This window comes from Centrocercus urophasianus, unplaced genomic scaffold (genome assembly GCF_019232065.1).
Source record: "Centrocercus urophasianus isolate 14NV4802_14NV808 unplaced genomic scaffold, USGS_Curo_1.0 seq_10, whole genome shotgun sequence".
NCBI classification, from domain to species: Eukaryota; Metazoa; Chordata; class Aves; order Galliformes; family Phasianidae; genus Centrocercus; species Centrocercus urophasianus.
The window spans coordinates 44,371,904-44,443,992 of NW_024884142.1; the positions used below are offsets into that span (position 1 = coordinate 44,371,904).

Consider the following 72,089-nt stretch of genomic DNA (forward strand, 5'->3'; position numbering starts at 1 on the left):
GTGTTTAATTATATTGCAGTTAGATCACTATCAAGTAATATTCTTGCACCTGGATTTAGAAAAGTACAGTAAACTGTTCCTCTCCTTGGTGAAAAGGGTTATTTAATCATGCCGTTAAGCTTCTGTGATTTTGATTCAATGAAGCAGATGTGTGAGCTTAATTATACAGTTGGTGGGATCACAATCACTTTTACCAGCTGAAAATGGGACCCAAGATACCTGTCTATTCTGAGATTGGGAAAAACGTGCCTCCATGTATTTTTAGTGTGAAAGGGTGGGTTTAAAAAATTAAACTGACAACTTCCACCTCTGACTGCTAGCGTTTTCATGTCATAGCTCTCATCTTCCCCTACATTTCTTTTTCTGTAGCTAATTAGATATGCTTCATTCCTCCATTTGTTTTGTGCAGCCTGTTAGAGTTTGTAGAGTACCTTATTTGTGGAGAACAAGTCTCTTTTGTGACTCAGTGTCATCCACTTTCTCATTCCCTATTATTCTATCGTGACTTCATCTTTTCTTTTCTTTTTTTCTGTTCTGCCTAAAGAAAGAAAAGAGATGATAGCACTTCCACTTATGACATCTTTTTCTTACCCTTGATCTCATGGAAGGTTATGCAGAATGATCAATAGTAAGCACAGTAAGTGGTACAATACTGTCATTACTTTCAGTATTGACATAATAGAAGCATCTGCTGTCTTTAAACTGTTCCATTTCACAACAATTGCTTTGTATTTCCATAGCTACAGCTTAGAAAGCAATGTCACCCTTGTCTTCCCCAAGCAGGCAGGATTATTATATTATACAAAGCAAGCTAGATATTTTCAGATAAAATGGTTTATTTGGATTATGACAACCAAGCATTTCTGGATGTTTTAGTTAATTGTTCTGCTTCGGAGATCAGTTTCTACATTGAAAGTTGGTATTTCTTTTCTGTAAGTACTATAAACATTTTTATGATGATTGCTGCTCCCACTGTCATACGTTGCACTTTTATGTTTGAGATGATCATGAAACTCTTTACCAATGTCCCTGTCTTCTCCGTAAGTGATCAAGCTGTAGAGTCTATTCTCTCCCAAATATTTTTTGCACAACTTGTCTTCCTTCACTAGCATATGTCTCAAGCCTCCTGGGAGAAAAAAATAACCTAGTGAGATCCTCAGAGTTTGATTAGAGTGTAGAGAAACACTACTTAGCACTCTACAACTGTCTGTTTAGCCATGCAGTCCAAATGAAAGGCTTCCTTTGTTTGTAAACCTGCCAGTCTATCTCATAGCTATGGATGGATGCCTTGTTTTGGGGATTTAAGGAAGGAATGGGAGATTTAAGTAAGACTTGTAATAAGATGCTGCATGCTGACAGGGAGCATTTATTCTGAGATAGTAGATTGGGTCCTAGAGCTCTTGAACACCTAGAAGCTGTCCTCCTTCATTCTCCTTGAGACCACCTTGGGCACATAGTCCACTGGAGAGAGAAAATGAAGACATTTGCTCATTCATATCTCTTACAAGGAGGGGAAAAAAATAAAAAAGGTGGGGAAAAAAAAGCAGATTGAGTCCTAGAGTTAACCGACAGTAGGATCTAGAGTTCTGTTAAATATTTACACTTTTCATCTAAGAGGCCAGTGTGGATTGAATTCTTCCTTCACTGAGCCAAGATGAACCCAGCCACTGGTTTTAATTTCGAGTCATAAAAATTCAAAATCAGCCTTCCTTCTGCTCTAAGTCCTCTAGCATGTCTTCCCATTTAGATCTTTCCATGATAACAGGAATAAAAAAACAGTACTGGAAATCTTTGCAATTTTCAACAATTTTTACAATCTTTTTATTTTATTGAACATGAATCTAGATCTCCCAACCCCCTCCTTAATCTCTGTATCTGGCACTAAGACTACATTATAAAGAAGATCAAAGACATTAATTCAGTGTCTGGACAGTTCCTTTGTTCTACTTACCATTTCATCCCTTTGAAGATTTAATTGCAATTTAAATTTGTAAACAATTATTTTCCAATATTAAATAAGATACAGTTCTGCATAACTTGTGCTGTTACCTACTGTATAACGACATGGCAAAAGAACCTGTAACGTTGTTTTGCTTAGCCTAAGGGCTATGCAATTAAATGATGGGTTGGGTTTTTTTGCTTTGATGTGGGTACTAGGCAAGAGAGAGGTTTGCTATTTTTAACTGGTCAAGAAGCAAAGAAAGAAAGATAGAACAGTAAAAGAGCTTCAGTGTTGTTAGAATAAAGTATCATCTTCTATTTATGTCCCTGAATGGCATGTAGGGAAAGTGCACAAGCAGTAATTTTGTGTTGCCTTTAATTTTGTTGTCACTGTGGTTAATTCAGAAGACATCACTGCCATTGGTGTGTTTCTTTTTTTTTTCCTAATAAGGAACCATTTTACATGGTTCCAAGGAACTATAATACGTAAGTATTACATACTTTGGCCAGATACTTAATACTGTAGAAAATGCCTGAGAGGTGAGTGTGGAGAAAATGAATAAAAAGTACATAACACATAATAAAATACTTTTATCCAGATAGTGTTCATGTATCTGAATAAGAAATCTAAAAATGTCTGGGATCTTTTTCAGTGTATTCTTTGGTTTATTTAGACTTTGTGGTATAGTTACAAATCCTGTAGTTTCTAAGTGACTTATTTAATTTGTCATCCCTGCAATCCTAATAGGAAACATATGTGCAGGTACAGATCAATGCTGAAACAATTTCTTGCATTAAATCAGATTTAACAGCAGACTCTAAATCTTCTTTTCCTAGCCTTAGCTACAGCTACCACAGACTTCAGGAGAAAACTCTGAAATGCCCATCAAGTGTTTCAGTAACTCCTTGTACTTTTGTTGCATTGCCTTATCATATGAATCTTTCAGATCACATTAGATGTGTTCTGCCAGCTATTCACCTTCTACTCTCTGTGTAGATACCTTAATATAAATGGTTGCCTGCTTGGTCCTTCTAATTTCACAGAATCACAGAATGGCCAGGGTTGGAAGGAACCTCAAGGATCATGAATCTCCAACCCCCCTGCCACATGCAGGGCCACCAACCTCCACATCCAATGCTAAACCAGTTGGGTCCTTCTAAATGATTTGGGTTCCTATTTACTGATAATCCTATACTCTTCACCTTTCCTATATATTTTACCTAATCATATGACAGAGTCTAACAGTAAGTACTAAAACTGAAAATCAAATAGCTCTCATGTGCTGATTTATACCTACTTTATGCTTTCCCATGCTTAATAACAAGTTGTTTCGTTTTTGTTTATTTTTCTTTTGGAGTAAAATATGTCCACACAAGTATAAATCTGTCTGTTTGTGAAGGATAAATGAGCATAATAAATGAGTATATTCTTAATACAAATTGCTTAAGAATATGAAGTTGCATGGAACCCTACGGCCTAAGATTGCTGGGGGCAAGATGTGAAGATCCATAAGAAGAGGGTCTATTTGAAAGAGATAATGGGTCAGGTGGGCTGGGTCTTGCATCTGTTTGTCTCTGGACAGGGTCTTGCGATGGTGCATTTCAGAGTTAAACCTAAACTGAATGTCTGTGTTGAGCTTGATTCTAACTAGAAGTGGAGAGAATAAGTAATGAGGACTCTTTAGTTATCTGTGGATTATGATGGATGGTTAGGTTCATAGAATATGCTCTGAGATGACTTCTGCTCTTTTGTGCTTCTTGTGTGACTGTTCTGTGGAAGAGAATTGCTGGGCACAGCAACGAAGATGGAATACAGGAGGAATATGAATAAGTTAATCTGGAAAAGGTAGACAAGCAAATAGACACGAGGAAGTGGTTATGTGTGGACTTCTCTCTTCTGCTGTCCCATCTGCTAGTGGACTGCTTGAATGAGACTTGTGTTCACCGAACATAGTGAACGTCCTTTGAGGTCAGTGTCTAAAATTCTATGCTGCTGGGAAAGGACATGACCTATAAGATTCTGTGGGCTCTCATAATGGCTGGTAATCAGTTAGATAAAGCTCCCAGTTCATCCTGGGCAGCTTTCAACATCCATGCCCTAAAACGGAAATGAAAGCCATTAAGCTTTTACATTTAATATTTAATACTAATTTCAGCCACTTGTAAAACTCACTCCCCAAAATGACCAAACATTCCATGATTCCAAACATTATAACTGATACCTATGCATGCTTATGAGAGGTGGGCTTACATGACACCCGTAAAGTGTGCTAGAGGGCAATAGGCTGCCTCTTGGAAATCCCCCTTTGAAGAATGACTCCATCAGAGACTCACAGTACGCATTTCTCTCTGTACGCTTAAGTTGCAAATGTGAGAGATGGCAGAATCTAGAGATAAAGCAATAATTGGGAGAAAAATTTGGCCATCTTTTGCAAACCAGCACAGTGCACAAACTCTGGGCAACTAATGTATACATCAATTAAAGCAGAGGTACTGGTTCAAAGCTTTAGAGCAGTACATTTTGTTATCAGCATGCCTGAGCTGATAAGCTGTGAGAGCACCACTTGCTAGCAGTAAATAAGTCTGCACTGATGCAACTGCAGCCTGAATTTAAGCTAGTTGATACTGAAATATATTGTGTTCCATTTCAAATATAAATATGTCCTAATTGTAATAGCTCTGCATATTGTATCTGCAGTGCCATTGACTACATAGAACTTTAATTTAGCAGGATTATAGCAACATTATGCATTGGTCTGGGGAGTATCAGATGTCTTACAGTTGTTGAAGTATGTGAGCTTCAGTTCTGTGAAGTTAAACTTAATCATTACAGGTGGAAGTCCTAGTAGAGTAGTCATATTTTAGTGTGTCTGCTTTTATGAGCACTTAGATAAAACTACATTACATTCCTGCACATAAAGCCAGCTGATAACTTGTCAATAATTATTCTAATCAGGCATTTATTTGTCAGTTCATGTGGAAAACACGACCATTGGAAAATATTTCACTTAAAAATCTTACACTTTCTATACTTTGTAAGATTAGTCACACCTGGAAGTTAATAAGTAATAAATACTTCTATATTTTTTAGGTTAGGAGAAGGAATAACTCTACGTCAAATTTACAGCCTCCTCATACTTTTAGTGACCTGTTGTGAAAACAGAGCCGTGAAATGTTATCTAACTGGATTTGCATCTTCCCAACAAGTGATGTTTTTGTCTGTGTCTTGCACCAGCTGAAATCAAGGCAAGAGATTCAGGGCCCAGGTTTCTAATACAAGTGAATATGGGATTTAACAGGGTCTTCATAAACTTTACAGGAAATACAAGTATGAGTAATTTTATTTAAAAAAAAAAAAAAAAAGGCCTGTGTGTATATTGCACAAATCATCAGGATCATGTAAAATCCATGGGTTAACTGATATTTTAATACGTAGCTAAAGATCATTTGAAAGCTATTATTTAAGATAGACTAAATTAGAAGGAAAAGAAATTTTACCTGGGGGCCAGCATTTGCAAATCTATGTGCTCATTGGAGGCTGTCATATGTCAGTGCTGCAGATATCCAGCAGGAAAGAGTTGCTTGGGATCAAACTGCCAAAATGCCATTCTGTATTTTAGTTCCCGTGAGAAGTTATATACCGATAACTTTATGTATATCAATATCAATGTAGATATGTGAATTAGAAACAAATTAATTTCCTTCAGCCTCCAAAGAAAAGAAGTGTGAAATAACCAGGAAAAGGTCTGAACTGTTTACTCAATTGCAACAGCTCTATGTATGGAGTAAGTGTGTACAGGCATACAGATGGCTGTCTGCATTTTAAAAAGTGTGATTTATTTTCCCCCGAGTAGAGTACATAATTGTTGGAATTGAATGTATGTGGTGAAGTAAAAAAAAATATGGTGTTATCTTAAAATTCTACCTTTAATTAACTAAATGTATCACCTCACAGTGTAGAACAGTACTAGATTCTAGGACTCAGCTCTAAGCAGTTGGCTGAATCAGCTCATCCTTGTGTGTATTTTCAAGAGTTGTTAGATCAAGTCCATTTAACAAAATGTGTAGCTACATTAAATACGGTAAATAGGGTCCTACCTTGTTCTTTAAAGAGTTACATGTGGTTAATTCAAGATATTAGGGATCTCTATGAGTTGTTGTGTTCTATTATGTTTCTGTATTTGGTACATCTGTAAGCAATGTCTGAAAGGTGTATTGCTGCCTCATTGACAGAAACCTGCAGGGAAGAGGGAGTGGAGACAGTGCTTCCTGCAAAGTAGAAGGTGAAGAATATTTTGGGCTCGGTGATACTACTGTGTTACTAACAAAATCAATTGTCATCCTTACATGTTTTGGTGTGAATCTCAATACAGGTTCCTGTTCTCCTTGGAGACTGCAGAATTAAGTTGTCTAACTGTCTGTAGCCTAATTTCCAATTGGTTTGTGTCTCTGCTTTCATTAAGCTTGTTGTAAGAGAACTCTAACTCTGTCTAATACAAGACTCAATGGTTATTGACTGGAGGGGAAATAGGGACACATGCTCTCTCACACACACACAAAATGGAAAAAGAAAAAACAAAAAAACAGAAGGAAAAAAGTCCTGGAAATCTCAGCTGCAGACTTTAGATTGGGGATGCTAAACTCTCAAGGATTACTAAGTTCCTTTGCTCTTTTTTCTCCTTTTCCTAAACTGAATACTGAGAGGCAAACTGGGGATAAAGTCTGTAGGGAAGCACCAGACACTGACAAGATATCTTTGGGCCATTTTCAGGAAAGGAATTTCTGTTGCTCAAGAGGGGAAGAAACTGGGAAGTTCAGGTGAGCTAGCACCAGAACTGAAGCATCCTACCTGTGCTGATAGACCTGCTCTAGAACTGTAATCCAACAAGTGTGGTGAGAGGACACCAGTAGAGAAGTCCTCATCATAGAATGGAATCTGAAGTCCAGGCTTAAAACTACTACAAGGTGTACCTGGAAAAAGTAGGAATCACGAAGAAAAGGCAGAAGCTCGAGAGCAACAAGGAAAGAGGGAAGGCTGCTATTAACTATGGTCATACAAAGAAGGAGGGAGGTCTGCATTACAAGCTATAGAATGAAGGTGGAGACTGAGAGATCAAAGTAGATTTTAGGTGTCTTAAGACTTACATGAGAAGCAAGAGGTAACAATTACGACTGGCTCTGGATAAATTTGAGAGGATTGTGAGAAGATTGATAAGCATGTGCTTTTTTTTTTTTTTAATGGATTGTAACTTTCAGTTCTATCTTGGAGATTGAACTTGATCTTTAGATCTAGTTAAGTGTTAATCTTTTGGTGATTTTGGCCCATGCTGGCTTCCATAAATGTATATATCCACTGTCTAGTAGTTCTGGCCCCGTTATCTAGGCAATCCAAACTAATGCTATCCCTTGAAAACAGATCTTTTTACTTTTTAGCTCAAGTATCAGCTTCTCCAATATCTCCTCATCTCACATATTTAATTATGCCCCAAGACTTTCAATGTTAACCTTGTTGGCCTAAGGTTCTTCCCAATATTTTCTAGAGTCATCTTGTACTGCTGCTCCTCCATCCATGAGGAAAGGGAACTGCTTTGAAGATCATGAGAACTAATTATAAGCCAACTTCCATAGGAACTCTGTAAATCCTTAAAAAAAAAAAAAAAAAAAAAAAAAAGATAACAAAGAACAACAAACCAAATCTTAAAATAAACAAACAATTTCGTTTAGTGATGTAGTGGGGCTAATAAAGGTAATTTTGGATCATTCCCACTGAATAAATGTGCTTTTTTTTTTGTTGTTGTGACTTTGATTATCCTGGCAAGCTCATTTTTGAGCAATAGCAAAGGTATCAACATCTTTTGTATGTTTTCTTCTTTTAAAAATGTCTTTGTGCTTATGGACAGTGCTCTATTCTTGCACATGATGCCAAACAGGGATTCAGGACCTGTGTGTTACTTCTCTATCTTCCCACTCATGGGAATATGTAATTAACGGAACTGAGATCATCACATTGTGCTCTGCAATGAGGCTGTTAGTAAGAGTCAAGTCTATTCTATTGTGTTAAATAAGAGAAAATCCAGGTACGCTGTGAAAGTCTAGATGGAAGAAATGACAGAAAGTTGGAGGGAGCTTTTCGTTCTTCTTCTTGCTTTCTACATAAAGTACTCAATTTCAAGTTGTTGAATACTCTAGGCTTTCTGCTCGTAACCCCTACTCCCTAAAGCCAAAATTTAACAGAGTTCTAATCTCCATGAAAAAGGGTACACAGGTCTCTGCAGGCCTGGGGAAGAAGCTGGTCTCTCCCTTATTTAAGTAGCACACTGATGTTAAGAGTCACCTGAGTTTGCTGGTTATCCAGCTGAAGAACTGAAATACGCGGAAAAGTGCTGTTTTGAGATATAGGAAGGAAATTTTCTTCCACAAGAGAAACATATTGAGAACCTTAAAACAAGTTCTGAAGGAGCGAAAATGTTTGTTTGTTTTGTTTTTTTTTTTTTTAAATCTCGTGTTTTGCATTATTATGTTTTCAGACAGTGAAAAACCAGAAGCTGTAAATGAGTAAATTCCCACCAGTCACTGTTTTCTTCTTACTAAGTGACTGGAAGATAGGATATATTGTGAATCTTCTGAATACCAATCAAATTTAGGTCTCATGAATATTTATGTAAGTGCATAGTTGAGTAACCATAGGTGCTGATGCAGATCTTGATCAAGCAGAATAAGGTAACTGGAGGTCCAGTACAGTTGTTCTCCCTTCATATGCTTAGATGAAGGAATCAAGGTATGATTTTCTCAAACCTTGAGGAATCTGCAAACAGGAGGCATTTCCTTCTGCAAACTATGTCCAATTATAAGATTCTTGAATTTCTGCAGTGGTACTTTTAAAGCAAATTTGGCTTAGCTAACATCAGTGATTCACATAAATCAACTTTCTTTTTTGAAAGAAAAAAAAAAAACAAATAAACAAATAAAAACAGGGTTGCTTTATTTGTGTTTTGTGATGATGGGGTTTTTTTGTTGTTTTAATTGTTGGTTTTTTTCCTGTGTTGTAAGAAACAAGATGTCTTGCCATGTGCTCCAAGGTGATTGCCCTCTAGGGACAAATTGTGTTTTCATGTATTAGATTGTTTTCATATAGTAAATACCATCTAATACTTTCAATCACTTCTCAGAAATGAGAAACAGAATCCAAATGGCCTTGAGTTGGAAAACATTGATTTGTTGTTCCCTTTTATTTTTTCCTAGTGCCTGAATATCTTTCTTTTAGAGTTTGTCAATATTACAGTTGAAATAATTAACAGTAGTTGTTGTACTCTTGTTGTTTAACTCTTTATTTCAGGTCTATTGGAAACCCAGTCTTTGCATGAAGCAGACGAAGATATAGTCACTGATGTTGATTTCACCAGTATGATTTCTGAAGAAGAAAAAGAGGAATTAAAGGCTGAGCTGGCCAAGGTAATTAATTTGAATTTCTGTGAGTATTAATGTTTCTATTTCTGTTAATCAATAGATATTAATTGTAGGATGAAGTATACATCATAATGAAATGCTCTTTCTTTAAGTAAAATTATTCTAGGCTATAATAGTTTGAAACAATTATTTTCCATATGTATTTTTGGAAGGTTAGAAAACTTTTATCTTCTGATTGTAGAGATGAAGTTAAACATGTCATTTTAGTCTATAAAAGCCACTATATATATAAGCCTTTCTTTACAAAGACTGAAGGATGCTCTTATTACATCCATGAAATTGTTGTAGTGGTGTGACACCTGACAGAAACAATTCTTTGTATGGTGCTCAGAGGAAAATCTGCTGCTTATGGTTACAGAAGAGTCTGGTGATTAGCGCAGCAATTTCATCAAGTTTTTGCTTCCTTCATGACTGTTGTGTCTGGAGAGGGTTGTATTTTTGGTTTGTTTTTTTTTTTTTTTTTTTTTTTTTTTTTTTTGTAATTACAGAGCTTCAAGACATGTCACAACACAATGAAAAGATTTTAAAAATAATATTTAATAAAAAAGAGAGGAAAGATGAGAAGTGTGAATTATACGTCCTTTTTATTACAAAGACTCAGGAGTTTGTCTAGATTTGGCCTAAGGTAAGAGAGTGCTATTAGAAGGATTTGCTGCTATTGCACATGGAATGGGCTTACCCAGAAGACAGCTCTCCTCCTGAGAGAATTCCTGTCTTTTGTACAACAAATACATAAATCAATGTTAAGTCACCATATAAAATACTTCAATAATTAAGAATGCTGTAATCAATCTTAATGACTCTCAAGTCATTTTAGCAGCATTGATTCATTATATCACACAACGATGAAGGAATTTATCCGTTAATTACTGGTTTGTGTTGGGACAAGAGGCCCAACAGTGAACAAGTTGTTCACTCTTTACACCAGAAAGCACTTCTGTGCTGTGCAGGTGATGGGGGACTGGCACAGGTTGCCTCAGAGAGGCTGTGGGTCTCCTCCTTGGAGATCTTCAAAAGCTGCCTGGATGTGGGCCTGTGCAGCCTGCTGTGGGTTGTCCTGCTTGAGCAGGAGTTGGACCACATAAACCCAGAGATTTCTTCCAGGCTAAATGCTTCCTTTCCCTTTCTAGGTGAAAGGGACAAGTTAGGTATATGTAAACAAGGAATAAAAAAGCTTCCTTCAACCATCTGATATAGATATGTCTCTTGCAAGAGGATTTATCCCTTGGCTCTCTTCCGTGCCTGAAGATTCCTGTGAGAGATGAGTTTTCTGATAGAAATGCTCTAATTCCAACAAACAAATGAGAGATTGCCTTTCAAGTACTCTGATCTTGGCTGATCTGGAAACTATTTTCTGAATTTACCCACAGCAATTCACTGGCATACAGTTTACTCTTGAAAAAAAAAGCCTGTAGTTGTGCTGAGAAAGGGATGGAACTTGAGCTTGGTGAACTCTTAGGCTTAGAAGAACTTTATGGTTCTTTAAAAAGACTTACAAAAACTTGTAAGAACTCAACTCTTCCAGAATAAAAATGTGGCAATTGGGTGATGCTTCCTTTTCAAAAGCAATCTGTTTTTGCTTTCGAGTCCTGCTCTGCTCCATCAATGGTGGTTTTGTTTTCCTCCATATCTGTATGTGTTGGTTCAGTTTCCTCTGAGAAAGAGGGCTTTGCAAACGCCCAGACCAGGACACTACACTTTGGTTGGTGATATGGCAAGAAAAAAAGGATATTTAATTTGGCTTAGAAATATGGGATTAACCATGCTGTCTTCTGTTGTTGTTGTTTATTGATATTTACTTGATATTTATTTATATATTATATTTATTTATATATTTATACTATATATTTATTTGAGAAGTAAATATTTACTTGATACTTGATATTTATCACTCAGTGCCTTGATTGTTAAAACTAATATAATAAACATATTCAATTTAATATTCAGCTTATCATTCCAGCCTGCCATCAATATTATTCCAACCAATAGCTGCATTTTTACACATCTTTCCACCTCCACATTTTACACAGTACTGTGTATTCCGGAATGTACAGATAATACCAATTTACATACTTCTTTTTTAATATCAGTTAGTTCAGAATGCTCTATTTTACCTCATAAGTACTCTCTGAATTGTTGTTTGTGGATCTTGCTGTTGTTGTTTCCATGGGAGTTATGTATCTAACCTGCTTAAAGGTTTTCAAGATCCCACTGGAAGTCCCTAATTCTTTCTCAGTCTTAGGTCACTGGTATCTGAGCACTTTATGGAAGTTTTGTGTCTGCTATAAAGTTAAAATGATGGAACTTGAGGAGCATTTTGTCAGTTCAAAGCTAATTTCTGATCTGTTAAGAAAATGAATGTATTATTTTTAATACAATCAGAAATGTTCATACATGCACAACTGAGCATGGGGTTAATACTTTCTTAGGGCTTCACAGCTTTTGGCATCTATTCAAGTGAACAGGTGGAAGTTAATGTTAATAGAAACCTTCAAATGTTTACATATCCAAGTACCTAATGATGAGTCTAGTGCTACCCAAGTGGAAAACTAATGTTTGTGTACATGAAAGCACACTGGTGTTGATTTAAATTAAATTCTTTAACAGCGTTACTTAAGCAAACTTCTGGGAAACAAAGAGAATTGTAAATTCTAAGGTGTGCTGAATTTTGTGGTTTCTCCATTCTGTATGCATTTAACCAGTTATCCTCTCAGAATAGAAACTCATACTGTCTCTTGACAGCATCTCATTTGCAGGTTAGAAATGTAATGGAGCATTAGAGATAGGGTGAAAGAATAAAGCAATTTTGGGTTGTTACCCCATTCTACCAATGAAGTGTTGGTATCACAAGCCTTGGTGAATGCTGGTGTCTGCTTCACTGTAGTTGTGGTTTTGCTTTGTGTTCATAGTCTTACTGCTTAAGTTTTTGAATAATTTGGATAGTAGGTAGTGACAAAGGGAAGAAACTGGTGGCTGGTGGATTAAACAGTGAGACTTTGTAAAGTACAGTAGGCTTGCAGACACTTTTACAAGGAATTGGAATGCATGATTGTGTAAGATAAAAATAATGCCGGTACTGACATTGTAAATATAGCCCTAGAGGTCACAACTGAATCTGCTGCTGCTTGCCTCATTCCCTGCAGCCAACAGAGGTAAATCTCAGGATGAGTGTGATACCAGGAACTTAACATATGGTATGATACATCACCATATGTTATACTGTTAACACGTGAAGGAAGGAACACAGTTGGTAAGGGAACTTTTAAACCTGAAGTGAAAGGCATCTGCTCATGTCACTTACCCTTGTTAGCTTCAGTACATCTGAGTGCTGGTTGCATAATTGGTTTAGGAATCTTCCTAATGAAGAATTCAAGCCTGTGCTCATGGGAGTGTTGTCCAATGGGTAAACAGTCAGTGGCAAACTGTTTGAGTTGTCCCCCTTCTTAGTTGAGTGTTCTGGGCATTGCCATATTAAAGCTCAGTTTTGGTTCTGATGTGTTTGAAATAATGTCTACTGCAGAGGGAATTGTATTGTTCTGTTTGGGATGAATGTGATTTTTACAGCTTGAATTTACATCGTGGCAAGGAACTCTGAAAGCATTAACCTGCTGTGTTTTTTTTTGAACAATTTTCACTTTTATTTTAAAACATGTAGGGACTAAGATACAGGGACAGACACCTGTGACACCCTTACCTTATAGTAGTATGTGAAATTTTTTTTTAATTTAACTTGCTGCTAACAATTTGTGTTGTTTTTTTTCATAGGTGTGCGAGATTAAAACATAATCTTTAAGTTAAATGCCTGTGCTTCAGAAGAGAGATATCTATCTGAATTATCCAATTTTATCCAAAAAAAGTCTTTTGTCCAATTTCCTCGTGAATGAAAAGGTGATATTTGAGGCTCCTGATGTCCAAAGGCAGATCTTGGTCAGATTGTTCAGTTGCCACTTCCTGTCCAGAGTATTCTGTCTGTCTTATCAAATGCTTACAGTGATGTATACAGAGAGAGTCACCCATAGCAGTGGCATCAGCTATGGACATCTTTTTGATTTATACGCACTTGAGTCTCTATGCCTCTCTTTCACATTAAAACAAAACAAAACAAAACAAAAAAAACCCACAAGTTTGTGTGAGATGCATTTAATCTCCCAAGATAGAATGTGTTTATCTTTCTGCATGAACAGGCTAACAACTCTCTCCTTTCTCCTCCCTCTTTGTTTCTCTCAGCTAGAGGATGAAATTTCAACTTTGCGGCAAGTACTAGCAGCCAAAGAAAAGCACCTGATTGAAATTAAACAAAAGCTTGGCATGAGCCTGATGAACGAGCTGAAGCAGAACTTTAGCAAAAGCTGGCATGATATGCAGACAACTTCTGCGTGAGTACAGACTGCACAAATTCATTTTGATATGTTTTGTAGCACATTGGAGATACTGCCTTGAGCCCTGGGATGAAATTTTCCCATAGAAATACCTGCCAGAAGGGGTAGAAAACAGGGGCAAGTATGTCATGCCTCTCAGAGTATTGTTGCTTCCACAGCAACAATATGCTTTGCTACTCTATTGTGCCTTAATTTTGCAAAATCAGAGCAAATAAATCTGTCATGGGACTGAGGTCAATCTTCCTGCTCCATGACAGGAAGATTCCTGCAGCTTTTACTGAGGAGAGAAAAAAACATTATTGATCTCAATGTATTTTCCAACTTCAGAGAGAAGAAAGATTACCAAATATTAGCAACTATTCAAAAACAAATAATAAATATCCCATCATCTGAATTATAAAGGATTACGGATGGAATCAGCTGATCTGTTGAATTCCTGCTCCTGGCTATCCAAAGGAAACATGAAACTTTGTTGACGTTAACTGTGCCATCTTTAAGGTTATCTTAAGTCCTCTGTATATCAAGTATATCAAGTTTTGCAATTTACCAGCATTGTGTTCTTTGGCAAGTCACATATCACAGCCTTGGTTTACCACTATGGAGAGTGGGTAACTAGTTCATAAGAGTTCAGTGAAAATCTCCTTTAATGTTTAAGCAGCTCAGGGTTTCTAGGGTGAAAAGAAATGTAGAAGTGTAAATAATAGTTACTCTGCTGCATCTGTTCAAGTAGTTTAATGTGAACTTTCTTCTCTAGGACCAGACCAATTTACTGTGGAAATTTGTAGTCTCAGTTGCTGCCTTCCAGAAAGGTGCATTTGAACAATCCCTGAGAGCTTAGGTGAATTGAGCAAGGAAGGGAGTTTATTTGAGTTACAGCTTGATGCCAAGAGCTATCAGTGCAAGCCTTGTGTAAGGAAGGAGTTAAAAATACACACATGGAGATTGTGATAGGATCTGTCCTAAATCTACCATTCCTGAACCGGAAACTGACAGAAGTTTCAAGATTTTATTTATTTGTTTGTTTGTTTTTGTAGTTGACAACTGTATTTGAGACACATAGGGAGATGCAAGAGTGAGCGACCTCACACAAGGGTTGAGGTGGGAGTTGATAGAAAGGCAGGCAGGGCACTGGCATTACCCATGATGGAGCAGTGTCGTAATACCTGAAGAAAGAGAGTAGAGCAGGTTCAGTGACTAAATACAATCGAGATAGGAGTCAAGAGGACAAATAAGGCATAAGCTCCTTAGTAGGAATTGTGATTTGCATGCCTCCTAACATTTACTTTTGGGTAGTTTGTCAGCTGGGTCTAAATGTCATTTAGTTTTCATGAAATTGTCACTAACAGATGCACTTGAGAGACATTGTCACTGTTGTCTACCACAAGTTCTAGGAGAGGGTAACCCAGATGCAGTGGACTTTAAAAGAGAAGAGAAGCAGAAGGCACCTAAACTATGATTACTGGGAGACACTAGCAGAATTTCAAAATAAAACCTTCAATAGTTACTTGAAATTTTGTAGCATTTTCTGAGATAGCTTTTCACTTTCCGTTCTGAGAATAGATATTTTTCACAAAAATAAAGAGACTTTAGACGACTTTATCAGTATGGTATCTGCTACTCTTTGAAATGAGCTTCAGAAACAAAAAGCCATTCAGTTCTCCAAGCCACCAGTGTTTGGAAGTGAGCAGAAGGAGTCCATTTGTGCCCTTGAAAGTCCTGTTGTCTGTAGTCCAACTGTGATATTATTCTGCCTGATACTCACTGTACAAATCATGGTAATTCCACATTCTTAAAACAGATGTGTTATGTAATATAGCGGTAATTCGTTTTTTCTAGTCCAAAATAGCAATGGGATAGAATTACTCACTAACATCCTCTGATTTAATAAGGATGAAAAGGCTTGCTTTAAAAAATAAAACTCCAAAATACATACATTCCTGTATTTTAAACTTCTATATCCAAAATTAGTTATTTTTAATTAAAATATATATGTATAATATTTTAAAGAGGCTACTTTTGCTTTCACTGAATCTTAATGGGTCTTCTAACCACTTTTTTTCTGAAAATTGTCTCATTAAAAAAAAATAATTTCAAACCCACAAAGCACAATTATGCACCAAAATTTTGGTCGTTTAAATCTTACTAATCTTTTAAACTCTCCAACTGGGGATACATTATCAGGGCTAAAGTACACTTAGAGACTCAGCACCCAACCCAAAGAATGGATGCTACTGGGAATGACTGAATATAAACTTCAAATCCTAACTTTTTTTAAAAAGTATTTACATTTGAAAAGGTTGTCCAGGTAGGTTAGAGTTAGCCTAAGCATGTTTGACATGTGGTGCTCAGGGACATGATTTAGTGGAGGGTTGTTAGGGTAGTGTGGTTAGGTTGTGGTTGGACTTGATGATCTTTAAGTGTTTTTCCAACCTGAGCAATTCTATGATTCTATTCTGCATACATGTCAGAAATTATCACTAAAAGATTCTGATGTGATTAAAAAGGGAAAAAAGGATCATAATTACACTGAAGAAAGCCAGAGCTGAAGGTCAAGTTGGCTAATGTTCTTCACTGAAGATTATGACAGGCTCAGCATAGAAGTCTGCATAAGGTCTATTCCTTTCTTATTAATTTATGCTACAAATTATGCCAAAGCATTTCTGTCTCTTGACACTGTATTCATGGCAGTAACGTACAGCTCTTTCTGTATCAAACTAGTTTTTTTATCAGCTTTGTTTTTCTGTAAAGAAAAGCTATAATGTTTTTTGTTTCCTATGAAATAACCTAGAAGTCATTCACTTATGATAACCAGAATCATAATGCATTTATTATGCTCTTCATTCATTTCTGTTGCTGTTCTGCATTACGCTTATTTTTAGTACGATCTTGGTGTTAGGGAAAGGAGGATCTACTATAGAGGATATCAGTAACTAAAGAACAAGTGTTTGTTTCAAGCTTAGTTTCATTTCATCAGCTGGAATGATTCCCCATCATCACCACTTTTTTAAAAATCAGTGTTACAGTGAATAGAGGTGGGTGGACATTATGTTAGCTTCTAGTAATGCAGGGTTTTATTTATATTTTAAACATATCTAATTCATTTATTTGACTTCCAAGTTAATGTTGGCAAGATTTGAGGTTATTTATTTATCTAAGGAATCATTAAAAATGTCTTCAAGGTGATATTTACAGAGACCACAACTGAGCTTTTCTTATAAGTGTTCTGCTACAAAGGAAAAGTTTTACGTAACCTGAATACAGTGTGTTTACTTATCTAAATCTTTTTGATTGGTGATTGTTCAATAAAGTTTCCACAGTGGTTTCTATTCTTCTGCACTTAAAATTTTCCCTGTGTAGTGCATAGAGGTAAAATGACTGCTCCAGTGAGTGTTTTACCTAGTTTTATGCAGAATCACAGAATAGTTCTAAGTTGGAAGCGATGTCTGGATTTTATCCAGTCCAGCTGCCCAGAGCAGAGTGAGCTAGAATGGCATTCTAAGGACTGTTTCCAGTCTGGTTTTGAATCCAAGGTTGGAGTCTACAGCCTCTCAGGGCAGCTGATTACAATATTCAGTCACTCTTTCTGTGAAAAACCTTTTTCTTACATTTGACTATTTATTATATCTTGTTCACTCCCTTACAGGTTTTCATGTACATAGATTGAAACCCCCTGAATCTTGTATTCTCCAGGCTAAACAGACCCAACTCTCTAGCATCTCCTCGTAGGAGTAATTCTCCATTCCCTTAATCATCTTGATGACCCTTCACTGAACTTTCACCAGTATGTCCATGTCCTCTTCGTGTAAGAGGAGCCTAGAGCAAGATTGCACTGCACTGAAGGTTTGGCTTTAACTGGTGGTGAGCAGAGGAAAGGGATTACCTCCACCAATCTACTAGTCAGTATTCCCTTTGGTGAACACCATTAGGTTCCTCTTGCCCTGTTTTTCTAGTCAAGGTCAAAAGTAATAGTATTCTTTAATGCAGTTACAAAATTGCCTTGCATAATATATGGAGAAGATCACAAATGTTAATTTATATTTCTCATGTCTCTCTCATAGAGATAGCTAAAAGCACCTTCACCTTTAGCAATCAGATGCATTGTAACCATGCCCAACTTTGTCTTTCAGCCTTTAAGCTGTTGTTCACAGAAGAAAACAATGGGATGTTACAATGTTGTACTCTAAGTAATCGGGGATAGTGAGTTTCTAAGCAGCAGCTGTATCTGTGAAACAATCCACCAATAACCTCACTCAGGCTAACAGTTCCCATAAACTCTTCCTCATTCTTGCTTGAAACGTTAGCAGCTCTTAGAAAGCATAGGCCTTCTCTTTTTTAAGTGGATAACCTTCCAGCCCATAAAAGAGAATGTGAAATAACCACAGGCATTGCTTCTAGGGAGTTGATTTTGGTTGGTTTTGCTACTAAAAACACCAAACTAGTACCCCAGACATTCAGACCACTGTAGGGAGCTGCTCGTTAGTGGCCAATAAAACATTGCAATATCTAAAAATTGAAAGAAAACCTATTCTCTCTTCAAGAGCTGTAGCAATGAAATGTCTCAAAGACCATATACTTAGTAATTTGAACTGGGGCATTAGTACTGCTTTGAGGTGATGGAAAGTGGAATCTCACAAAACTGTGTTTCCACACAGGCTTTTCAATTTTGCTGTCACAGACAAAATAATCACTTCTAGATGCTGAAAACTGTATGACTTAAGTGACCAGTATCAAGAGAGCTGTAGATGCTAACTCCAACATGTTTCCATGTTTCTAACACAGCGCCTGACGCACACTCAAACCCTGCCAGATTTCTGTAGCTCACTTAGGAAGGCTTCAGTATTGCTCTGCTCTTATATGCAACATCTGCCTGAGATCTAAGAAAGCAGCATTCAACATGGACTTGGCCTTTTCCTCCAGAAACAGAATAAGAATCATATATTTGACTACTCACTGAGAGCTATATGTACCAGCTTAGTTCTGCTGATAGGAAACCTGAGGATAATAATAGGGGTTTCTACAAATACTGTGAACTCATGTTTTGTAATTCAAATTTCTGCCAGGTGATAGAAAATAGAAAGCAATAGTTGCTCTGCGTGTATTTTGGGCTTCAAATCTACAGCACTCAGAGCCTCCTTTAGTATAACTTTAAATACATAGCAATGTGTTCCAGAGGCTTAGAATTTTCTCAGGAAATTGGCAATAATTTCTAGACAACCACAGGCCTACTGTGATTTTTATGAACTTAGTATTACATGTTCCCACACACATGCTTGTTACAAGTGGTAGTAAGAGAAATGTGGGTGTTTCTGTTCATTGTGATGTGTAATCACCTTTTGTCATTTTCTTCTCTAAACTTGAAAGTACATGTACTGGTTGTATAAGAGAAGAAACAGGCATGTTGACTTTAGCAAGTACATTACCTGAGTGTGGGTGTGAGCTCTATAAAAGTAAAAGAAGCCTCTCATTTCCAGTAATTTTCAGTGTCCTTTGGGTCAGGTCAAGCAATGTTCCCACCTTCTTCAAAGGCAATGTTCCCACCTTCTTCAAAGGCTTGGTTTTGTTCGCTTTTCTGAGCAGCTTTTCTGCATGTATCTCTGGCCTTGAATGTGGAAAGATGGCCTAAGGGAAAATAAGATTGGAGAAAGGACTTGAAGAAGTTAACATAGTCTATTCTCATTGCCCCTTTTCTGAAAAATGTACATTCATTTGTTTACACCAGAAGCTTCAGCTAATGGAAATTCCACAGGGACTTTGTCTGATCTATTCCAGATCTCTGAATATACTGTTTCTTGAAGAAATATTCACAGTAATTATGGTTTTACTCCAGAAAATATGTGAAATATACACATTATAGATAGCTGTAAAATACTTATCTTAATAATAAGGAGAGGTGAGCTAAATACGAATCTCTGAAATGACCGGGATTTAAAATAACCAGGAGAGATTCAGTGAAAATGGATACAGGGAAAAATAAGAGAAGGGAAAGAAAAGATTAGGAAGAACTGAATGGAAAAGAGAAAAACTACATAGTAAGAAAATGAAAGGGGAGTGAGAAAAGAGGAAAAAAAAAGGAGGGGAGAGTAGGAAGGAACAGGAAGGGGGAATAAAGAAGGGAAGAAGAAGAGACAAGGGGAAAGAGAAGAAAGGAAAAGGAAGGCAGGGAATATGTTGAATCTGAATAGTTTATTTTCATCTAGTTTATAGTATGGAGCCCGCAGACAGTGTTATTGGCACAGTTTTAGGTGTGATGTATTCTGAAGTTTTGTCCTCGAATGTCTTAAGCTTGTCTTTGTTTGAGCCGATGTATTATATCTTTTCTACCCTGATAATAACTGTATCACAACCGCTTGTTTCTCTTTCATTCTATGCTGCACTGTACAAGTCATACCTTCACACAATTGTATCTCCAGTGTTTTCCATGACTTTGAAGACAACAATGCAGGACAGTACAGAATATTCGTTGCCGTTGCCTTGACGCCTTTCCTGATTCATGACTTTCTCCTGCCTGCTGAACACAGCAGTTTCCATGCTGCACACAGATTTCTGGCTGGAGGCTGGTTGCACGCAGCCTGAAGAGGTTCTGTTCCCTTACTCTCTCTCTGGGACAAGAGTTAGTTGGGGCGTAGCTCCTTTAACTGATTTAGGCATTTACATCCATCAAGGGGCTAGCATGGTTTCAACTAACTCTTAGAATATCTGGCAAAAGGAGAAATGTCTAAAATGTACATCTGTTATTGTGTCTGAAGTTGGAATGAATTTCAGGTGAGCATTTAAACCGAACAGTTCAGAGTTCATTTGTAGGCAGAATGGGAATACGAATGCTCTTAGAGAATACATACAGTTAATATGTACTTTTAAGTACATATTATGTCCTTATATGTACTTTTAAGTACTTATTATCTATCACTCATATATGCATTTATTTGTTTATTTATTAGCATTAGTGTAGTTTATTTAATACTCTCTATTTTTCACAGAAAATCAATGACAAAATAGTTTTCTATTTGAGAGTTTCTCAGAGATCCAGATGCTTTACACCTATTCCAGAAAATGTCATTCTAATCTGACTAATAGTTTGAAAAGAAAGAAGTGGCAAACTCCATAGGATGTGGCTTGCACCACCAGGCTCTGCTCTACGTGATTTTTGTTGTTAATTGTTTGCATTTTCTTGCATCTTATGTAAGCTCTGTCACAGAAGTTAGTCTCTCAAATTGATTAATTCTGCAAGCAAGCATTGATGAAGAGGAACAATGCTGAATGAAGATGTACTGATTAGCAGTATGTGTTGTTGTATTTTGTGGATGCTGATTTTAAAATCTTTCTTATTCACTGGTAGGTCAAATATGCAGATGGCCAAGCGAAATATGAACGATGTGTTTGTAGCCCTCTTCTGTCAGGAGCTCAAATACTGTGCCTATGAAAGCTGGTTAGATTTAACTCTGCTGTATGAAAGGCAGTTCTGCATTGAGTTGAGATGAGATTAAATATTATGCAGTATGATTATCTCATCGTATTTTGCAGATGATGTTGGTCATTTAAACATCTAATTCTCTGACCTCTTTATATGTCTGCTGCTTGACTGTGTTTTATATGAAACACCATTTCATAAAGCATAAGGCGAGAATAAAATAATAATCTTCTTTACTGTAGTTGGCTGTAAAAATCAGCTAGTGAGACAGTTTTGTCGTATGATAGTCTGACCTAAATGCCTTATATGAAGGTAAAAATGCATTCAAAATATGGTATAAATCTCTCTGTCAACAGAGTATGTTACAGTACTGGGATGTAAGCTGCTTTTACATGTTTTAGAAAGAGTGTATCAGCAGAATGTAATAGTGCCATATCAAAATATTTTATGATAACTTCTAATAATATCAGTTTTGTTGACAATTTCTTTTTTCTTTTTCTTTTTTCTTTTTTTTTTTTTTTTTTTTTTTGTAAGGGATATTCGTTATTTAAAAATCCAAGTTATGATCAGAAATTCATGGATACAGTTCTCAGGTGAAAGTCATCTGAAAAAAGTTAATATTTGTAATATCACAATGAGCTTGATTCACAATTTTGCAGTTCTGATAAAGTATCTGTTTAATCTTTTTGTTTGCAAAATACAGTGTAAATATTTATTAATATGTGCTAAATGAGAAGCATGAAATCTGACCCTTGTTATTCACTACAAGTAATTGTTGTGTGCTGTGGAGAACGTTTAGGTGTCACACAAAAAGCGAAGGCATTCCTGCTGTGACTGAATAAATCAAGATACTCCTGTATCCAGTTAGTCTGTTTCTATTTCTACTGATGCTACAGGGCACGTGGCATAATGCTTTTAGAATCATAGCCATGATGCTGATGTGTTGCTGTAGGAAAGCAATGCATTACATGAAAAAGTGAACATTGGTGGCTCCTATTATTGGTGTTGCATCCAATTGAGAAGGTTCCCAGAGATCAGAAAGAATATGCTGGAGGTCATCAGTACTAAAATAGTAACAGTGGCAAGGTATCAAATGAATGGCGTAAATAAAATGTAACTATAAAAAAAGTCAAGCCAAAACACTCTTCTGAATATAAATAAAGAGCATAATTAATTACAGTAAGGAAGTGTGCTTTGTGGAAAGGTCATTTATTTATGAAGACATGGTGATACGAATGGTGCTTATCATCATTATGGCAAGGATGGGAGAGATTGACTTTTAAGGTAATCATTAGTGATGAAAGCTGTTGTTGCTTGTCTCTGCTGCCAGGCATTCCATGTTGCACAGCATTTTTACCTTTGTTGCTTTTTTGTTCCTTAAAGCTCCTTCAGCATTACTAGAGAGAATGGGGGAGTTCATGTCAAAGGTCATTTTTGCTAGTTGATGCTGAAAAAAGACCAGTTGCATAACAGTCTTAGCTGGATTTATGCCGTTGTGTAACATCAGAAGTATTAGGAACATACATACATACATACAGTCTCCATGTCTTTCTTGCTAGTAGGAAGACTTTTTACATACAGGATTTACAGAAAAAAAATACATTATTAGTTGAAATGCCACAATCAGTCTCATTTCAGCCAGTTCCCAAAAGGTGTTTTTTGATGAAGTTAATGTTCCGATCACAACTACCACCCCAGGCAACCCTACAGACTTGGGGAGAGTGGCTGGAAAGCTGCCTGATAAAAAAGGACCTTGGTGCACTGATGGACGGTCAGCTAAATATGAGCCAGCAGTGTGCCCAGGTGGCCAAGAAGGCCAATGGCATCCTGGCTTGCATCAGGAATGGTGTGGTGAGTAGGACTAGGGAAGTAGTCCTGCCGCTGTACTTAGCATCCACCTCAAGGACTGTATTCAGTTTTGGGTACCTCAATATAGAAAGGACATTGCGGTGCTGGACCAGGTCCAAAGAAGGACAACAAGTCTTCTGAAGGGCTTGGAGAATACGCCGTATGAGGAACAACTGAAGGAACCGGGGCTGCTCAGTCTGGGGAAAAAGAGGCTGAGAGGAGACCTTATTGCTCTCTTTCAATATCTGAAAGGTGCTTACAGTGAGAGCGGGGTTGGTCTCTTCTCACTGGTGACAGGTGACAGGATGAGGGGAAATGGCCTTAAGTTGTGCCAGAGTAAGTTTAGATTGGACATTAAGAATAACTTCTTTACAGAAAGGGTTGTTAAGCACTGGATAGGTTCCCCAGGGAGGTGTTGAGTCACCATCCCTGGATGTGTTTAAAAACCATTTGGATGTGGTTCTCATGGACATGATTTAGTGGAGGGTTGTTAGGGTAGTTTGGTTAGGTTGCAGTTGGACTTGATGATCTATAAGGTCTTTTCCACCCTAAGCAATGCTATGATTCAGAAGCATTTCAGGGACTCACCTGTTTCATAGTTGAAATTATGCCTCTCCTGTATAGAAGCATTTGGGACTCTTCTGTTAATGGGTTTATGTAGTATAAGGAACCTGCAGTGCAAAGGCAAGATGTGAAGGTACTGTCCAATAAATATAAACATGTCCATGCATAAAATGTACTATGAAGTGTATTGTTTAAAAAAAAAAATCTCAGAATGAGTTCTGCAAAGTACTTTACTTCTTACTGTCAATTTGTGCTTAAATAGTATTTGTTCCTAGATGTATTTTTACATTATTATCAACTTCATTGAATACATACACAGAATTTTGTAGACAACACTTATCAAGAAGAAACATGCTCATAGTTTAACTAAGGCATCATAAACATGTATTTTAGTGTCTCTATTACACTATAAGGTGAAAATATGTCCACTTAGAATGACAAAGGTTAAATTAGTTGAGCTGCAGAATGAGGCCTCAGTGAAATAAGAGCACTGCAATCTTGTGTCCAATTGGAAACAGCAGGACTGCAGAGAAAGGAAACCCAACAAGAATGATCTCTTTTATTTTCTTTGTATTCTGCTCATAAAAACTAGTAATAATAATTAAAAAAACACAAAAAAACAAACAAACAAACAAACAAAAAAACAGCATAACCAGTTCTCCTTCCCTTACTGCTGCAATGTTTTAGCTTTTGTTACCATTCCGATTCAGTGCTTGAATTTAATTCAAGTTACCTAACAAACTGTAGGTCTCTTTGAGATCTAGTATCTCATTCTGAGATCCTTCCTTCAAACTTTTTTTCCAGTACAAGCTCCTTCACAGAATGACACATTTCACTTGGCAGTTTAAGAATTTGCTAGGCAGTCTTTAAGATATTTTACTGTTTAGGGATGTGAAATTGAAGTATTTGTACTGGGGAAAATTATTTTTGACAGAATATGGTCAGAAAGAATACCGCATTGCTCAGCATTTTCCTTCTGACCTACAGTTTTTACAACATAGTCCTCAGCAGAAGACTTTCAGCAGTAGATGCTACCGAGGCTAAAAGGGCCTGACAAAAAAATGTGATGTGCAATATTGCAAATGGTGGTCTTCTCTTACTTCTCCTATCTCCACAAGGATATATAGCTTTCATATGTCTAAAAGTTAGAGGAAAGCACTCTGCTTCCAGTTTAAGAATTAGGCAGGGGGATTTTTGCATTAATCTCCTGTGTATTTTGGTACACATTTGCAATCTTACAAAACTTGTTAAAAGGAGAAGTAGGTCTGATGGAATTGTACTTCTGAATTTTTCATGATCATTTCTGCAGTTCTTCTCTGCCAAGGCACACCATGGGATACAAAGAATAATTTTCTGATGTGCTGTGCTTTTGTTACTAGGTCAGTATTTCCAATTATGAGCTTGTCTGCGTCACTGGGAATTTCAGATAATTTCCTTAGAAGGAAACCTCTGATGTGCTTGAAGTTAGTTTATTCAGTAAAAAAAGCATCTGAACAGAAAAACTTATTGATTACTCTGAGGATGTGAATTAACCATTCCAAAGGTCTTTGTAGAGCAGAGCATATATCCTAAATCAGTAAATGAAGAAGATTCTGTGTTTGAATGTATATGCTGTACATGAATTGAATGAATTCAGAAAGGAATTTAGAATATGCATTCACTGGCTGGATTCTTTGATCTTTCTTTCTCTTATCAAGCCTCCTTCCTTTTCTCTGAAAAATTAAAAAATACAAAAATTGTGACACACAGGAATATATGAGATCTGTTTTGTGTAATCTGAAATATCAGTAAATAATTTTGAAGTGTATCTAATTTATATGTGTGTGTTTCTAATCCGTAAATACATGAAAGAGCAGAGTTCTATGTTTCCTGATTCTTCTGTGACAGAAAGTTGGTGTTTGCTAAAAGTATTCTTTTTTGATGTGAATTTACAGAAACTATATAAAGCAGGTATTCAATAGATCACAGCATTCTGCTTTTAAACAGCTTTTGCTTACTCTCTTGGAAGACGTTAAATGCAACGGGGAGAGGAAGAATGCTTTGCTCGCATTAGGATTAAACTGCATTTACAAATCTGTGTGGAAGTGGGCACTTCTGTGATTTGCTCTGTGCAAGTTACTGCGTTTCTTAGCCTTTCAGTGGATGAGACTTTAAAATGTAGAAAGAAGGAAAGAGGGAATTAATTGCAGAGCATTGGAACCTCTCTTTTTAAAGTATGTATTATTATTTTTGCTCTTTGTTTTTGTTTCCAGGTACAAGAAGACACATGAGACCCTGAGCCACGCAGGACAAAAAGCAACAGCAGCTATCAGCAATGTAGGAACTGCTATCAGCAAGAAGTTCGGAGATATGAGGTACAGGAGCTGCTGTTTCACTGTCCTTACTTTGAGGAGAAACACCATAAAAGCCTATCAGCTTTTCTTTCTGGTCTACATTACTGTTCTTATATTTCAAGTGGTTGGAGTATTTTATAACTTTCATTGCTCTGAACCAAAAGGAAAGGGTAACAATGAATGAAAGTAACATTTTTACCTGAGTCCTGTTTTTATCAATAAACAAATAAATAATCATTTTGGAACAACTTAGCAACTGGAGGAAACGTACAATAAAATGGAACAAAATACTGCAGTAAGATTCTATTAGCCCAGTTTTACTCATACGTGCATTATGGACACAAAGATCATCTGAGAAAAACCAGCATATTGTAGATATGTTTGTGGAAAGATAAATAACAAAGAAATATTTCAGGCTATTTTTTATCATCTCTTTCACAAAAGATGTAACAAAAGTAGTACCACATCCTGAGGATGAATTTTTATTATCTAGCAAACTCTTACTGCCTTGTTCATTTTTCCTTTTTTTTCCTTTTTTTTTTTTCTTTTTATTTCTTTTTTTATTTGATCTGTTTCATCATAGGAGACAGATAAACTATGATGGAAATAACGGAGATTGAGGGGAAGAATTGCCATTTAAGTACTTAAAAATCAGTCTTCATGTTGTATCTTTAAAAGTATTAAACGTAAGATTCCTCAGAATGAGAGCACAAAAGAAGAAATTGTAAACAGTAAATCAACACTTAAGTTTTCAGTTTGGCAGCAGGATTATAGAATTTCTTCTTGGGCGTTTGATGGAGTTGATTTATTTTTTGTGATGAAATAAATGGTCTTGAATATTAGAATTAGGGTCTCATTTGTTAGAGATACTAGTGTACATTTACCTTCTTGTCATTTTCACTGCATTAGTTCATTTCATAGTACTTCAAATACTTTTAGGGTTTTTTATGCAATTTCTTTTTCCCCACTCATTTCTTAATCTGAATCTCCTGAAATCTTTAGAGTCAAGTCTATCTTTTACATACAGCCAAACAAAACCTCTGTGAAAGCACCACCGCTTTTCTAGGTGCAAGTTGAAAAAATGAGGAAAATCTTCATCACAATATTATCCGCCTTGCAATGTTTGTTTTCACATTAAAGCTGAAAATGGAAATCTGGACAGTGGTTTGCCACTAGCTTATGAACGTAAGCTAAGAGCTGTTTGACTTCATACACTTAAACATCTCTTAGTATATAGGCCTGGTCTTCCTTTTCCTGCCTTCTGGATCTTCTGTATGAGAAACACTGAACACAGTCCTAACGTTGGTTTTTGTGTTACTCAGAATTTCCTGGGGTTTGATGATATTTTTTCCAGCCTCATGCTTAGTTGCTTATGGTATTTATTTTCACTTTTTTTTTCTACCACTATTTATTCTTACTGCCTTTCCTTCTTTCATGGTTGTATTGTGTATATTTGAGAAATTCGTGATGAGGAGTTTGTGGGCCGTGTGGCACACACATATTCTGTTTCATCTTGTGTTCTTTCCTCATGCTTACTTACATAACAGAGAAAAAGCCAGTGGTTGGTGAACAGTGCTGCTGCTTCTGTGCTTTGGATCCTTACAGCAGGGATCAGAATTGATGTGTACACTGGTTCCTAAAGGTAGAGGGAAGGATGACCAACCATTCAGTACTTCTTAGGTCTTATTACTGTGCCTTGTGTAGGGTGTGAAATTTCTGCAAAAGCAGAAATGTCTTCGCTGTAATAGAGCAAGTTTTTCTTTTAATATTGCTCTTAATTACTGACTGCTATCAAATTTGTTTCTCCTCCCTGTCAGTACCAACCCCCAACCCCATGGTGATTGTGCTTCTGACTAACACTTGGAAAGCAGATGGGTGGTATTTATCTCATTAGCCCTTTAGCCAAGAGGCTGAGTCCGTAAGCTTTTGAATTAATGTGTAAGCTTGGTTCTAGTAGCTTTCTGTGATAAAAAGCATTACCTCAAATGTGGTTGGGAAATTTTTAGGAAAATATGAACTTACTAGCTTTGGCTTTTTTAAAAATTTATTTTATTTTTAATTTTTTTGTCGAGGCATGCTGTTTTTGTTTTTGAGGCACACAACACAAAGAAGCAAGCACTAGAGCTGATGTCCCCTAGTTACACGAAGCATGGCATGAATTGGGCATGCTACATGTGCTGAATACCCTAAATCTGGAATAACTATGTGCATACTCCAGCGATGAAGCTGGCATGATACATTTCTGTGAGGGGTTACACTGTAAACCTTACCACTTAAATGGCCTGGTTTGAAAATATTTTCTCCTACTCCAGTGCCCGTCAAGGTTGGAGGAATAAGCTGTAAGGAGGCATGTATTCATTGTTTCACTGTTTGCTTTTTCTTTTTTTTTTCCTAATCCAAATCATTTTATTTCAGCAATCAAGCACATGCATTACATTTGCCTCTTTCTGTAATGCTGATTTAAACACACATTAGACTCCGGCTTAATTCTGTTTCTTAGGCATTAAGGCTGATGCTCACCAGTGGCATCCAGATGCAAATCCCAGTTCTGCTTTCATTCAGTATAGACACTTGAAACTGCTTTATAAAACCTAGATAATCACTGTAATTCCCCATATGTTCTGGGTGTCTGGTGTTTTTGTTCTTTACCCCATCTGTGACAAAGGTGATTTTGAATGGTCTTATAGTCGGCCTGTTGCCACCAGATTTTCTTACCACTTCACCTCCATCTCATATTATTTGTTAATGCTTTCTGACATGGAGGAGGAAGGCAGTGGAGAAGAGGGGAATTCCAGGTCTCTTTTAGAGCAATAGTGTTCTTCTGAGAGATCCAGGCCCAGACGCTTGGGTATTTCAAAGTCTCTTGCTGTGTTGAGCAGAGATGTGACATGGGGCTGAGGGGCTTTACTTCCTGCTTGTTTGCACACTGCCAATGTTTGGATATTCTCCTGTAATACTACTGGACTGCACTGCAGCCGTCTGTGTGGATCTCACAGTTTCAGCTCTGCTCATGGCTTTTATAGTAATTGTCATGCCAAGTGGGAGGGTTTGTTTGTTTTGTTTGTTTGTTTGTTTTAAAAGAAAAACAACAAGATACCACAGCAGTAAGGAAACTGCAAAATGGACTACGTACATTGTTGTACAAGAAAATCTATTTGACAATTAAACTAACAAAGGCATGCATGACGATTGGGACAGCAGCAGTTATACTGCTTATACATCCTTCATTCAGCTGTCTCATGCATTATCTTTAATTACATGATCACGTGGAGCCCTTTCAAATTCAGTTCCTGGGATGAGCTCACTCTGAAGATGAATATGATACCTTATTCCAGAAGCTGAAAGACACAGGTGGAAGAGTGCAGACAGGGAGAGGTTTGTGGCATGATGAAGGCAGATGATTTTCCCCTCAGAGTTGACTGGGTGCTAGGGGAAAGCAATCATCTGTTACTTTTTAAGCATCTAGATAATAGCACAATGACAATATCAAAAATGGTTTTGTCAAGAAAATTGCCTTAAACTGGCATCACCACCAGTCATAGAATTACAGGCAGAGTTTGTGATGGAACTTGAATTATATAAGGCTCTGCCTACTCTTCTGGCAGTCCTTCAAGTGAGCCAGGGAAGTATAGTTCAGGTATTAATGCTTTAACAGGAAGAGGGCATAGGGAGTTGACAATTACATTCAAGGAATAGGTGTCAGTAGTTCATCGTGACACAGGATTTAGCAGGCTTCTGTTCTGAGTCTGTTACACTTCAGTAATTCCACTGCTGACTTAGATGATGGCATCATGTGTGCACATAAACCACCTAGGTGACTGCAGTGGGAAGGAATGCAGGCTCTTTAGACAGCAAGATTAGAATTCAAAATGAGATGTTAAAATAAAATCTGATGGAAGGAAGAGTAAAGTGCTGCACTAACAGATGATAAAAAATCAAATGCAGAGGTGGTAAGTACAGAGCAGCCAGCTGATTAGCTCTGCTGTTAAGGTAAGGACTTGGTATGTGCTGGGCTAGTGGCTTGCAAATGCAGCATAAGTCCACGCTGTCATGGTACTTCTGCTAAGCTAAGCTTAATTCCAGCATTTGCTGCAAGAGTGCTGTATATCCAAGATTTGGGAGGGAGTTGCACTGATCAGCTCAGGTGGGGTTTCAGCTGAAGTATTTGTGTCAGTGCAGGGTGTACAAGAGAACTGGAATAAATGTGGAAAAGAATCAGAACAATTATCACTGCTTCAGTGGGGCTGAATGAAGAAAAGAGAAAAGATGAGAGATACAGATAAGTCCATGTATTTTTGAGAAGTGCAAGTATACAAGATAATGAGCCCTGTAAACATCAGTGAAGAAATCCTTGCTTTTCTTCAGAACGAGGTGTGAATCATGTGCAGTAAATAATATGTCACACCACACACTGGAAAAAGATGTCAAGAGAGTAACCATTGAATTGATGTTCATTAAATGTGTGCCACCTCTCTGGCTCCCTGTGGGATGCAGGTGTTCCCTTGAAGTGTCTGTAATTAAAGGCAGCATCAGTCATATACTGATGAAGGAGAGGCACTCCACCTCATTGTTTCTCAACTTCTGAACCTTAATGACATCCTTTAAATATTGTATATCAGTGTGACTCTCCTAGTACTACTGCCTTAATTAAGTTTCCTGTGAGCCGGAAAGCACTGGCAAAGTGTTTCAAGTGTTATTTTAAACAAGGAAGAAGTATTTTAGAAAATGTCAACTTAGAAATTAAAAAGCTCTCTATGTTTTGTACCCGCCTCAACTTAGAGATGATTAAGAAATCCAAAAAGAGGCAAAGAAAAACAGGTATTTGCTGCTGTATGTGTAAATTTCAAACTAGCCTGTACTTCCTCTTTAATGAAGTTAAGGTAGGACATGGGGAGGGAAACCAGATAATGTTGGTTGAACCTGATCTGAGAGTGAGGATGTGAAGTTTAGCAGGCACAACTTCTTCTCCTTGCTGTACGCAGTGTGTCACTTGTGTGGTGAAGGGGTGTGTGAAAATTCTTGTCTCGAAGGAACGTAAGCTGATCCACAGTGTAGTGTGAATTCCAACATCGAGATTTGAATGAGGATGACTTGTTTTTCCTTGGGCACTTCGGCATGCTGCAGATATATATGTGTATATTTTTATTGCTTCTTTCTAATACTTCTAACTCTTGCTTTTCTTTTCTTGTGCATCCACAAAGATCACATTCTATTAGGTAAGACACATTATTCCTTGAATGGTGCCTCTATATGTATGATTTGTTTTATGGAAGGTAACACAGTAACCTCTTTCTTTTCAGCATTGATGTGTATTCTAAAAACTTAGCTACATGAAGTGTAACGCCTCATTTATAAAGCATAGTTTGTGTAATGAGGAAAGGACTGACTAAGTGCCTAGAATGAGTTTGCCTTGCACTTAAGTAGTTTTGACTTAAATTCAAATAATGAATGCATTAAAAAATGCTGGTCTTGGGAAAACCTACTTTTATGTAATCCCATTCCTTTTACTGTCTTTTGCTGTCAGAGGTTAGAACATAAACAGCAAACACTTCGTAAAAAAAATCAGCTCAGCCAGCAGAGTATTATGAAGATTCATTAAAAAAAAATAATTACCATCTCATCAATAACGTAAAACTGCGCTAGCCATGAGGTGTGCATGCTGACTGTTTAAAAGTCTGTAGTCCTGGGAAAATTTCCAAAGGTAAGACAAGTTCTTAACCTAATTAATTAAACAGGGTCTTTATCTTCTTTGGAGCTTGAATATATTGATGCTTCAAAGCACTTCAGCATACGATGAATAATGTTTGCTGAAAGATTCCGTAAGCTCCACCCAACAGAGAGGCCTTGCACAGCTGTGAGTCCGTGCAGTCTGTCCAGCCTCGTAGCATTGCCAGTGCATGGGGCAGCTCAAGAAAACCTTCTCTATCCAGCCAAGTGTCATCCAAATGTGGGCTCTTCACTGTGAAGACTTCAAAATGTGATATAAACTGACCTTTCTGTCTCACTCTGGCATGAAACCAAAATTAGCACCTAGCAGTCTTTGTCATGAAAGATCTCTGTTCCTTTGCCTCTGCACTGAGCCCCTGAAATCTCTCACCATCAGTGACATGAATGCCTTTAAAAAAGCTTTCTGTTTGAGGCTTCTGGTAAAACGTGAACATGTTGTCACTGTTCCTATAACTTGCATCCTCACCTCTTTAAAGAAAATAAAAGATGAACTCAGTAAAATACACACAGTATTCAGATTGTCTGTCACATGCCATCTCTCTGCTGTGCAAATTTAATTAGGCGCAATGTAATCTTCTTATTCTGAGCTTTGAAATGTTTTGCTACTAGAAGAGCAATCTATGCTGAAATACTTCCAAATGCTTATTTTCTGCCAGTTTGTCATGTGTTACGAGACTAACATGGCAAACACGCTTATTTCAATTAACTAGAATTGTTAAAGATCTGCACTCTGAAGTGTTTGCGCCAATCTTTCATAAATCTGAAAAATGATGTGGAAAATTGAACATGAAAACTCTGTATTATCTGCTATGGGTTCTTGTCTACCTGAGTTGAGCAAAGCCTTGAAATATTTACAGCAGAAATGGTTTATGTGATTCTCACTCTCTCCTTCTTGCCAAACTATTCTTCCCCCCACACCTATTTTTGAATCTGAAAAAAAAATGGCTTTTGTCTATTTATGGACACATTATCTCTCTGAATTTGTATGGTTTAGAAAAAAAATGTGCTGTTTATATGTATGAGCACTCTCTTTTTGTTTTTAATGTTATAATCATGCTTTACTTGTTTGCAGCCATATACTGGTATCCCATGAAACTCTTACTCTTTTCAGTCAGACCAAGCTGCAGCTGTCAGGCAACACTGAAAGTAACCACACATGGAGTTTTTAAACAATACATACTTCTGCTTAATCATAATGTTCAGATGCAAATGCAATTTTGAACAGTTCTTGCACTTCAAATAGAGAATATTCAGAACAGGCTTGATGCTTCCCAGCAGATGTTATAACAGCAGAGCTGACCTTGGTGGCCCAGCTCGGAAAATGTGGCAAGTTAACTCAAGAGGTTGGGATGGGCAGCCAGCTGCAGGGATAGAGGTGTAGAAGAGGATCTTTGATTGCTCTGGAGAACCCATCCGCTGTCTTCCAACCTTCCAATATGTGTGCTGCTGGGAAGTCTGAGGACAGAAGAAGAAAGTGTGGCATGTACAAGTGGGATGGAAGCTGTGGAGAACAGTGCTTTCTACACTTAGTGATGTTGAGGTGTGAAGGAAAGGGTGAAGTGTCTCAGAGAAGTAGGGGCAGGAACTGCTGCAGTTGTGAGGGTTGTCTCTGTTGAAGTAACCTCTTGTTCAGATAGCTTTTTGTGCATGAAGCTCTGAAAATTAGGAGCTTGCGTGGGCTGTTTGGGCCATATGCATTGTACATGCAACAAAGCTAGGCAGCTGCCTGCTTACCAACTGCTTTGAATGAGCAGTGTTCAGGCTCACAAACCTGAGGTGTATTCACCCAATACAGAGTGTATTATCTGTGAGGAATTATTATCTGAGGAATATGAAGATGCTCTCTGTTCTTCTGTCATGTTGCATGTTTTTGTAGGTAGCAGGGTTCTGTATCCTTTAAATCACATTGCCGGGGTATGTTCTACATCATTTTTTGAACCTTATGCAATTGCTGTTCAGCTGACAGGAGAGTGTGATGGTAAGATCTTCAGTGCCAAAAGTGAACTGGATTTCAGGTGAGTTTGACAGGATATTGCCATCAGGAATGGAGTATCATTACTCTTATATTAACTTGCACTACTAATATGCATTCATGCTATAAAAATGCTGTGTTATAATCACGTTGCAAACACAGTTTTATAGCTTTTTTCTTATCTTTTGCTATCATCCCACAGCTATTCTATTCGCCATTCCATAAGCATGCCTGCAATGAGGTAATATACTACTCATATTGTACTTTCTACGTTGATGTTCAATATTGTAATGAGGAAGGATTTGCATATTTTGATCCTAATCCTGCAGTTTTTAGTCAGATTACTTCAATCAATTAAGGCTATTCATGTAGATAAGGACCACAGGACTGGCCATCTGTGGTTTTGTTGTTAGTTGTTTTTTCTTTTTTCTTTTTTTTTAATTGCATTAACTGTTTAACCTCTGGTTCAATCTTTTGAGTAAAGGAAGCAGTTCCGAAATGTATTTGAGTGGTTGAATGTTATCAGATTTGTATTACTGAACCTGAAAATCATTTGCTTTGCTGTCTCCAGAACATCATCCAAAGCCCATTAATGTCAGAAACGCTTAGCACTCCCTTTGGATCATGCACCTATGCATGGATTTTATATGAGTGCTATATAGCTGTAATCATGCTTCACTTGACTTGCCAAATATCAATGTCACTTGAAGTAAAGGTCTTAATGTTTTCAGTAAAATTAGGATCTACTTTTCTTTTTACCCTCTCAGTCTCTAAATATATTAATATTGCTGCTCCCTACCAAGCATGTGGGGAAAACTCAGTATACCACAGTAGGTGAAAAAAACCTAAGAACTAAATCATTAAGTAACTGCTTCATTATGCTGTACCGGGCTTAGGGAGTTCCTATTACCTCTTTGTTTTGTACTCCCTTTACTAAACAAGAGGAACCCTGCTGAACAACAGTGGAGGCTCTTCACTAATAATGAAGCACAAAGCATGCTGTAATTGAGCTTGCTGTTGTCAAGCAAGGAGAGAGAAGCAGAAGGGAATATTAGACTGTAAAATCCCTTTACCTACTGTCGATTTGTCCAAGTCTTTTGTGCTGACTGAACAACTAGAGGAGACAAGCTTTTGTTTAGTTCCACATGGAATGTATTTCCACATGGAATGGAAGATGGATTTTTCAGCAGTGGGGAAACTGCTGGTAAGAGGGAAGAAAGACACATCTTCCTAAGCTATTAGAGGGCACCTTGGGTATAGATCTCGATGGGGATCCATGCTCTCACTTGTGAATCATAATGATTCAGAAAACAGTCAAACCAGTCACTGGTTTACTAGGGAGGTTCAACTTTTGCAAATTGATAACTAAAAAATACTCATCTGATTACCTTAATTGGATTTGATTTACAGTAAGGCAAGTGATTGTTCATACCCTTTCAGTCAACAGCCCTGTGCTGCCAGACAGTCTTCACCCTTTCCTACTATTTTTGCCTGGTGAAAATTAATGAAATTGCAAAGTTACCTCATTAAGCTTGCAACTGACTCTCCTTCCTTCAACTTTCTTTTTCTCTTAGGAATTCTCCCACTTTCAAATCTTTTGAAGAGAAGGTTGAGACCACTGTCACAAGCCTTAAGGTAATGATTAGAGGCTGAGTTACACGGCTGTGTTTGAAGTGTATCTATCACACTTAAAGACATCTCTATCATTTTTGTGGGAAATTGATTGAATGTGCTGTTCCATCAAGAATTTCATGGAACTGCAAGAGTACTAATGGAAAATGAAGACAATATGCAGAAACAAACAGTTTTTATCTGTTTCACTACTACAAAATTACCTCTGTTGTTTACCAAAGTAAACAAGTGGTCTCAAAAATATAAAAAAATGTGGTTGTACCAAGGTGTAGAGATATGTCAGGTGTGACCACGTGATTATGCTGCATGAGACAGAGCCATGTGGAGTCACAAGGTCAGATTTTGAAAGTGATATGGTCTTAAGAACTTTGTGCTGTGACCTGCCAGACAACACAGCTTTTTGCCTATATAGTGAACTCAAGTCCTTTCAGCATTAGAGACCCACTTGCCAAGTGCTGCATGCTCAGCTGGTGAGGGCTGCCGTGTAACTGGTTTAAGTCACACCACCTGTGTGGGTCTTCATGGTGAAGCAGTCTTTCCTTGATACAGTTCTTCATTTCCTCTCTAGTTTCAATATTTGTCCAAGTTTAAATTTTCAAAACTATACACATACGTGTATGTTTGCTGTTAGATAATCTTTGACTGATGACAAAGTTATCAGTCACCACTAATAACACTTGTTAAGGCAGGAGAGTGAATGGCAAATTTGCAGTGAGCTAATCTTTTCAGCATGAAAAATGAGAACGAGAGATTTCTTGTTCAGAGGTGTCCTCAGATGGTTCTTTCTCATTTGACAAAGTGTGCCCAAAAAGTGGTGTTTTACTGCTACAGAACGATTCCAACATATTCTAAGTACAGTCCATTAGTGGGCAAGGGCAAAATTTAGTACCTTTTTTTTTAGGTGGAACTGACTATACTGGATTAATGTCAATGGACATTTAAACTTATAAAACTTTAAAGTGCAAGAAGGTGTCTTTCCACTTGGGACAGGCATTCCTTCTTACATAAAATGCAGATTACCACTAGAACTGGAGCAGTTGTATGAGGAAGGTCTGTTTTTTTCCATACCAATGTGAAAACTTACAGAGGGTACTATTTTCCAGGCAGTGTCTGAGGAAAGTATGGAGTTCTAGGGAGAATTATTTTGTTTTATTTTTCTATTTCAGCTTGTGCATCAGAGGATGCTGAACTGCACTATCATTTTCAGCTTTTGCCTGTTCATGTTTATTCAGAGAGAGGCTGCTCTGACAGCTTTAAATTATGGTAGTGTAGGTAGTGATTTCATCTCCATTGCACCTTGTCAGTGATGGAAATTTTCACAGGTGGGAGGCAGCATCCCAAGGAAGTTTAGTGGCAGAGCTAGAACAGAATGTTGACTTCTACAGCCTCAGCTCAGGGCTTGGTATATCTTTCAGTTCGTTCGTTCACCTGCTGCAAATGCTTTTTATGCTCACCATCTCTGTCAGAGAAATTGTTCCTCAGTGGGATGCCACAGCTTGAAAGGTCTGAATTATTGCTTGTTGATGTCAAATGTTCCACTTGCTTATGTTTTCATGTTCCTTTTACCTCTGCCCATTTAGATAGATCCTCACTGGAACACCGGAGGTCTGAAATGGATTTTTTTGTTGTTTCCTTCCACTCAATAGTTAGAAGAAATTACATGGGAGAAACACAATGCTTTTTTGAACCTACTAAACCTACTCACAGGGCTTTTAGACTTGTCAGTATATTTAGCTCCCAGGCTTGCATTTGTCCTACAACTATGGCTAACCTGAGATGGACAGATTAAAGCCTTTTTGCCAAAACAAAAAGTCCAGTCCAAAGTCAGCTTCCACATCCCATGCAGTGTTAATCGCCCAACTTTATTGGAATACCCTCTGACATTGTCTGAAATATTTTCTGTCTATATTCTCTTTCTCTCTTTAGTTTTTTTGTGCAAATGTTGGAAGGGAGCTGCAGTTTTGGCCCTAGAGTGCCACTAACACTGGCTGAAGACAGCTGGGAATGCCTCAGCATTGTTCTTCCTCTTCCCTGACCCTTTTAAGTCTTGCAAGATTAGATAGGCCTACAGGAGGATAAGTATAGGCTGTCCCCTTGATTCTAGGGACCTGCCGTGATCTGAAGAAGCGAAGAATTTCCCAGAGAGGCTTCTGACCACAGACAGTAGCAGCATTAGTTTTCCTAATTATTTATTTATGTGTTTTTCATGTTAGGTACAGAATCAATGGTCCTGCAGTGTTCTGTAACCAATGAAAACTGATTTTCAGCTTTCATTCATCTTGAAGTCAAATTTTAAATTAGATTTTGTTTGCTCTTCAGGTTGAATTTTGGGTTGCAGCTTTCTTGGGGAAATGTATTAGTTCACTTTCCCCTGAAGACTGACAGGATCTGAGTGCCGGACTTCTAAACTCTTCTGAAAATCAGAACACCGCTGAACTGTTCCTTGTATTCAATTACTGGAGACCTTGGCAGAAGCATTTAGTAAAGTGACTCACATCATTCTTGTTTTCTCATGGAAGAGTAGGCAGAGAAGTAAACAGAAAATAAAACCGAATTTATGATTATTATTTTTATGTGCCTCAGTTCAGATGCAGCTGATCCAAATAATTTGAAACGGTGCAGCAGCACTCTTTATCTACATACCCACTCTGATCAGATGGAATCAACACCCTTGTGGAGGTTTTTTAAATTGGGAAACAGTCATGAGCTTTGTAGTGAAAACTTAATAATAGCTTTAATAGGCAGTTTCTGCCTTTTCCTTGCAAGTTCTGGACTAACCAGCAAATAATATATATTTAGATATATATATATATATTTAGATATATATATATGTATATATATATATAGTATTGTTACTTACAAAAATTGGTGATAAACTGCTATCTTCTAGTAGGCTCTGCTGACTTACAGAATGGATGCAGACTTCTACCTTGAGACAGGAGCTTTTAGTAAGTGTGTTTCAAACTATCAGAGCATAAATCCAGCATTCTACTACCTTGTTTTATTGAACTTTCAAGCTAGGCAAGCTCCTGTGCTTGCTGATAAAACAAAGGATTATGTAGGATTAACCCTTTGGAAACTTAGGACACACTGTTCATTTGATTAAAGTAATCTTCCCAAGCATTTGGTGACTGGCAAGCTGGAAAAATACCAGCTTTAATTCCTGTTGCAGTTCTGGGATGGAGTAAGGAAGTTTGCCCTATTTTCGGACTTGAATCAGCTTAAAGCAGGCATATCAGCAAGGCAAATCACAAAAGAATATTCTCTTAGCAAGACTACCCTCTAAATGAGCTTTGTCTCCTCTTACAGTCTTGGCCATTTCCAAATCTTTGGAGAAAGCTTTTTTTTTTCTTGATTAGGAAAACTCTATTTCAGACTTCAAGTGATACTGTGCTTTAGTACTTATATTTACAAATTCAGTGAACTGTAGCCTTTCGAAAGTAGATAATGTGTGAGCAGTCATGCATTTCATTAATGTAACTGGATATTTTTTCTCCCAGGAAAATGTGGTGGGCAGTTTTACATATCAGCACTAGATACCTACAAGCATTGAAAGGGAAGTAAATTGTTGTTTTGGTCACTTGGTTACAAAATTCCTTCTGTAGTCCAGAGTCGCCCCAAGGTTCATATAGCTGGAGAGAAGTTATGTTACCAATGCTGGGGGATGGACCATTTAACTCAGCAAAAATACCAGTTCCTTTCAGTGCCCATCAATCTGTGCAGAACTGGAAAAACAGAGAAATAAGCATGAGGTACTCATGTAAAGAACCACACAAAGTTCACTGGCAGGATACATGATCCTAACTGGAATCTACCTAGGGGTCAGTTCCTTTGAGTTTATCATGAATTCTCCAGGCAGGTTTATGATTCTGATTGAGAAGTTGAAAAACTGCAGAGGTGGATACTTTGATGATAACTTTTGCTTTTTAAAAATAACCACCACCACCACGCTCTGCCTGCTTTGAACAGTTCTCAGCTCTGTGACCAAGGAGTGAAATGCAAATGGGACTTGATCCAGTGTGAGTGGAGGAACTTGCTGTTCTCTTTCTTTGCCTTGTTACAGACCAAGGTTGGTGGAACAAGCCACACTGGGGGCAGTTTTGAAGAAGTTCTCAGCTCCACAGCCAATGCCACCGCTCAGAGCCCTCTGGCTGGCACCCGACTTCCTGAGAGTGAAGAAGAGCTTCAATGCTAGGCGGAAGGCCTCGCTCAGAGACTTACCCAGGCCGTGGTTTCTAGACCTCCCTCAACAACCAACATGTGCAACAAAGTTTTGTGGGTCTTGGAAAACTGCCTCCCTGGCCTTGTGCTGGAGAAAAGTTTCCTCTCTGTATTTGCATTTTGGATATGCTATTTTATCATCGGGTATTTTGTACGCTATAGGAACCACATGCCAGTAAATGAGTCATAGCACTCTATGCTCTGTAACATTGTGACCAAAAGAAGTTTCATTTTCAGCTAACTTATCTCCAGAAATCTCCCAGTCTCTCTTCTTTCAGTTTGAAGTTTTCTATCTCTTGGTTTCCAGCTCCTCTATGAGTGCTACAGCAGACAGATGGACCTTGACATTTCTGCTGCCAGCAATAGTCCATACACCAGCTGTCTACCAGCCATACCAGGTGCCCTTCGATCTGGGGTGTCTGTACATGGTTTATTTCCCAGTGAAATTAAAATAACTTACCATCACCCAAGAAAAGCTTTTTTCTCCTTCATTGATACGATCTGGCATTGCCCTCCAGTTAGTCAGCAGAGTTAAGAAGGACAGGAAGAGACACTTGGTTATTCAAATAGAAACTAAGCAGATCACAGCTGCCCATTTAAGCTGATCATTGTAGCTGGAATGGCTTTCAGTTTAAAAATATGTTCCATGGCTTGCTCTCTGTGGTTTGATAAGATTCAAAAGCATAAGCTAATTAAAAAGGGAAGTGGGGAGGGGGAAGGAGCCTCCAATAACGTTGCCTCCATATCTTCCCTTCAAAAAGAAGGGAAGGTAAATTATTTATGACTGAAAAGCACAAGTTTCAGTCAAGATACAGCCTTATGCGAAAGAATAAATTCCAGCAACTGATTAAAGATGTGCCATAAGATAGAGAGCTCATGCCTTCAGTCCACATTTCAGAGCTGCTAGCTTGAAACTCATTTCTTACACACAATGAGCAGGTATTTCTTGTCCCAAATTTTGTCCTTCTTTCTGGGGCATCCCAACTACATTATATCTACTTAATCACCGAGAGCCAGTCATCTCTCTGAGCTTTGATTCAGCATGTTTTCTTGCATCTTCTTAACGTTTCTTCAAGAAAAGAGCAGCACACTTGTGGCAATATCTTGCTGTCTTAATGAGCACTTGTCAGTCTGCATGTCGCATTGCTCAGTTCACCAGACTGCGATGAGCACAGCTTCTTCAAAAGGATAAACAAAATGGAAAACAGTCTGGCCACTTTCAAAATGGATGCTTGTTTTGAGCTTAAGCCAAAACTTCAGATCAGCGTTAGTGAGTTTGATGTTACAGACTGCTTAAAATCTTGTGAGGAAACTGTGTTTTTTCAATGTGGCTTTTGTTATAGTTTTGACAGCTAGAAATCCTTTAACTTCTGTCTGGTAGAACATTATGAACTTTGGACACTTATCTCAAATGCCTCTTCAATACGATTTTTAGCATGGAAGTAAATTGAATTAGGTTTCTAGTACAGTTTTTCTGTGATAGATTGCTAGCTTATGTTGCAGTGGTTTTGTGCATAAAGATGAATTAATTAACATAAAAGTATTAATGGCCATTTAGTTTGTGTAAATGATGTCATTGATATTCTTATTAAAAATAAATTTCTCTTACTCTTTTACTCGGTGGTGTTTCCTCTTTAATTCCCTTTATTCACCAGTAACACCATATATCCCTTGCCTAAGCCTTGCTGTTGCAGGAGGGTATTGAGCTATGATGTGAGTTTATCATCAGCCATCCCTCTAGTTTTTAAATGTCTACTTCTTTCCAAATCTGAAATTCTCCATGAAAATCTGTGGCCCAGGTTTTGAAAATTTTGCTCTTTGAAGGACAGAATGGTTGAAAGCATTCAGTAAAGCTGAAATACGTGGCAGAGAGCATCTGAAAGTATTCACCTTTTGAACAGGGTCAAAAGGCACACCAAAGTTAAAACACAGAGCCCAAGCTCAGGATAGGGATTTAACCCTCCATGTATTTTTACATGTACATACATACACAACAAAAATGTTTAGAGGAAAGCAGTAGATTGTTTTCTGGCTGCATTCATAAAGAGAACAATTTAAAGACTTTCATTCCTGCATCCCCAGCAGCACTGTGCATTGCCAGCCAGGAAAACCTCTGGCTGCATTGGAAGAACCGACTGTTCCTTCTGGGGCAGCACCTGCTGCGCGTTCTCATCAACCACCTTTTCAGGACTACTTCTCTTCTTTGTCAGCATTGTCTCAAGTCTACTCTCCAAAGCATCTACAGCTCTTTTAGGCTTGGCATTCAATAAAGACTATGATTGTACATATCTTGGTGGACTACAAATGCTGGAGAATGGTAGGCCCTGCACAAAGCCCTGTGGGACCCATTCCTGCAGCATGACAATCAGCTATGACAATCAATTGACTACTAATCAGCTGCCTGTTGCTCAGTAAACTGTACCTGTTCTTTCAGCATCTCCACAGGGCACAACTGCTGCTCTAGGGAGGTACCCTGAGCAGAGCAGGCATCTCACACCTCCTCTAGCCCAAGATACTCTGCAGATTTTGAGCTCTGTGCAGGTTGCTTAAGGCAAAATCTCCTGGCCCCTGAGTGAAACAGTCTGTGTGTCCGCCAAAGGCATCAACTGCAGAACACAGTGCAAGCTCTCATCAGGCCCCTAAGGTTTGTGTAAAGTGGAATCTCCTGGAGTCACATCACCTGAAGACATCCACTCAGCTAACTTACCTGCCTTAAAAAAGGATTACAATTTAGTTTTATGCTGCCTCATCTGACACGAAGCTGAAGGTAAGGAGAAAAGATAGCTGTAAGTCCTACCATAACTTTTCCAAATGCGAACTTTCATTATCTGGTAATTGGAATGTCCCCTTAAACTCAAGCTGCATTCCTGATGCAACAGTTAATAACACATACATTTGTGTTCTTTGGGTATTTAACATCACTACAGCTTTATACAATAGCCATCAAATCATAGAATGGTTTGGGTTGGAAGGGATCTCAAAGATCATTTAGTTCAACCCCCCTTATATAGGCAAGAACACCTCCCTCTAGATCAGGTTGCATAGTTTGGCATCATTATTTCCATTAGCAAATGTAATCTGTAACAAACTTGAAAAGCTTGAACAAGGGAAGATGAGTTTTACATTGTAGTACATGCATTAGCATTAGACTGCACAATCTCCAAAGGCCTCTTCCAACCTTAGTTATCAACTGCCTCTGCAAGTGTCTGTAAGGTTACCAGTTTAATGTGAGGCATAAGGCATACAAGTCTTAACATAAACCTCAGCACCACTCCTCGATACTACAAAACAGCAGTATAAGAACTGCATGAAACAATGAATGTATTCGGAAAACGTAATTAATTTGATCACCGCAATTTTGTCCATCATCAATTCTTCAGGATGGCACACCTAAAAAAACCGAAACAAATCTCATCTCTGGAAGCTCTTGCCAAGCTTAGACAAGCATGGCCATTGGTCTTGCTTTCATCTAGTGAACAGCTACAAACCCATCTCACACAGCTATGTGTTAAATCCACACACACTTAGACATCACAAGACTGACTACCAGTCCCAGTCAGTGCATTAGATGAACTCATTTGTCTGCCATCAGATAGGTTTCAAACTTACCTGAACTTTGCCAGTGGAGAAATTATTTGTGAGACTACATCCATGAAAGCTGATTGAAACAACAGCAAAACCCCTCATTCTAAATATCTGGTCCTTAACACAATCTCTGAGCTTTGCACCTATGCAAGTGGTCCCATGATTTGCAGCAGTGAATGCACGGAGAAAAAGATCTGCTGGCAGAATTAGCAATGTTATGAGAGAGACAAACACCAGACAATGTAAAACAAACATATTTTAATATAGTTACAGTGTTTAGGAACACCTCAGGAATGCGGATGACATGTAGCAGCTATTTTTTTATTCCTTTCTGTGTTAATCAGAGATACAAGCTGGAGTATTTCTGGGTGAACAAACTTTCCTGCAAAACAAGAGGAAGAAAAAGTTAATGTCTTCATTTCTTTGTGTGCATGAAAGGCTGGCAGTGAGAGATCATCAGTGCTTATGGCTCAGAATGAATTCCAAGTTATTGTTTTAAGAAAGACTGCAGACACATTTCATTCCAAACATGGAATAACTATTACAACTAGTTATAAGTTTTTTTGGGGGGGAAAAATGTCCATATCCATATTTTTGCTCTGTTAAGACACTTAGGAGCTGAAAAAGGGATGCACCTTGACTAAGACGATCCGATGCTGCATATCTTTCTGCAGGAAACCATTCCAATGACAAGAGCACTTACTTAGGAAATATTCCCTAAACTCTACTGAGATAGTAGCTTATAGTTTAAGTTACTGAAGCAAAAAAGATACCCCTTTAAAAAAATGAAGCATTCTAGCTTCCCTGATGTTGAAATAACAGTATTTTTCAGAGAACTCATTATTTTCCTGAGGAGTCACCCAGGGACTTGTCAGGGTCACTGCCTTTGGCAATCACTATTCTATTCTATTCTATAGTCTGTTCTATTTTTTCAAGGACAAAGTGAATTGGAGTCAGTCTTCTCCTGGTGTTCAAATCCCTTGCTAAAACCATGACAACAGCTATTTTACCTGTATTTCCTTTTAATTTCCATGAGACACAGTGAGGCAAAAAACAGTACAATTGCATCTAGAACACTCACTGAGCTGTTTCTCACAAATTGGTTTGTGAAACACTAACAAAATAGGAACAATTCCTCTCAGAGCACCAAGGAAGACTGAAGTTTCTTTTACACCCTTCTAGTGATACATGGAGATCCTTAAACACATGCTAGTGTAATAAGGGCAGAGCCTCTCTCCAAGACCAAAGTGATGCAAAAGAGAACTTGACATAAATGAGATTCCAGTTCAATACATACAGATAAATGCAAGGTATTTTTACACTGCAGTATTTTCCTCAAAATACTATGGGTATTCAAGAGATTAGTAAAATAACTAGTCCTGACTTGCTCTACATGCAGGAAAACAAAAAGGCAATTTGTATAGTTCATTTACCAGATGGGAAAAAAAAAATATCCACAATCAGGCAATCACAAAAAGCTCACACACACAAATGCCATACCAGCAGTTGAATCGTAAAAATCCTGCAGTCTGCCAGGAGTGTTTTCCAGCTCTTCATACTCAAGTGCCTGCAGTATCATCTCACACTGATCCAACTGTTTTACAAACTTGGCTTCTGCAGTACACTGGTTTTCATATTCCTGAAGAGATTTGCAGATGTAAGAAAACAGACAAACAAACAAACAAACTACACAACAATGTTTTCTGAAATAGAATATTAGAATTCTTTACCAATCTAGGATTTTTCATTAGTACAGTATTCGTGACAATTAACTCTTTCACTCTCTTTTCAAGAAATCTAGTCAGAGGAAACACTTTGATATGTGCTAAATTTCTACTGTAACAGGAATTAAGGACAAGAATTCTTCTGCATACTTCAGCTTAAGTACGTACCAAAGAGTTTTGCTGAATGAGGGAGAATATGGAGACAGCCCTATCAGACACTATCAGAATTAAATATTACCTATATAAAGTTTTTTCACAGCTGACTAAGGCTATGAATTAACCATGGCATGTATCTATGTGTTACCATTATCTATTTCTAAGGCCTATTTTACACTTTTTTTCACCAGGTAGTATTTTCATAAGTAGTTGTTCTTTACGTTTTTCCTGTCACTTCCTCTTAACCTCTTTGGTCTAATCTGCCTGAGCTATTGTCTTTATCTCACTCCTAGGAGGTGGGGAAGGGAGTAATTTATGGGTTTCCTTCCCTTCAGACTTTAATATCTCTGCTATCTTTACCCACCCTCCATTCACTGTCAGTATATACTTGTGAGTCATTCACATTTCTAAGCAACTTGAACAATTTTGCTGTCATTTGCTCCAGTGATGGCTGCAGACAGGTTCACCTGTCTTTTCTAAATCTGCTGGATTAAATTTGCCATCTTTTCAACTGGCTTTCTCCCGGCTTCAAAGCCAACTGCAGAAAAAGGCTTATTTGTTAGAATCATAGAATCATTAAGGTTGGAAAAGATCTCTAAAGATCATCCAATCCAACTGTCCACTATCAATATTGCCTGCTAAATCATGTCCCTGAGTATCAGATCTCCACATTTGTTGAACACCTCCACAGATGGTGACTCCACCACCTCCCCAGGCAGCCATTCTGCACAAGTTATCATCAGCTTGGCACCCACAGCAGCTCTGACCCATTCCTCATTGCCACCACCAATCATCAGAGCAGAGGCTCCAGCCCACACCACGCCCAGCTGTGCTTTCAGATGCACACATTCAACTGTGCACAGCAGGTCCACAAACCACAGCAGTGTAACAGCTAGAAAGGGTTTTTCCTACTGACCAAAGAACATGGCAGGATGTTTTCACCACCTTGAAATAAGCCATAAATTATGCTATATGAATTCAATGCACATTATAAAGCAGAATCTTTTGTTTCTATACCAAAAAAAAAAAGAGAGAGGAATAGATAGATGAACAATAACCTCATTCTGCATCTTAAGAAGACAATTGTAGCTGTCATTCAATGGCAAGATCCTGGTTTGTGATCCCTGTGTAGTCAAACTCAGTTAATGAATGTGATGTGGTCACTTGCATCTCTAGCTTGCTGCTAGGAGCCCATTTGTTTTTAAAACTTATTGCTTTACATCTGAAACTCAAAAAAATCCAGATTTTGATAGCCATATTTGATTCATGCACTACTCTATTTGAACTTAAATGACACGTTACATTTTCAATATCACTTTGATCACTATTTTGAATCATCAATTTTGTTCCACTAAACTAATGCTGTTCTACGTTGTTTAGAATCATAGAATCATAGAATCACAAGGTTGGAAACGACCTGTAAGATCATCCAGTCCAACCATCTTCCCATTACCACTGCTACCACCAGCACTAAACCATATCTCATAACTCCTCATCCAGACACCTCTTGAACACTGCCAGGAACGGCGGCTCCATCACCTCTCTGGGCAGCCATTCCAGTGGCTGACCACTCTCTAAGAGAAATAGTTCTTCCTCATGCCCAACCTAAACCTCCTCTGTTACAACTTGCAGCCATGTTTGTTCTATTCCTCTTTCAAGCTGATCTTTGCCTTATGTTTTAAATTGTTTAAATACAGCAGGCTATTTTCCTAAATCTACATATTTCTGTTCTTTTGCAGCTTTTTTTAACCACTGAAAAGAACAAACTTTTTTTGGCAGCTGTACAAAGGACAACTTCAGGAGAAAGAGAACTATGGCTGTTCACTTGCAAAACTCTGTCCCACCTTCAGCAATTATCCGGAAGCACAACCCGCTACCAATCTTTGTGTCATGCAGCCCACCAGGTCTTATTCATACCTCAGCTCACATTAACCTCAAGAAACTTCACCTATTATACATGCAACTGCACACAGCGCTTAAACAAACACTTATTCCTCCCCACAGGTGTTTAAGAATGTGAAATAATAGCCTACTTTGGAAAAGAGTAACAGGTCCTTCAAACATCGCAGCCTGGCTGTTAAAATGACTCTTGAGATTTTGCACTTGAAAATAAAAAGAGCAGGACAGAGTTAAGTGTGCCAACTCGTTTACTTCAGTGTTTTTTCAAACACATTCGGAGTTTAATCAAGAACTGAAAATACACCAGAGGCACCTTCTTGCCGTTTTCCCCACCACCCTACAGATTTGAGGAGTGCTCACCAAGGCAGGACAAAGCAGCACTCCTCCCATGGCTGAAGGGGTGTAGGGACGGAGCTGTGGGCTGAGTAGTGCAGAAGAGCATGGGATGAGTCTCAGCAGATCTTGTCCCAGCCACTATTCAGCTCTGGGCTATAGCTTTCTTCACTCATTTAAATTAAAAAAAAAAAAAAAAAACCACAAAAAAAGCTCTGGCTAGCTAAGAGCAGCATATCACACCCTGTGCCCTGTGATCACAGGCTTCTTATTTTCTGCCTTTTTTGCTTTTCTTTTTAAAAAGCACCTAGCTGTTCCACTTAAAATAAGACTAAAAATCTAATATGCACATGCGGTCTCTCTGGATTACCCTCATTGTTACGTAGGTTACACTCATGCTGCTACACTGGAGATACAGTGCCAATAAATTATCCTGAAAGTAGAGAACAAAAGATCAAAAGCATGTACATGTTAAATTATGGTTACTGAGAATGCTAGAAAGCTAAAAGGCTGAAGAATTGACTGCATACTGAACCAGCTCCTATATAATCAGAAGCCTAAAGCAATGAAAAATAATAGGCAAATGAAATTCTGTATGACTAAACTTATCCATCTTATTATAACAGGGAGGGAGGGAAGATTTAGGTTGGATGTTAGGGGGAAGTTCTATACAAGGAGAGTGGTTAGGCCCTGGAACGGGCTGCCCAGGGAGGTTGTGGATGCCCCGTCCTTGGATGTGTTCAAGGCCAGGTTGGACGGGGTCCTGGGCAACCTGATCTGAATGTGTGTGTTTGGTGGCCCTGCTAGGCAGGGGGGTTGGAACTACATGATCCTTGAGGTCCCTTCCAACCCAGGTGATTCTGTGATTCTGTGATAACAGCTTTCCAAAGAAGAAGGAACAAGTGTTTACTAAATAAACACACAGAATTTATTTTCTAGATCTAGTTGTGCTGATTTATGCCTTCTACTTTGAAGGACAGCACTGACAACTCCACCCTGTTGCCCATCTTACCAAGTAACTACAGGAAAAACAAAACAAAACAAACAGGGCTATAACCAAATGCAGAAACTAGCTGCTGATACCTAGAATTTAAATATAGTCCAAGTGGACAAGAGTGCCAGCATGAAATACAGTTTTAGGTTATGGAGGCCAAGACACTTAACTCTGTTTGCAACATTTTTCTTTCATCAGTACCTCACATTTAAGTTTAAACAAGAAGTTAGTACTAAATATTTAGTTTTATAGGCTGTATAGTAAAGAAATGGAAGCCACATAAATTATTGCTTGCATAAAAGGCAGAAAGTACTCCACAACAGTCAGTAGCCATTGTCTTTTCCTGTATTAAAAGATCATGAGCTGAAAACAGCCAGATGTCAACAAGTGGTTTAACGTGTTGTTAAAAAAAAAAAAAAAAAAAAAAGATGGATGGAGTAGACAAACCCTTCCTTCAGCTGCACAAACCAAGCCCTGGACAGGTTCATCTGGAACTGAGAGCCCAAAGGCAGAAGCTGTTCCTCTACTAAGTTCTGGGGCTCCGTTTTTTTTTTTTTTTTTTTTTAAATAAGGAATTCATAGGTGACCTTGATTCACACTGTCAGCTTCACCTCCAAAGCAAGTCTATCTACTTTGCTTGAGATCAAAGAAGAGATGACACCATTTCGTAAGTAAACAGAAAGAAACTGACAGACTACCCTCAATTTTATTAAAGGATTAAAAGAATGCAAGCTTACCTCCCAGAGTTCATAAATCTCTTTTTTGAGGTCCTCTGATAAAAGCTGGGTCAGTTGTCGCATAGCAGCCTGAAAAATAGTCAGAATAAATTTTATTATCTGTTTTGAAGAATTAATTACTTGTTACTAAGTCTGTAGAATCATACAGTACTTAATACACTTAAAAGTGTACATGAAAGCCAGAGAGGAACAGCAGGACTACCTGGTAGAGGATCTTTTCTGAGACTCCTTGAGTGAATATAGAAGCAAAACAACCTAAAAGTTCATTCAGTATCTTAAAGATACTTAAGAAGTTGAAAAAGCAGCCCAGAATGGAACTTGAATATCTCCAAAGGAGGAGACCCCACAACCACCCTTGGCAGCCTCTTCCATTGCTCTGCCACCCTCACTGGAAATAAGTTCTTCTACATATTTCTGTGGAACTTCTTGTGCCCCAGTTTTTGGCCATTGCTCCTTGCCCTATCACTACACACCACTAAGAAGAATCTAGCCACATCCAATTGCCTCCCACACTCTAGATATTTATTAACATCAATCAGATCCCCTCTCAGTCTTCTCTCTAGACTGAACAGACACAGGGCTCTCAGCCTTTCCTTGTATACTTCAGGCCCTTTATCATCTTTGTCACCCTCTCCCAAACTCCAAAGTCACAGCTAACACATTTCCACTGGTAGGGATGAGGACAGCTACCCTTTCTTAGGTAGGTGATATAACATAAGCCTTCTGATAACCCATCTAATGCTCTGCAGGAATAAAGCACAGTGCTGCCAGATTGAGATACCATCTGTTCAACAATAAAAATTGTGGTAGAAGGTTTAACACAGTATTAAACCGATGGTATAATCAGCGAGCAGAAATTGTTTTGCATGCTCTTTGTGTTCTCTCAGCAAACCAGTCTCATTTCTGAGCTATTTCTACTATCTTCTTAGTAACACTTAGGGCTGCTGGTGCAACAATCAACATCACCGGCAAAGGCAAAGGTTTTATACCATGACTGTTACCCCACTTGAAACACAGAATGCAGCTCACAATCAACTGCTCCCCAACACTGCAATGCCTAACCCATAGTGAAACAAGCAGACCACGAACAGACCAGCTTTAGAACCAGTAAAAGGAAAAAAGAGCATTCACCAGCAAATTGATAATTCAGCTCTGTTTAATGCTTCATCCTGTTTACCACTGAATCAACAGAAAAGTGCTAATTGAGTTAAATGGAAGCAGCAGATGCAAATACTGAATGAAAAAATGAAGCAAATTCAGACATCAAATAATCTTTTTACTGTCTAAATACAAATGAGACATCTGATCATGGATGATGAAGCAACCTTTGGAGGCTTTGGGGAAAGAGCAGGGTAAGAGCACACTACGGAAAGTGCACTGAAAACAAGAAATACCAAAGCTACAGTCTGTTAAGATAGTACTTCAAGAATGCTGAATGCTGCTTTGACCTTTAAAGTTCCACTTCCTTAGCAAAAAGCTTTCTTCTACAATTCATAACCCCTCACTCCAAACCTTTAAACAGAAAAAAAAATAAATCACTGCAACATTTTTGTTCGCTCTTTGAAGCATTGACTGTAACCTCAAAATGATTTCCAAGGCATCATGCTGCCCTCTAGCTTTGACTGAAGGAATAGTTCACATTTTATTCAACAGCACATCAGAAAGAACAGGCCAAAAGAACAGGCCAGTTTGGACATGTACAAGTCCAAAAATAAAAGGCTGGTCAAAAGAGCTAACTCAGGCTACCAAAAATCCAGCCACTACAGGACTAAGTGACTACCATGAAGATTACTTCAAAACTTTTTCTTCTGTAACCTCGGAAGTTAACACATTAAAAAAAGCGTTGAAAATTTTGGTTGTTTTGTGACAAGCTTGTGCAATGTCAGTTACAACATCAGGTTATTGAAAGGGTCTCTTCATTAGCACCACTGCAACAAATAAAATACACCAAACACTTTGCAGATACAGTTTCACAGCTGATCTCCATACCTCTTCCCTCCTGTGTTTCTCCTCTTTTGAAATGTTGTCTGCAGGAGCAATGTCTCCAACAATGCATTCAGCCATATCATGAACCAAAGCTAATCGTATGCATCTGAAAAGAAAGAACGACAAAATAATTGTTTTTTCAGAAATTTAGGTTATGTGTTGTTATTCATAAAGATAAGAGGCTGCAAAATTTATTCCTTCACACATATAAGTATTTTTAATTTTACATGGTATATCTTTTACTACTTTGCTAAAGGAACTGGATTCCACTTATACATGCATTAAATTCCCAATTTCTAGCTACTGCTACCTCTAAGTAGAGATTTAAGTATAAGTATAGCTTGTACAAGGGCATACCATTCAGAAGTAAGGTACTTCATCACCACAACATCTCTCAAAGCCAAGAATATAAAGCCAACTACATTATACACTTCCCATTATCCTTGTAACAGGCAGAATAATCTCCAAATTCAATCTATGTGACAAAACAAGCTCACAGCTAAATAGCTACCTATGTCAGTATATAATGGAATACTCAAGAAAGTCTTCATATTTTCATCAGCTCCTTAAGTGAACCCAAGTCACCATAGTAAAGTCACCAAACATGACCCCAGGCTGACAACTAATTCAGTACTGATGACGCTCTCTCTTCTACACTGTGTTATTGAAGAGGCTCCTGATTGCTACGGAGTGTTAACTCAGTCTGCCCAAATCCACACAGCATATGTGCTCGCCTCTGTTGTCCACTGCACCAAACTGCTTTTAACTGAATGTGTTTAGCTTGCTTACTTCTGGCTTGAGAGACAGCCAGCTCAGAGACACAGCACTCTGATATTAGTGACAAAAAGCTTTCGTCTCCTTCACGCCTCCTGGTAAAACAGCAACCTGCTAAGAACATGAAGGGGAAAAAAAAATAGTCACAGAATCTCAGAATCATTAAGATTGGAAAAGATCACTAAGATCAAGTCCAACCACCAACCCATCCTCAGCATGCCCACCAACCATCTCCCTGTATCACATCCACACGGTTCTTGTGTGCCTCCACAACCCGCGACTCCTCCTCCTGGGGCAACCTGTGTCAACGCACTATCACTCTTTAGAAATTTTTCCTAAAAGTTGTGGGGGAAACCATTCTAAACACCTTCAATGTGCTCCAAACGCTCTTTGTCAGCTTGAGAGCTGTTCCCAAGAGCTGTGCTCACAGCTCTGACAGCCGCGACAACCTGAGGCGGTCTCACCTGTCCTTGTTAAGGCTTTTGTCTTCGGTCACCAGTGCCATCATCGCCATCCTGTACATGTGATCAGACACGCTCTCTGGTTTTGCCACGTTCCTGTACACCCATCCTGTCCGCGGTACTCTCTGGGTGAAGACAGCAAGGCAGTCACTTAGATGTGGCAACCTCAGGTTTGGTAGGATCCCGCCTTACAGGCGCCAGCAGACGCTCTGCTCACACATCTCGACGCTTTCGCAAAGCAGCGGCAGCCCCTGCTCTCCCCAGGCAGGCGCCCACGTCTCGAGTCCAGGCACACCGAGCCGCCAGGCCCCAGAAGCAGGCCTATGGTTACGGCCATACCCGCTAGGGCCTCGCGTCAGCTCGGCCCGACGAGCCCGACTCCCAACGACTCACCGCGGCGGCCCTCCCCGGGCCCCGGGGAGCGCCCGCTGCCCGGCAGGGAGGCGCCTTTCCCCGTGCCGCCGCCCCGGCCCCGCGGCCCCGCGCCCACCTTGAGCTGCCCCAGCAGCCGCAGGAAGGGCAGCATGCCGCTCCCGCCGGGCCCCGCCGCCATTCGCGCCAGGCAGCCACAGCCCGCTTCCCCTCTTCCTCCTGTTCTTACTCCTCCTCCCGGCCCGGCCTCCCGCCGTGTCACTGCGGCGCCGCCGCTGTGAGGCCCAGCGCTGGGCCTGCCCCCAAAACCAGACCGCAGCCTGGAGCAGGGACGGCTTTACAGATACAGTGCGAGGAGGGGGGATGGTTGCGTGAGCCACGTTGCTGGCAATTCTTCAACAAATTGCCAAGAAAGAGCAGCACTGGCATAGGCTGTGTTAGTTAGTAGCCTTGCAGCTTCACGTGTCATGTCTGTTACATCAGCTGTGTGTTGTGGGTGCTGCAGCTGAAGTTACTCAATAACGTGATAAAAGCATACATATTGCTCATGTAGCTGCGTTGTGAGGGAAGAATCAGGAATGAACTATCTAACCATGGGCTACACAAACCCTGCTGGTCAGCATGTTTTCTTCTGATTAAATTATTCATGCTCCTAAAGCTTTTCTTTGAACCTAAGAACTGCCACAAAGGCGGAGAAGTAGAAACTGGATCCCTGTGGATAGGGGCAATGGCAAAAACTAATTGCTGCTGAGGCCTTCTCTGAGCAGCTCATAATTCAGTCAAAACTGATCACATTTATGACCTTCAGCAGGCTTTTCTTCTCAGTAAATGGAGTAGGCTAATATAATGATACAGAGTGAAGGGGTGGTTATCACAGATGCTGCACTCAAAGCTTTTAGTTTAGAGACTCCCAGAATCTGGCTACAGGCACTTTTCATCACTTTCACAAATTAAGTACCTAAAATACACTAAATTGCTTTGCAATCTTTCGCTTTTCAGAATGTGTTGTGTTTCTTTGCTGTTTTTATATTGCCAGCTGAAATTACAGGTAAAGGTTTAAATGTGGCAATTAAATACTTCTTTTCAGAGAGGAATGTCCACAGTTTGTCAGATATCAACAGATAGAGAAGTATTTTTATTTTTGCTCCTGTATGTACTTCAACACATTTCTGAATTAATAATAAAGCCTGAACACATTTTGGTAACTGTTTAAAAACTATCTTGCCACAATAAACAAGGATGATAGATCAGGAAAGTCATCAGTTCTCCATTTGTACGTGATTGCAGAGATGCCGCATAGTGTCCAACCTCCCCTGTGAAAGCAGATCTGATCAGTTAGAGATTTGTCTCAGAAGCTTTCAAAACCACTCAAAGAAAAAACTTGCACCTTTTCTCTGGGTTAACTGCCTTACAAGAGAATGATGTCCTCCTTGGACATCCCAAACCACTTCTGGCCATTGCTTGTTTTTCCATTGCCTACTACCAGGAGGGGTTTAGTTCTGTGGTGTTTGTAAACTCCTTCAAGTAGCTGTAGGCTGCTACTCTGTGACCCCTTAAGATCTTCATCAGACAGTACCAGCTCCTTCAGCCTCTTCATGAAGCAATTTAGATCCTGGTCATCTTGGTAGACCTTCGTACCTCTTGGATTGGGGAAGCACCAACCTGGACTCTTGTCTAAGCAGGTCTTCATCATCATGAAGCAGAGGGGGTCACTAATTTTCCTCAGTATGCTGACCATGCTCCTAATGTAGGCCACCGTATTGTCTACTTGTGGATGGAAGCTGTTGCTCGTTTTAGACTTAAATTTCACATTATCCCAGGTTCTTTTCAGCAGAGTTGAATTCCCAATCCATATCTCTCACATCTGGTACCAATGGAAGGGCTGATTCTGCCCTAAGAGCAGGGCTGTGCATTTCTCCTGGAATTTCTTAAGGCTTTTATCAGCCTAATCCTTAAGTTTCTCAAAGGCCCTCAGACCTGGAGCTCTATTGTTTAGTATGTCAGTCACCTGCCTTAACCTTATCTAAAAATAAGCTGATGGTACATCCTGTCCACGTTTTTGATGACAGTAATGAACCATGTAGGCCCTAGTATCTCCCCCATAGAAAATTCAGCTTGTTGTAAGCCTTCAGGCAGATTATCAAGGATCAATTGCTACCCACTGAGCCCAGCAGTCCAGACAGTTTTCCATTCATCTAAGAGCTATGTTCATGTTATATTTCCTCAGCATGAGAGTGAAAATGTTGTGGAAAATTATTTTAAAAGTCGTACTGAAGTCAAAATCTATTATGTCCATTGCTTGCTCCTCCATTTCATCATAGGATGAAATCAGGTTGGTGAGGTGTCGTTTGTCCTTCATAAATCCATACCAGCTGTTCTTAATTGCCTTCTTATCCCTCTTTCCACTAGAGCTTCATCAACTTTCTTTCCATATCTTACAGTCTTGGTGGCCACAAGCTGAATCTTTCTGGTTTCTGAACAGTTCTCAACTACCTTCTCACCTAAGGCAATCATAAAAATATCAGACTTTCATTTTCATTTTAAACAAGATGCTGTATCTAGTTCAAGAGTGCTACTTTTAGAGCTAGCTAATAGCAGATATTTTGTCTTTTAACCTTCCCTAAAGGTTTCTATTCAGTGTAGATGTTTAGAATATGTAGCTCTTTAAACTGAGTAACTCCTTGGCTTTTGCAGGATCTTTAACAATTCTTTAACATGGATAAAGCTTGTACAACATAGAGGAAGGAGGTTTGGTTTTCAATTTTATAGTGTGATAATCTGTTTGCCACTGGTGTCCTAGAAATAAATTTTTGTAATCGATTCTTCTGTGACATTAATAAGGCTGGCCCACAATCCTCAGCCTTGGCTGTCCATTAAGTTTAGAGAATGCCATCAAAATCAGCATGCCTGCATATAGTTTTCTGTTGCACTTAAGATCTCTGCTCCATTTGAAGCCTTTGGAGACCTGAAGTTTCCAATGGCATTTGGAAGGGCAGAAAGCCACTAGGTAATGGTATGCTGAACATGGCAACATCATTTATTGTATTGATAGAAAACAATTTTCTAGGCATCAGCTATACATAATGTCTTGGATTACTTTTTTCAAAGTGTAATACATTTCTTTAAGTACATACATTAAAACACACTGTTTATGTGGATGAAACGTACCTGTGAGATGTACATTATGCAGCACTTGTGATTCTTTTCAATTTTTATGCAAACAGAACTGCTTATTTACAAAGGTTTTCTATCTCGTTATTCTGGAACTGTACCAGAGGTCCAGTTTATGAGTATTTCCAAGTACTCATCATATACATTGCATGTAGTGTTAAATATATAGAACCTCTGTAGGGCTGGAGGACTGTGATATAATTCAGATTCTTAAAACATTTAAAACTTAAACAATTTTGTTCTTGACTACGTCGTCCGAAAAGAGCAACAAATTCAGGATGCCCAGCTCCTTGCAATTGTAATCCACTTTTTTATTTTATTGAGAAACATTAGCAAGGATATTCCAGTTCTCTCCACAGGATATTAAGATGATGTTAAGGCTTAAGTCTCAATCTTCCATCAGTGTCAGATGGCTTTCTTTCCCCATCTTTCTCTGCAACAGGTGCAATTCTTAAAGAGAAATGCCCAATCCCTTACTGCCGTTGAGTAATTAGTATTTAGTAGCGGGAGATGGCGCACTTGGCTCACACATCTCTGCTTCAATCTTGTTTGCTACTCCCAAGTGCCTGGCTAAAAGTATGCTTTAAAGCCTTCAAGAAAAAGCACCAATGAAAAGAAGGTGTTTTACATACTTTATACTGTGATATGAAAATCATCTCTACAAATGCCAGGTGACTGGCGACAGAATCTTTAGCCACTTTTAAGGTGGATCTTAATCACCTTGAGCTTTACTCGGTGTAATGCCAGTCTTAGCGCTTGAAATCTTGAAAACTCTTGTGTTTTCTGCCAGTATGGACTTAGAAAGCCTTACACTGGTGAAATACCCCGAGAAAACATAATTAATTGATTGGATTCATTTGTTACTTTCTGAGAGAAGAAAAAAAAAAAAGAAAAAAAGAAGAGGTGTGTAGCTCACTAGAGGCATTAGGATGATTGTGTATCACAGATCTAAGCAGGAATAATAACACTGATGTTTTCTTTATGAGAAAACATATCGACAAACACTTGCTAGACACTACAAAGGATCATTTCAGTTCTCCAAACTGTGTTATATCTTACTTCATATAACGCAATCGTAGCAATGATGTAAAAGTAGCTAGTGAAAACCTGTTGCAGGAATCCTTAGCAATGACACAGTCAAGACCAAACAGATGTAGGAGGAATGCCTGTGTTCAGACTTTTAATTCCAAATAGGCAAATGAGAAGTAGTGACTGCAGCTAAAGGCGTGAGAAACCTTCATGTTGGCTTCCTTAATGGAAGCTGCCACAGAGGTCAGTAGATACAACCCACCCTGTATCACAGTGTCAGCACACCTGTCAAATCTTACAGGATGTGTTAGGAGATCATCCACCTGCCCCCTCACTCATGCCTGCCTGAAGTGATCTCCATCATCATTTATGGAGTTTTCCCTGCTATAGTTCTGCGCTTCAGGGTGGCTGTGCTCTGCAAGTCACCTGCACAGAGCTGGGGAACATTGCAGGCTGGAGTCAGATATTGCCAGCGTAGGTGACCTGTAAGACCATCACAAAAAAGAGAAATGTTCTCCTCATTGCTGTTGCATAACATCATTGTGATTTAAGAGCACATTTTCTGTCCGAATCCTTAGGACTAGCCTATCTTTGTGCAGATGTAACAGGTCCAAGGAGCCAGGAGCAGAACTTTAGAACAGAACGTTTAACAGAAGAAAAAAAAAAAAAAGTCAGCTTAAAAGCAAATCTTACACGAACAGAACATTTCAAATGTAAAAAGGCATCTGAATTAGAGGATGAGGTCATGGCACCTGATTAACATCATTTGATCTTCAGCTATTGAAAAGTCACTGGAGTTCTCAGAGAGTGGAAGCTTTCAAACCTTAAATGAAACCACAAGCCTGGCTTAGAAAAAAACTGCTAAACTGAAAACAACTTGCCTTGCTTCAGTAATTGTCTTTTTCTCTCTGCTGCTGGGGGATGCATCCAAATCAGGATTTAGAAATCCCCTGCGTTTCAGTATAACAAAGAAGGAAGGCAAAACTGCATGAGTGTACCTCAGATGCTACCTGAGAGAGGCATACAGCATGTGAAACTTGTTGTTTTGAGATAGAAGAAAGATACTCAAGGATTTCTGGTTTTGTTTTGTTTTGTTTTTTGTTTTTTGTTTTTTTTTTTTAATACCTTCACTGTTGTTCTGCCTTTTTAATTGTTTTTAGGAGGGAAAAAAATAAAGAAGCTCCCTCTTGACCACAAGACCCACTGAGACCCTGAGATGTACCCCCTGACAACATTTGATAAGAAAGCAAGAGAGGGAGGGAGTTATAGTCACATTTGTTTATTTTTTGAAGTTGTATTTGTTTTAATATGAATGACTAATGGACACTTCTAATGAAGTAAACTTTTGTTGAAGTTTAAGTCTTGCTTTGGAGCAACTAGCAAAATCATAACAGACCAAACTTGATCTTCTAGAATTCTCTAAGGGAAAGCAAGGTGAAAGGAATCTTTATATGATATAATTGTGCCCTTTGACATTGAAAACACCAAGAGCAACATGAAATCACATGTAAAAAAAAAAAAAAGAATCTGTTGGCTACCTCTCATTTCTTTTCAGTTAAAAAGCATATACTGTTTTCACTTATCATACTTCAGTGAATTTTTAGGGGATTTTTACGGTCCCTTGCTGCTGTCAACAGTTAGTAAAGTAAATAGCAAGCAGATCAAAATTAAAGAATTTATTTCCTGTCTCTAATGTCCTGATGGTCAGTTTGCACAAAAGGGCTTTTCTGTGCTCCTTAGAAAGTATTAACCAGTATACACAAGGATTATTTCTCTTTCTATTTTTTTTGTAATTAAACAACAACGACAACAAAAAGAAACCAAAACCAATCATTTAAGAGTCACGATATTATTTAGTTGTTCTATCTGGAGCAAAGCAATATTTAGAAGTATGGAAAAGCAGAGAATGTTCCTGTTTGTCCCTATTTCCCAAGTCAAGCTTTTAGGTACTGCACGTTCATATAATGAGCATAAGGATCCTGCTTAAAGCCTGCTTCACTTTCAGCAGTTTTCCAATTGCCAGCCCTATCAGGCCCTGCTTAGCTTTCAGAATCAGATGTGATCAGGCATGAAACAATGTAAAGAAAAATAAACCTTCAAAGGCACTCTGAATTGTAGTGTAACATTCTTTTTTTTTTTTCTGATGACATAGGAAAAAAAAACAAAATGGAAGCTTTATCACAGCTTCGCTTCCTGTTGAGTTCCCCCACCCGCCCTTATTACTGTGAGCAACATTTTTCAAAATAAAGGCACCCTGACTTGTTTGTTATTTTAGGCTCTGAGAAGAAGGTCAGACTGGGAACACTGTCCAAATATATGCCTCCAGCCCCATTAAGGACCTGTAAGCACACTTATCTCCATCCGATGTAAAGCAATTCACAGTCTTCCAGGGAGAGCTCATGATATCACTCAGCTTTGCATATACATAAGTGTATCTGCTCATACATCTTTGCAAGACCTGGATCTGCTTCATTCCTTTTGGTTTTCACACAGGAAGAGGAGCATGCAGTAGCTGCAGCCTCACTCCTCCCTTTTGCCAGACTATTATTTGGCAGACAAGGGAGTGCCTGCCTGGGGGTCTGCAGCCCTGAGGCCACTGTGCCCCACTGTGGGGCTGCAGGCTGGAAGGAGATTGCTAAAGGCACAGTCCCTGCAGCAGCTCAGGGCTATGGCCCCTCCTCTTTCATGTGATTGATGCATCTCGTGTGCTAATTAAAAAAAAAAAAAGTCCATTCGCTATTTTTGTCCAAACATTTGAGCTCCTCAGATATCCCAGAAAGAAACACATCAGCTCCAGGCACTCTCTTGCTAATCCAAGGAAACCTTTTGCACGGGCCTCTGCTTTCTAACCTGAGACAGATTTTAATTATCCATTATTTTGTCTTCCTCTCTGTGAGCCTACAGCTGAATTCATTGTGCCACCCAGCACATTAGTCAATCATCACAGCTTATGGAGCACTCTACTCTACATCTTGGCTTCAGTGTCATTCATGTGCACTGAATGGAGACAGCAAGCAGTTTCAAGACGCTGGGCAGATTTAAGCATGCTAGGGCCTGTCTGCCTGAATAGTAAATAGCTTTGCTGACATTTAAGCCGCACATGGCTTGATGTTAGGTCAAACAAAAATGTCACACTATAATCACTTTTTAAATAGCTGTTTCCGGCTCAGTTAGTACTGTATAGTTCCAGAAGAGAAAGCACTTACAAGCTGACAGACAGAAAGAGGAACCGTCTGCATAGGATGTTTGCCTAATCCCATCTCTGCCCTTGCCTGTCAGACTCCGAGGCTTAGTTTGTTTAAAAAAAAAAATATATCTGTGTATACAGTTTAATGCCACCACACTTTTCAGCTGGGCAGACTCTAAATACAACATGCGAATCAGCTCAGGAAGCGCCTTTGATGTAGTGTGAGGGGTCTGGGCAGCCAGTGAGGTACTGGGCCCTCAGCAGCCCTTGGCATCAAGGCTGGTACAAGGTCACAGCACTGCTGAAGTGCTGCTGCTTGGAGGGTACTTAGAGGTAAAATCCTAATGAGCTCTGACAGCAGAAAATGTGAGAGTTCTCACTTTTCTGAGCACTACTCCTTCAATTAGACTCTGCCTCTGAAACGCCCTGTGAAGGCTGTGGACCACAAGAGAAGCCATGCAAGACTTACTTCCTCTCCCAGCCACTTCAGCTCGGTGGCTGAAATTAGATGGTATGATTGCCTCCATACCATTTAAGTGAGGCTCTGCCATCCTGCCTTGTCCTAAATGGTTCCTGTCATCCCTGCAGGGCCCAGCTGTGTCTGGCCATAGCACACAGCAGTGCTCCCCAGAGCCTGGTCTCCTGCCCACCCACACAGGGCACTGTTTTGGAGCAACCTGTGGTGACGCTGAGATGTGTTGTGTGGCTTTCCTCTCCATAGCTTAAAAGTGGCTGGAGGGAATACCTGTGCTTTGTTACCTGAAAGCATGTTGAGGATGCTCCTTCGTGTCACTTCTGCTCCCCCTGAATCTGATGTGTGAAATGCTACCCACCTGTGTTTTTTGCACGTTGTACTACAAACCCTCCTAAGGGTTATGAGGGGTTTGCTATGGGGTGACAGAAGGCAATATTCAGAAGGTGACAGCAATGTCAACACATAACACAGCTAGAAGGCAGACATGAATTTTTCTGCAAAGATCAATGAAAATGATTGATTTTTTAGCCTAGAGAGCTAAAAGAACTGTGGAAGACCATGAGGGAGTAAAGCAGCCTACCAAAGAAGAAGCCAACCTTTTTTGGCTTTCAGAGTAACCTTTTTCTTTTTTCTTTTTTTTCTTTTCTTTTTTTTTTTTTTTTTTAACTTCATCCTTTATTTTACTTCTGCCAAAACGGGAGGCTGAGAAGGTGCTCCAAACACATCTGAAAGCCACCAGGAGGGCCCACCCCAAGCACCACCTTCCCCTGGCTGATGCTTCATAGAAGCTGCTAATCCCAGCTTGTAAGTCATTCTTGTAAGTCATTTTCTCTCCCAATTAGTTAAAATGGTGGCACCAATCTGAGCTCATCAACATGGAAATTTCCTGCTAGGTTGATTTTCCTCAGTATTCTGAAGCAATGTGCACTCTCTACTTTCAAAGTCAAAATGTAAGTTTATTCCTATAGGAATGTATTTCCAAGCTGCATTTGGACATTCAATAGTAAATCTTCACAGATTCCTCATTTCACATCATAGTTACAGAGTGCAGTGTGTACAGTCTAATTACATGACAGCAAATACGGTAGATAAGCAAAATTCTTCCACTTTTGGCCTGCAGAAGATAAGCTTTTGCCAAATGTGGTCTCAGACTACAGGGCACTATGGAGGAGGAGCTGAGAAAAATATTATAGCCTCCAAGCGGTAGGGCATGATGAGCTTTTCTTTACATCTAAGATTTCTTAATGCAGAAGTAACTTTGGTTATGTCTCAAATTTGTATTGGCAAATCCTTTTCTTTTTTTGCACAGTTTAAGATCTGGGAATGACTGTACTTAGCCACAGTCATGAAGGTGAATAGTTGTACCAAAAAACAAATTGTAGTGATTTGTGATTTTATGTGATACAAATTAACTGACCAAGAGAATTCAGACAGGGGAAAAGGAAAAGCATCCCTGATGGTTCAGCACAGACTTTTAAAGTATGAATTAATGCTTTGTTTTGAGCTTTTTTTTCTGTTAAAAAACAGTGCAGATAGGAGTGGGGGAAAAGAAAGAAGGGCTTCTTGCATTGCATTTTCAATGCTCTTTAAGATAAAATCACTGTGAACATGCACTTTAGTTGTTCAGCCAACCACTCTTAAGTGGGCACTAGTTTAACTAGTTTGCATGCTTCATGTGCTCTGCTGGTTGCATATGTAAAGTTCTCCTGTCTTCATATATACCAGGTGTATGCCAGGAAGATGTATTTGATGGCATAGGACACAGATTATCTGACCACCAGTCTGGTGGATTCTGCTCCCCCTGAATCTGACGTGTAGTATTGTTACTACTTGGCAATGGCAGTTTGGTTATGTTACATGTTAAATCAGACCTCACATCTAAGTTTTCACTAGATGGTCAAAATCTGTGCTATGACACTATATGAATGTGAATAAACATATGTGAACGTGTGTGAGGAATAGTTCTCTTTTTTCAGCATTTATCAAAAATAGTACTGCAGTGTGCCTATAGCTAACTAAAACATGGGATAATCACTCAATCAACTTCTCGTCCATATTTATGCATATTCACCTTAGACTCGGTTGTTTTGTAACAGCTTCAAAGCTTGGTGAAACCAGTAGAAAGATGAAAAGTGATTTTGTTCGGTACCATATCAAAAATTCTAGTGGTAGAAGAATTAGTATTGTGGATGCAAAAAGTGTACTTATCATAGCTGCTAATAGTTACTTGAGTTCAGTTTAGCTTATGAGTTCAAGAGGTATACCAGAAGTATAACGTATATTTTGGGAGTACAAAACTTTCAAAGTCAGATCTTCACACACTGTAAACTTAAAGCTACTGTATCATGGTCATCATTGATTAGATTAAAAAATAAAAAAAGAAAAAGAAAAAGATGTTATCTGACTAGAAATTATCTAGAGTGAAAAGAATATCACATACCTGTGTACATGTTGAATTAAAGTAACAGGACTCAAAAATTTTCAACACGGCTGTCTTCCAAGACATAATATGTATCACCCCTCCGTGCCACCTTTAAAAAGAGAGGAACTTCCCATATGCTGCTGTTTAAATTAGAAAAATTCATGCTACAATGAGAAATAAAAATGTTAACTTCTTCTGCCTTTTGCTTTGCTGACTCCACATTTTTTAGCTATATGTAAAAAATTGCGGAAGGATTTTATGAAGTGCTTCTTTACACCACAATTTTACTGTTTCTTTGCAAGTGGATCATAAAGCCTCAGAAAATTTTAAAGCTAAGACGTAGCCATGCGCCATTGAAACCTTCAGGGATTTTTCAGTATTATGAATTGTCTTCTGCAGTAGATCTGAGGTACCATTTCATTTTGCATCCCTTGTTTTTCATTTGGGAAATCAAATACTGTAGTATCAACTTGGATTTCTGTTGCATAGAAAAACATTCACTTTAACTTACCTGCCTTTTGAGCTAAGATAATTTAGGTGAAAAAAAAGTGCAGATGAAGTTACTTGAAAGGCCTTTTTTTCTTTTTTCCTAAAAACAAAACAAAACAAAACAAAAAAAACCCCTTCATTTGGATACTTCAGTATACAGTCTCCAATTTCTTGATTATTGTTGATATTTTCATGCATACTTACAGTCAGTTAACAAGACTCTGTGGACATATATAAGGAGTAAGCTTTTTTTGTGAACTGCACATGTCTCATAGGCTTTTTGGCTGAGTACCTTGGTGGGCATTATATTTACTTACCTTCCTGTGCGTGTGCTTCCTATTCTGCTCTGTGAGAACATGTATTTTGCTTTTTATTGTTTTGCTGAGTGTAAAATTACTGAATATTTTTGTAAGCACAGAAGCAAGATTTCTGTCACAGAGCTCTCTGAATGTGAAGATACATAGCAAGTGGACAAAGACTCAAGAAAGCATTTCAAGACTACTGGTAGTTACAACATCCCAGTGCAAGTCACTCTGATAAACTGCCATGCAGAAGTGTTCCCTTATGGTGCACTGACAGGTTTGTGTTGATGACAGTAGGAAGAAAGCAGCAATGAAAGCTTGAATGATGATTCAACATGAAAAATATTCATGGCTTTTTGGCTATTTGGAGGGGGATTCCACGTAACGCTACAAAAGAGGCACAGTATCAAATTGTTGGGGTGAGTTTGCAGTGGAGTAGGATAACATAGTTGGCTGACCTTTGTAAAGCCATTACTCTGAAATTCCCAATTCAATAAAATGCCTATCTTTTGGCTTCTTTCTGTAGCCATTTTCTTTCTTTTTTTCTTCTTCTTCTTTTTTTTTTTTTTTTTTAATGGGTTTGATTTTTACAAAGCTTGTCAGTAAGACTCCCCCTGTCTCAAAGTTCCTTTTTCTTTTTCTTTTTTCTTTTTAGTATGTGAACATTTCAATCAAACCAAGTATGACAACTTAAAAAGATGCAGACGCCAGCTAAGTTGGATAGGACTGACTGTTGGAATTAACTAGAAGAAAGGGGAGTCTTGTCTCATTGAAGTTTTATTCTGCTAATTTAGTAATGACTTTTTATTCAGTTCATGGCTTAAAGTTTTGTGCCTCCCTTAATATAGATTATGACTCTCCTAGCAGTAAGCATCTTCTTTTTTTCTTTTTTCTTTTTTATCATAGGGAGCAACAATGCATTCTGCTCTCACCCTCTGATTCTGTAAGTACTTTCAATATTATTTTTGACACCCTGCTGTCAGTTATTCATTGTTGTTATTTTACTTTATATCTCTTGTGCACTTTCTGCTATAAAAAAGAAAGAAATAACAAACATGTGTCATAAGGTGCCAGTTAAATCCTTACTTTCTCACAAGCCTTTTTTTTTTCATGATCTGAAATTCATTTGCTTTTTCAAGCTGAACCACCATCATTCCTTTTTATCCCTAACTAGTGGCTATGTTGTAAGGTAGATAGTTTAGGTAGGCGCTGTTCTGAAAGGGAATTTTTTTCCACATGAGTAAAACTGCAAAATCTGGTTTGTTGGCAGAGGAAAAAAGTTTTTCTGTCTCTTCCCTATTAATACATCAAAAATGTTTTAATGTCCAACCTAGAAGGCTGAAGTACTGTCAAGAAATAATAATTTATATATGAATTCGGTTTTAGTGGTTTTTTTCTTCCTTGCTTTTTATTAATGGGCATTGGATTGCAATTAAGAGCAAGTCTTCGATTTTTTTTTTCAGTTTTTAACCATGAACTCTTTTTATAAATGGATTAATGAGACGTTTTTTCTCTTGTGGCCAATTCACAGTGTATAAATGAGTTACATATTTGGAGATAGAGTTACAGTTCCATTTTATGCAACTTTTTGCTTTGAATCTGTGACTTGCCGTGTATGAAAGTGGCATGTTTTCTACAGTCAGAGACTCCCATGTGATCTGATACTTCATTGCTATGAAGTGCTTACATAGAGAAGTGAACCTCACTGCTCTAAGCTCATTCCCTTTTGGGGAGCCCTTACAAGTTTCCTGATAATCTGAGACCTCTCTGAGGGAAACATTTTCCTTCGTCTCTGGACACAGCTGTGAGAAACAGGCTGTACTGTCATAAATGCTGTTGGTTGGCATCAGTTTGAACTTTGTTCTGCTCATTTTTCTTTCTTTCTTTTTTTTTTTTTTTTTTTTTTTTTACATTTTAGAAAACCTTTCTGTTGGCTTCTTGGCTGTAATATTCCTAAAAACATTGATCTTTGGTAACTTGCTAAAAGTGGAAATGAGTGTTTCAGTTAGCAAAAAATTAACTCAGAGCCTCTGAAATTTTGGTTGCAGGTATTAAGTCAGCAGCAAAGCAAAACACAGAAGGTGCATAATCATTGTGATGAATGCAGCTCAGATACACCCTGGAAAATACTCACAGTTTGTCTTAATCTCCTGGCCAAAAAAATCAATTCGTACATTTGTGTACATACTATAATAAATATCTTTGTGAACTGAACACTTTACAACAACAAAAGATAAATGTGTCACTTTTTGGAACCAGTCATTTGAAATAATTTTCAGTCAGCCTTGTTGAGAACAGCCCATGAAAATACTTCTTAGGAGCATATTTATTTTAAGAATGGTCTTCACTACTCCAGCTATCAGATATTAAAAAAATAAAATCTCATAAAGAAGGATCTTGAGCCGAAATCTTCAGGGTGCTTCCAGTCCCACTGGAGTTGAGCAAGTTTAATTCAGCACTGTTCTATTATTATGCATAATGTATTAATCACAGATGAAATAAAACATTTAAGCGCTTTATCCAAAGCATTGCCACGTCTTTTTCTTTGCTGTCCAGATGCCTCTGTTTAAATTTCTCCTTCATTCAGTCCTTAAAAACTTTTTATGTTCTGGGGAGGACAGATACTGGTAGCATGTGCTATCTATTACTACTGCAGCTGGGTGTGAGAACTGGAAAAATATATTTATCTTCAAATCAACAGAGTACTTTGGGGTGAAGGATTTATTTTTTTTTTTTCAATTAAAATAAGAACATTAGATCATAAGCTAGCATTTCAAAATTAAATACATCTTTCTGAAGATAATTTTTTTTTTTCTCAATTCTATCTCTGTTTTTTTTTCATCCAGATCTATCTGCCATTTCTGATGGACATTCCTGCAGGTTGTATGTGTGTCTGCTTGTACTGACAGGTAAAACATTTAGATGAAAAAAAAATGACTCGTTCTGAAGGCATAGCATGCACATTAGGTATGCTTCTGTTGCTTGAACTACAACTTTTAAAATGACAGTCAATTTATCACTGAGTCCTACGACACAAAACCATGTTATGTTTTTCAAGAAATAGATACATATGTAGTGTGCTGTTTGCATTTGAACCATCCAATGATGCTACTTGGTCACAAATTTTGACTACAGTCTCCCCGATCCTGCTAGTAATTAATTTCTGTAACCTGTGTGTGCCTTTGTGAAGCCTGCAGCATGTTTACAGATCAACAACAAGATAACACCTTTATACAAGTGATACTGATTCCAATTATTATTGTCTTCCTCCTACCCTCTATTTTTCACAGACTCTTTGCTTAGGAAATACAGTTGCCTCACAGATTACCAAACTTGTGTTTCTTCCTCCACTGTTCAGAAATGTTTAATCAAAGCCAGACTTGCTGCACCTGCCTTCATGCTGCATTAGTGATAAGAGAAGCCTTCTGATTAATAGAAAGAGTTTTTTATGTAAAACAACGGAATCAGGATGAGGATTTGGGTAAGAACAGCAGTAGCAGTTCAGGTATAACACTGCCAGGGAATTTGTGCTGATGTTAGGAATCTGAAGAAGCGCCTCAGTTCACTAGATTAGCTCAGGCAACTAAAGTGAAAAAATGTGACCATGAGTATCCCACGTATATGAGTACAAACTAGGAAGTCCAGAGGAATCTGTAACATGGTGTATTACAAGCAGCAAATAGGTGTAAACTAATCCTGTGACCCGCTTATCTGCAGAAAGCTGGGACTCAATCCAGCAGCTTTGATCCTCCCAGAAATGAGGGAATGCAGCACCATGTACAGCTAATTTGGTCGAGTTCACCCGGAGTACAGCTGGAGCCCCAGCGTGGCCGGGCTGCTGACCCCAGCTGCTGAATCGCCCCAGCTCAACTCTTCTTCCTGGCCCCACTTGCCATCTGACAGGGCTGCTGTTGCCTTCAGAGCTGCTTCAAGGAGGAAAATAAAAGCTGGCACTTCTTTTGCTCCAAAGAGGGACCCATCTCTTGAGCACATTTGTTCTCTGTTTCCAACGATGTATTTGGAAATCTTTACAGCATTGCACGGGAGCCAGGGCTACTTTGAAGCTTTATTTCTCTGAGGCACAGTGAGTATGGAACATATTACCTTACCGTGGAAAATCTTGACTTGTAATATTGCTTTGGCACTTCCCAAGTGGTCTTCATGCACTGTATCCCAAAACGCCTCCCAGAGTAATAAATTAAATTACCCGCAATCATTATGACCTCAGTAAGATCCACCTACGGCCAAGAATAGCTCCATGTTACTGTCAGCTAATTAGTGGTGGGATTCGTTAACTTAAGAAGTGAGAGCCAGGAAGCTATCCTTCACTCTTTGCGGTGTTGTAGGATGGCATGAAAGCCATAAAAACAGTTGCTGACAGGAGCTCAGACACCTCCAGCAGCTCATTCCTCTGGCTCCGGGGAGGGGCACAGGCGCACAGCATCTCCCCCTAAGGCACACCATGTGCTCAAGCATGCTTGGTGTTGTCATCCCATCCTCCTGCAGCCATGGACACCGGCTCTGAACTCTAACCCTATGTTATTGGTGAGAGCAGCCGCCCTATCTGATGGCCCAGACCTGCAGCTTAGTACTCTTCAGATTCAGGGTAAGATACAATTCCCATTGTGTGCAGAGGCTGGTATGTCCTAGCACACTTGGTGGACTAATATAGCACACAGCAAATCCGTCTAGGCTGTTTGCTGTTTCTGTGTGAGTCATCCAAGGAGCTTACCTGGAAAAGTAAATCAAAAAGTCTGTATTTTGATGTAGAGTGTACAAAGCATCTGTGCTTGTGCATTCTGATGTTGCTAATGTTTGGCTTTAAGATTTACAAGCCTAACTCATAGACTGAGATGCAGGCTGGCAAAGGGCTGGAGGAGCAGCATGCAGCTTCTTGTGCTCCAGAGGAAGAATGAGTGCCAGCAGCATGCAGCGGGGATGCTGCTGCTCATGTTCTCGCACATGGCACTTCCAGTGCCCTAAGATGTCTGTCTGGTTGAGTGCATCTCTCCCCCGCAACCACAGCTGGTGCTGAGGCTTTAAGAGGATTTCGGTCCAAGTGAAATCAGACAGGGAGCATGGCAGGGACACGCATGAGCCTGAGCACAGCTGCCAATTGCTAGATCTTGTAGATGTGCAGATATGCTCTGTTGGATTTCTCCCTGCATGTCTTTTCTTTCTACTCCTTCCCAATTTTTGACACCTGACATCCTGCAGGGCTCTTTTATGTCAGTCCTTGTGTAATTCAGAGTCCATCTACCTCTCTAACCCCGCTTTACTCTTTCAGCAACCTTCCCTACTCTCCCACAGGCAGCAGATACCGAGATCCCTGCTACAGCATTTGTTTTTTTCCACATACTAAAAATGCCTTAGTGCTTTTTTTTCTCTTCCTCCCCTCCACTCCGCTCTTCTCTGTACCACATATTCTGGAAGTCACCTTCAGACCGCACTTGAGTGTTACCTCCATTGCCCAGGGCTGGGATCAGGTTACAGCTTTCCCCTTCCCGCTGAAGATGTGAGCTCTGATTTGAACTTCTCCAGAGTTCAGGGATGTTTGGAATCTGGGCTTTTGGCTTGAGTGCTTCTCGGTGCTTCGTGTCAACATCTGGGAGTTGACAGAAGCTGTTTGCGGGCTGGGAAGCCAGGTCTGCAGGATGAACATTACAAAGAATTGAGGAAAAAAATCTGAGCACTTTTACAGATAAATTAAAACTGACCCCACAGTGAATGATGTGGCTTTTTGCAGCACTTTTTCTATCCAAATCACCAGTTAGGTAGTACCCACCAAGTTGCTGGAAATCCCAACAAACAAATGAGCACTGGGGGTTGAGGCCTCACACCCTGGCCTCATGGCAAAGGCTCTCAGTCTCTGCTTCTGCAAGAGTCCAGCCCAAAGAGACCCCTGCAGAGGTTACCTGGCCCTTGGCTTCTTTCCCTTTGCAGTAGATCTGGGGAGGGAGGAGGCAATAGCAGAGCCAGTGTTGTGGGGTAATGGGAGAAGGGCCAGACAGCTTGGCTTCACCCCCAGCTCAGGACTCAGAAGACACCCAAAAGGACCATCTTTCAGTGCACCTACCAAGCCTCAGGCAGTGCTGTCCCTGTGCCCCAGCCCAAGCCGTGTCAGTCAGGATGTCCTGCAAACACCTGCAGCCCTGGCAAGCACAGCCACAATCCTCTCTCCTGCTGTTAACAGGAAAGGAGAGCTTCCTTCCTTCCCTTTTCCTTGTGGCAGAAAATAGGCAGCTGAAAGACAGTCAGAGACAGAATGCACCAGCACCCACACTGCAGCACAGGCTATTTTTAACCTATTTTTAAGTTATTCTGGTTGTATGCTGGTGGCCATGTCCCCTGCTACTTTCTTCCTTCTCTGTATCTCTGTGTGTCTTTGCAGCTCCTTCCTGCCACTGTGAGATGTGTGAACTATATATGGCCTGGGAAATCTCTGGCAATCAGTATTTTTAACCCACTCAGGCCCCCAGTTCGCACGCCGCCGTGACGCAGATTACCCAGCTTTGCAAGTTTCTCATGGGAATCCAGGGTGCTTGGCAGCAGCCTGCAATGCTTGGGTGTTATTTTTTGCCCTCGATGACACAGCTTATTGGCCCTGGGCTGACATCTTGGGGCTCAGGAAGCAGCAGCCTTAGTGCACACACAAGAAAAGGATGAAGCCCAGCTGCCACAGAGATGTGACGCAAAATAAAGTGGCTTTCTGGGCTAGCCATAGGTCACCTGGCAGGCTACAGGTGGCCTAAATTGCTTGGCACAGCTGCTCTGTCCTGCCAGAAATACAGGTGATGAAAATCTGGTCAAGATATATTTGGTGTAGAAAATAATGAATAAAAAACACGGGAGGAAATGTTTGGGAGCCAATCCATTAGGGGCTCCAATTGCACAACAGGGGTTTGTTCTTGACTCTTCTACAGCTAACATTCTGTACCGCTGAGGGCAAAAAGTGTCCTTATGGATCTTTTCTTACTGCCACCTATCAGTTTCTGGTTTATGTTCAATGGAGAGAAGGCAGAGACTCCTTGCTCGAAACATCTGGTCCATGTTGGAAGGAACCCATAAGGATCATCAAGTCCAAAATGTTGAGATATAAATATTGTATAAATTAGAAATGTTCAGATAAAGCAACATTGAGGATATGAGTTTAGCAGGATAAAAAGAAAGCATGAGATACACTTATCACAGAGGATACCTGACCCCAGCAGGTAAGGAACAGGTGACAGATCAGTCCTAATGACATAGGTGCACTGTGTTGTTAGTAAAGATGCACTCTCATGTTAGCAAAGAAACTTCAGGATATCATTCTGCCAAAGGCAGAATACAAGATTAATTAAAGCAGGGTTTTATCTTGCTTAGCAAGTGTTGATCTCCAAGTAGATAATTGCTCATGAAAACTGAACGTAAATTTCTCAACGTAGAATGGTTTGAAAACTTACCTCTAATTGTCATCCTTCTATCAGAGAAGCCTTTAGTATAAGCACACAAATTATTTTGGGATCAAAATGGTTTTATCATTCCAGAGATACTTTCCTAAGTGTTCCCATGGCATGGAGTGGTCAGTGGACTTTTAATTCTGTGGATGCCAATTAGAAAACAAGGCAGAAGAGGAAGTTCATTTCTGGGCAGAGAGAGCACATCGTGGGTGGCCGCAGACGCCGCATAGCCTACAACTTCAGCCACCTGAGAAATTAAGTAATGAACTCTGACTGAGGAAGCTTGCGGGTATTACATCATTTGCACATAAAAAAAGAAAATAGATTTATGGGGCACATGGGTGGCTGTGACATCACCAGCAGCCACTCTAGAAATCTTAGTTCCATCATGCAGTCTAATGCCCTTTAATACCAGTCTTTGTAGATGGGCATCCCACAGACCTACCTCTCTGCTCTGGGTGTTTGCTTTTTGGTTATTGTTGCTCTAACACATTGGCTCAGGGTTGAATTGCCTGAGCTGCAGCTGCATGGAGCATGTTTCGCATTGGAGGCACAGAATGCATGCCGACTGTTTTTCAAAGCAAGCATAGCCTGGAGAGATGAACCGCTGCTGCAGTTTTAATGGGGATTGGGAACTGACTAAAGGGGGTTATGGAGATCTGATAGCTTGAGATATTTTATTATGGTGGTACTGACTGCTCAGAAGTGGCCATAGGAGTAGTCTGGTTCATAAATTAACTGTCAAAGTTCCTAATAGCATGAAAAACCATTATCTGAAAAAAAAGGGTTGTGTGCAAAAGAAACTGGAGAGCAGCACTGGGCAAGCCTGGCCCACAGCCAGCATGACAGAGGGCACTGCTGTGGGGCTGCTGCTGGCAGCAGTGGGAGGGAATCCCAGGACAAACCTGGAGCAAAAGAGGAACAGTGGAAAAGAGAACAGCAAAAGAGAACCATAGGATTTCTGGAGTAGAAGGGGCAGCATCAGTCAAAGGGCAGCTGCTGGAGAGAAGAGAGAGGTGAGTGGCACTGTGATTTTGGCAGACTTTGGTTATCTCTTCATGC

The 72,089-nt window shown here is 39.1% G+C and overlaps 2 protein-coding genes across 4 annotated transcripts; one reads left to right on the forward strand and one right to left on the reverse strand.

Moving 5' to 3' along the window:
* Positions 1–9,282: 9,282 nt before the first annotated feature.
* On the forward strand, positions 9,283–39,466 carry TPD52L1 (TPD52 like 1). Of its 3 annotated transcripts, XM_042821662.1 has the most exons (7): positions 9,331–9,393; positions 13,636–13,784; positions 25,860–25,961; positions 31,142–31,156; positions 33,842–33,880; positions 35,214–35,274; positions 39,335–39,466. In XM_042821662.1, exons 1-7 carry the CDS (start codon positions 9,346–9,348, stop codon positions 39,464–39,466), a joined length of 546 nt encoding a protein of 181 aa, XP_042677596.1. In that variant the 5' UTR covers positions 9,331–9,345. The 3 variants fall into 3 exon arrangements, with proteins under 3 accessions (XP_042677605.1, XP_042677596.1, XP_042677591.1); XM_042821657.1 differs by lacking the exon at positions 31,142–31,156; XM_042821671.1 differs by lacking the exons at positions 31,142–31,156; positions 33,842–33,880 and having other exon boundaries at positions 9,283–9,393.
* A 3,854-nt stretch (positions 39,467–43,320) lies between these two features.
* HDDC2 (HD domain containing 2) lies at positions 43,321–52,736 on the reverse strand. Its single transcript, XM_042827074.1, has 6 exons — positions 52,632–52,736; positions 52,145–52,266; positions 50,910–51,012; positions 48,921–48,989; positions 44,578–44,716; positions 43,321–43,459 (listed from the first exon to the last, which is right to left on the reverse strand). The coding sequence occupies exons 1-6, from the start codon at positions 52,692–52,694 to the stop codon at positions 43,365–43,367; spliced, it is 591 nt and encodes a 196-aa protein (XP_042683008.1). The 5' UTR covers positions 52,695–52,736; the 3' UTR covers positions 43,321–43,364.
* Positions 52,737–72,089: the final 19,353 nt, after the last annotated feature.

What these genes read in the sequence shown, in the direction of transcription:
- TPD52L1 (XM_042821662.1), top strand. Translation starts at nt 9,346, where the DNA reads ATGATTTCTGAAGAAGAAAAAGAGGAATTAAAGGCTGAGCTGGCCAAG. An exon ending in GATATGCAGACAACTTCTGC is followed by an intron (nt 13,785 to 25,859) that starts GTGAGTACAGAC and finishes TTTTGTTTCCAG; the next exon opens with GTACAAGAAGACACATGAGA. An exon ending in CCACTGTCACAAGCCTTAAG is followed by an intron (nt 35,275 to 39,334) that starts GTAATGATTAGA and finishes GCCTTGTTACAG; the next exon opens with ACCAAGGTTGGTGGAACAAG.
- HDDC2 (XM_042827074.1), bottom strand. Translation starts at nt 52,694, where the DNA reads ATGGCGGCGGGGCCCGGCGGGAGCGGCATGCTGCCCTTCCTGCGGCTG. An exon ending in AGAAACACAGGAGGGAAGAG is followed by an intron (nt 48,990 to 50,909) that starts GTATGGAGATCA and finishes ACTATTTTTCAG; the next exon opens with GCTGCTATGCGACAACTGAC. An exon ending in AGATTTATGAACTCTGGGAG is followed by an intron (nt 44,717 to 48,920) that starts GTAAGCTTGCAT and finishes AAATCTCTTCAG; the next exon opens with GAATATGAAAACCAGTGTAC.